Genomic DNA, 60,948 nt, shown 5'->3' with positions numbered 1-60,948 from the left:
CGACACGTAAACTACTGCAGCATAAATACTGGAGGCTGAGACAGGAATGGTCAGGAGACCCCTATGGCCCTGTCTGACGATACTCCCAGACATGGCCAAACAGGCAAGATATAACCTGTACAGCTCTCAGTGTATATTCAGAGTGTATCTAAGTTCTGTATTGCAGTTCTATTAAGTATGTATACCATTGGCAGATAATTATATGTACAAAAATAAGATAATTTGGTTTTGTACATAGTTATACGGTATGTGGTATAAAAAGTACAATCGTAGGCGATTACATGGAAAGCCATATCTCTGCAGATGATCTGTCTATCTTGTCAAAATCACTGATACAGGTCACCCTCTCTGGTGGAGGGTGAACACGCTCACATTTACCTTCCTGTTTTTAAAGAGGATCAGTTTCTGTTTCTAGACACCACCACACTATTTTCCAGGATTGTGGGACATACGTCTATTCTCTATGGGGGAAATTCAGACTTGAGTAATATGTGTGTAAATTGAACTTTTTCCCTTTTTATGCACTTTTCTCTGTCACGTTCCTGACCTTAATTCCTTAATTTTGTTTTTGTTTAGTATGGTCAGGACGTGAGCTGGGTGGGCATTCTATGTTTTGTGTTTCTATGTTGGGTTCTTTTCAATTAGCCTGATATGGTTCTCAATCAGGGGCAGGTGTTTTACGTTTCCTCTGATTGAGAACCATATTTAGGTAGGCTATTCTCACTGTTTGTTTGTGGGTGATTGTTCCTGTGTTAGTGTTTCGCCACACGGGACTGTTACGGTATGTTCGTTTATTGGTTTGTATCGTGTATTGTTTTCGTGTTCATTAAATTACCATGGAAACTTACCACTCTGCAAATTGGTCCTCCGATCCTTCTCGCCTCTCCTCGTCCGATGAGGAGGATGACTTAGACTGCCGTTACATTCTCTCTACGTGTAAGCCAAATTAAGGTCAAATTGTATTTGTCACATGCTCCAAATACAATTGGTGTGGTCTTTACTGTGAAATGCTTGCTTACAAGCCCTTCCCATCGACGCAGAGTTAAAATGTTTTAATTGTAATAAAATAGTAACACGAGGGATAAAATACACAATAATGGAGCTACATACAGGGAGTACCAGATCAATGTTTAGAAGTACGAGGTATTTATATTTTTGGCAACTTTTAATTTGACTTCACTACATTCCTCAAGAAAATTATATACTTTTTACTCCATAATTTTCCCTGACACCCAAAAGTACTCATTACATTTTGAATGCTTAGCTGAACAAGAAAATTGTCTAACTCACACACTTATCAAGAGAACATTCCTGGTCATCCCTACTGCCTCTGACCTGGCAGACTCACTATACAAATGCTTCTTTTTAATATTATGTTGGAGTGTGCCCCTGGCTATCTGTAAATAAAAATGGTTTGATTAATATGGAATTTGAAATCAGTTATACTTTTACTTTTGATACTTACGTATATTTTCGCAATTACATTTACTTTTGATACTTAAGTATATTTAAAACCAAATACTTTAAGACTTTTACTCAAGTAGTATTTTACCGGGTGACTTTCACGTTTACCATAGTAATTTTGTCTCAAGTATGACAATTGGGTACTTTTTCCACCACTGCCGACGGCCCATGCCAAATCTTTTCAGCCTCCTGAGGGGGAAGAGGCGCTGCTGTGCCCTCTTCATGACAATGAGGGTGTGTGTGGACCATGTTAAGTCCTTAGTGATGTGGATACCAAGGAACTTAAAGCTCTCAACCAGTTCCACAACATTCCGGTCAATGTGGATGGGGAGGGGGCTCTCCCCTCTTTCTCCAGTAGCCCACGATCAGCTCCTTGGTCTTACTGACGTTGATGGAGAGGTTGTTGTCCTGGCACCACACTGCCAAGTCTTTGACCTCCTCCCTGGAGGCTTACTAATCGCCGTTGGTGATTGGGCCTACCACTGTCATGTCGTCAACAAACTTGATGATGGTGCTGGAGTTGGAGTCGTCCATGGCCACGCAGTCGTGGGTGAACTGGGAGAACAGGAGGGGACTAAGCACACATCCCTGAAGGGCCCCCGTCTTGAGGGTCAACTTGGAGCGGACTATGGTGTTGAACACTGAGCTGTAGTCTATGAACAGCATTCTCACATACTTATTTCCCCTCTGCTTCCGTTGGCAGAGGGCAGTGTGAAGTGCAATTGAGATTGCGTCATCTGTGGCTCTGTTGGGGCGGTACGCGAATTGGAATGGGTCTATGATGATGTCTGGGATGATGGTGTTGATGTGTGTCATGACCAGCCTTTCAAAGCACTTCATAATTACAGATGTGAGTGCTATTTAGGCAGGTTAACTTGGAGCTCTTGGGAACAGGGACTATGGTGATCAGCTTGAAACATGTTGGGATTACAGACTGCAACAAGGAGAGATTGAAAATGTCTGTGAAGACACTTGCCAGCTGGTCTGCGCATGCTTTGAGAATGCGCCCTGGTATTCCGTCTGCCTTGTGATTGTTAACCTGTTGAAACGTTTTGCTCACATCGGCCACAGAGAGCGAGATCACACAGTGATCCGGAAAAACAGGGGCTTTCATGCAAGGCCCGGTGTTATATTCCTAGAAGTGAGGATAAAAGGAATTTAGCTCGTTTGGGAATTATGCATCGCTGAGCAACTCATGGCTGGGTTTCTCTTTGTAATCCGTTATCGTCTGCAAGCCCTGCCACATACGACGAGCGTCGGAGCCAGTGTAATAGGATTCCACCTTCCTCATATATTGTCCTTTTGCGTGTTTGGTGTCTCATCGGAGGTCGTAGAGGGCTTTCTTGTGTGTCTACAGATGTCTGACCTGGACTTAATTCCCTAATAATTCCACCACCCTTTACGTGCAAGGAAACCATGAACAGGGTGGAAAAAGCATATATTTTTTTCAGATGGAAATAACAGCATTCTCCATGCACTGTAATGTATAAATTGATATAAGAGCTATTGATAAGAGCTAGGCAAGTAAGTGAACAGGAAAACTATTTGAAGAAAAAACAACCTGATCAAAATGATATGCCACCTCATTGCTGCAGCTTAATTCCAATGAAGCATATTAAGTGAAACAATTCACGGGAACCCTCTCCTCTCCATCCCTCCCCACCAGATTTGGTTATGCTTAATTTATGTCAGGAGATTAAATCAGAAATCCCTTATCTAATGATCAAATGTAAACAAAGAGAGCTATCTGTCTTCATGCTGAATCAGTAAACACATCAACAATGGGTCCAATGCTAAGTAACACTGTTTACATATGAACCTCTCAACTCTCTTGGCTTGCTTTGTTGCTGCTTCTCACAGGAAAATTATTAGCATCTCACACACAAGCGCTCTCGCTCGCACGCACGCAGGCACGCAGGCACGCACGCACACACACACACCACCTAACCTTAAACCTAACCCCTAAGGCTAAAATAGCCCTTTTCCTTGTGGGGACTTGCAAAATGTTCCCACTTGAAACACACACACACCGTGTCTGATCCGTCAGTATTGAATTGATCAGGGTTTGAAGGCCTACATTTCGTATGTAAAACACAACAGCACAGCTTTTTAGGGCACCCCAAGAGTCTGTAACTCAGCGTTTCCCAATCTCAGTCTAGGGCATAAACCAAAACATGTACCCCTTGGGGTTCCGAAGACCGGGTTTGGGAAACCCTGCTGTAATTCCACCTATCCATTCACTCACTCATACACACACGCTGCTTTGTTACATTTTAGTCGAGTGTAGAGGTGTGGCATTACTAACATTATGCCCATGGTAATGAGCAAAGCTTTTGTTTAGTCAGAACTGTGATTGACAAGGAGCAGAGGGAGCCAATTTCATTAACTCACAGAGAGAAAGAAAGCCACATCTAAGCATGATACAGATTTACTATCAAAGCCATGTAAATTCCAAGGTTCATGGATCATTCTTTTATTAGTGAATCTATCTGTTCTCTTTGTTTGATTTCATCTCTTTGGGTGTGTTCTGGTCCCCTCAGATTGACACATATACACAATCAAAGACAGCAAAAAAAGCCTAGCGCCATTTTTACTGTTTGTTTTGAGGGTAGTGTGTTTGCTTTACCAGGTTGGATGGAGAGATCATTGAGGTCAGTCACAAGACTGTGTGTGTACATGCCTGTGTGTTTGTGGGAGAGAGGAAGAAAGGGTCATCTATGGTTGAACAGGTGTACAACTCCCTTCTACAATGCAAAGATGGAGGGGATCAAGGTGAGAACCTGTTTCTGTGGACAGCTGGATGCCCCCCTGCTGTCCCCTCCAGAGTTCAGGTGAGCTAGGTGAATAGACTGACCATGGAGTTATAGAATTCCATTACGCCCTGAGCAAACTCAACCTCACATGATCACTACCGATGTGTTGTTGTCTCTACCTTCTTGCCCTTTGTGCTGTTGTCTGTACCCAATAATGTTTTGTGCTGCTACCATGTTGTGTTGCTATCATGCTGTGTTGTCATGTGTTGCTACCTTGCTATGTTCTTGTCTTAGGTTTCTCTTTATGTAACGTAGTGTTGTCTCTCTTGCCGTGATGTGTGTTTTGTCCTATATTTCTATAAATGTGTATACATATATTTTTTTTATCCCCCGTCCCACAGGGGGCCTTTTGCCTTTTGCTAAGCCGTCATTGTAAATTAGATTTTGTTCTTAACTGACTTGCCTAGTTAAATAACGGTTAAATAAATAAAATAAAAATACTGGTTTCAAACTAAAGAGGAAAGGAGGCATGGGAGAGTGAGACCGATAGTCAGTGGTGGGAGAAGTACTCAATTGTCATACTTGAGTAAAAGTAAAGATATGTATACCTTAATAGAAAAAGACTCAAGTAAAAGTGAAAGTCACCCAGTAAAATACTACTTGAGTGAAAGTCTAAAAGTATTTGGTTTTAAATATACATAAGTATCAAAAGTAAATGGAGTTGCTAAAATATACTTAAACGTATAATTCCTTAAATTAAGCAAACCAGATGGCACAATTTTATTTGATAAAACCCCCCCCAAAAAACAGATAGCCAGGGGCAGACTCAGACATAATTTACAAACAAAGCATTTGTGTTTAGTGAGTCTGCCAGATCAGAGGCAGTAGGGATGACCAGGGATGTTCTCTTGATAAGTGTATGAATTCAGTTTCCTGTCAAAATGTAAGTAAAAAGTACATTATTTTCTTGAGGAATGTAGTGAAGTAAAAGTTGGCAATAATATAAATAGTAAAGTACAGATAAGTATTTTTTTAAGTAGTACTTTAAAGTATTTTTACGTAAGTACTTTACACCACTGCCGATAGTCACCCCAGAAAGGTTGGCTAGTAATTTCAGTACAAAGTGCAGTATGTAGTCTATAGGTGTTTATGTTTTTAAAATATATTTTTTACCCCTTTTTCTCCCCAATTTCGTGGTATCTAATTGGTAGTTACAGTCTTGTCTCATCGCTGCAACTCCCGTACGGACTCAGGAGAGGCGAAGGTCGAGAGCCGTGCATCCTCCGAAACGCAGCCCAACCAAGCCGCACTGCCTCTTGACGCAATGCCCGCTTAACCCAGAAACCAGCCACACCAATGTGTCGGAGGAAACACGCTACACCTGGTGTCAGTGTGCATGTGCTCGGCCTGCCACAGGAGTCACTAGAGCGCGATGGGACAAGAACATCCCTGCCGGCCAAACCCTCCCCTAACCCGGACGACGCTGGGCCAATTGTGCGCCGCCCCATGGGTCTCCCGGTCATGGCCGGCTGCGACAGAGCCTGGACTCGAACCAGGATCTCTAGTGGCACAGGGTTTGAAGGCCACTGCACCACTAGGGAGGCCCCTAGCCTATAGCTTTACATGACGACAGCACACACAGATCAGGCAAATGAGGCTGCATTAGAGTAGTATAGTCAAGCAAGTACAAGATAGTGATGAAGTGGTCATGTCACCATTTATATGGTTATACATGTGGAAAGATGGTTAGGGTTAAAACTGCCTACCCAGTTCCACTTCTTGTCTTTCTGTTATGCACCATCACATAATGAGATTGTACTCTACCTATAGATAAAAGACAGCAGATAAATCAATATGAATCATAGTGTTTCACACTGCAGACCTATCTATGTTATGATGAGTAAACATACAGGAGTAGCTCAGGACAGACAAGCTTTGGGTCCTGTTGTTCCAAGTTGTGTACCTCAGTGACTTATTTGATCAAACGACACTGTCACCTAGTGGCTATGTAGTAGGAACAGGGTGTTAATTTCAGCGAGAGAGGGGGAGGGATAGAGAAGGAGCAGATTTTGAAACAGAGGAGCCCAGGGGACGGGTCAGGTTTGTAGGTCAGGGTTACCAGTAGTAAGTGTGTGGCTTGACATCACTGTGTTCCACTACGGATGATGGTAGAACTGATCGCTTAACCATAAGCAATGTCCCCCCCCCCTGTCAATCTGTTCTCAAAGACATACTGCTAATGTGACACATACAAGCATCATTTGACCATCAGTACTGTTTAGAAAAATCTCTGTCACTCTCTCTTTCCCACTCTTTTCAGCCCTCCTCTCGTCTGCTCCATTTCTTGTTCTCTCCTTTCCTCCATCAACTGAATACTGACCGTCAGACTGTCCGGACACAAGACCAGGCCAACACCTGATGCTGGTAAACGTGCATTTTTACCATCCTTCTGTAGATATTGAGGCAAATCTCACTATAGCCTATTTTTTTGCAAATAGTTAAAACATGCTTGTAAGTAAGTATATCTATGTTAAAGTGGAATAGGTCTACATTTCTTTTTAGGTGAACTAGACCTTTACACTAAACATTTGCCTGTTTTGATGATAAAGAAATCTAACTTTTTTCTAACTTTTTAAAACAATTTATTAATGTAAGTAATGGATATTTGATAAGTTGTAGAATGTTTGCCTGAATGAACTATTCTGTAGGCTACGTGCTTTGCCTTGAATCCCGGCCCTAGGTTTTTTTTTACTTCTGTAAAATATGAAGTTTTGGCATATTCTCTGGAAAACGTGTGTGGCTATTCTTTATTAGTAAGATGTAGGCCTAAAAGCAATGGATAGAACACCAAACCCTGTGTGTTGGAGAGAGAGCGTGAAAGTGAGGTGGTTTTTAAAAGCTTTTCTAATAGTTCATTGAGGACTTAAAGCCTGTCCTTTCTCCACGGGGTCATAGAGAAGTCCATTAGGAGTTCTACACCTGATCACAGTCTGGGCTAGTCTACCTCTACCGTGGGATGGGGTCGGAGCTGGGGCTATGGGACAGGTGGAGAACGGAGGTGGGGGGAAACAAGTGGGTGTTACCAGAGCACTTTCACCTTGTTCCACCTGTCCCTCTTTACCTGACCCCCCCCCCCCCATCTCCCTTGCACTCACCTGACCATGACCCCCCCCCCCCCCCTCTCTTTCTCCCCTGTAACCCACCCCCGGACCCTGTTTCCCCCCACTACCCCCACCCTCTGTAGCCCTGGGCTCCTTCTCCCCACCCTCCATCTCTCAGCCCCCATAACCCCCTACTCAGGGATCACTCTCCTGGGGTCTCTCTCCACACAGACACCCCTCTGTGTCTCTGGGGAGTCCACCTGGGTCTCTGATACCCTTGCAATGCTTCAGCTTCCATCTCACAAGACAATTAGGCTCTGTGCTTGAGTGAAAAAAATCAAATACTTTTTTTACGCTGGCTTCTTCAGTAACGCTCAATGGCAAACCAACAACCAAGATCTCATAAGAAAATAGGGTGTACCTGTTCTAGATTGATATTTATATTTCAGTATTGAACAACTCTAGAAAAGTGTGACAGATAATATGAAGGTATTGCTGGGTCTCACTACATAAGAGGCGTATATTTCTTTGCCAAGACTTCAAGTGCCAAAGTCATTAGTTGCTAATTCCAAGGTCTCTAGATTTCACTTGATAAGGCAGGCTGGGCTGCAGAACAAGAAGCTGTCTATGGCCAGGTTAGTGTACGAGGGGATAATCTGAGAGGGAAATGTTCTGGTGTTTTGGTAGTGGGAATTTTGTTCTCTGAATCAAAAACTAATGCTGACATTTTGATCATATTTACTTCAACTGTCATCTTTCTCACTAGGGATAAAAGGAGATGTTCACCCAGGAGGCAAACAACTGTCATCCTTCTCACTAGGGATAAAAGGAGATGTTCACCCAGGAGGCAAACAACTGTCATCTTTCTCACTAGGGATAAAAGGAGATGTTCACCCAGGAGGCAAACAACTGTCATCCTTCTCACTAGGGAAAAAAAGAGATGTTCACCAAGGAGGCAAACAACTGTCCTCTTTCTCACTAGGGATAAAAGGAGATGTTCACCCAGGAGGCAAACAACTGTCATCTTTCTCACGAGGGATAAAAGGAGATGTTCACCCAGGAGGCAAACAACTCACTAGGGATAAAAGGAGATGTTCACCCAGGAGGCAAACAACTGTCTGGTCTTTCACACATGCGCACACACACTCACACACTTATACCTCACACACCTTCCCACCTGCAATCCTACATCCTCTATACTGACACTTAGAGATCTTCTTTCCATGAAGAGGGTTAGTTAATGTAAAGTACCCATGCAAGTCATCCTGCCTCTGTCCCTGCTCCACTGCTGCTGCTTAACTCTTGGCTGTATAAGTTTTTCTCCATGGTGCTGTACTGTGGGAGCGCCTGGGGTCACGGGCAGTGCCAGTGTTAAGTGAGTGGGCAGGTGAGCGGCGCTTGGCCTCCCTGTGGCGATGCTAGTAAACTGACCGGTTCTGTTGTGTAGGCTGAATAGAGGAGTGAGACTGAGGGGTGGAACCTCAACGGGCCATCTCAGGGACGGACCACAGCAAAGGGAGAGAGAGACGGAGGGAGAGCAGGGGGCAGGAGAGAACTAATAAGAGAATGCAAGAAGGAGAAAGATAGAGAAAGAAAGAATAAGAAACAGGTGAAAATTGTATATATGCAAATGTATGTCTTTGTGGGAGGTCAAAGCACAGTCTTATATACTCAATAACTTGAATATGTAAGTACAAACAAAGTGTAGTCAGAAAGAACCTGGAATCCACCCCCCTCTTTCTCCACCTCACCCTCATCTCCCCTCTCTATTTCCCTCTTTCATTTCCCCTCTTCCTGCAAATGTTTTTGGCTGGTCATAGATCCCTCAGGTGGAGGTCTTTAACTACTGAACCATGACCTCTGGTGGTAGTAGTTTCATTTGTATCAGCCATAAGCTGTTCTGTTACCACTGTGAGATTGAGTTTCATATCATTTATGGAAAGGAGGACCATTCTTCTAACAAGAGAAGTGTGAAATCGAACCCGAACCCATATCCTGAGGAGATGTAAACCTTTTCTCTTACTATACCATAATGTTTGTACATGGTCTTTGGCAATTATACCGTGTCTTTCCATGGCTGTGTGGATAGTTGGTCCCACTGACTGTGCAGTGTGGCTGTGTTTTCACCTGTAGAGAGGGTTAGAGAGATAAGCAGTTTCCTTTGACGACAGCTCAGGTTTAGTAACTGTTGAGTGAGACAGTGAGATTATCAGTGCTCTTTAGATTAAAGCTTTTCTTGGACATTCACCAAGTAGATAGTAATGATACAGATCCTTGTCCTGCAGTAGATATAGAGAGAGGATTTGGGCTCACTAGGCGGGTGAGTGGGGCACCTGTAGCTAATGATTTACAACTGTAATCACTATCACATCTATACTCCTTTCCACAAGCTCACAAGGACTTGACCAATATGGCCAGGAGAAATGTACCTTCTTGTATTGCGCTGCATTCCCTCCACCTGTAGTAAGACGGACATGTATGAACCCCACTATGGGGCCACTGGAAACCTCCCAGCTTGGCTTTTGTCTCCCGGTAAGAGTGGGGCAGCAGGGTGGCTGCTGGAGGAATTCCTCTTATATCAGGTGACCCGTCGCCCCTCTCCCCTCGCCCGGCCCACACCGGGGTAGTGCTTCTCACAGGCACTGTATCCAGTGTCACAAAAGCACATTTTACACAACGGGTACAGAGAGTGGGCCACGGTGCGGTGCAGTGGTTCTGCTTGGTCCAGCTCCAGGCTCAGCTAGATTAGCATGTCGTTGGGTTTCAAACCTCCCCCTTGGCTCACAGCTCTACTCCTCATTGGTGGGGATGTCCATCATCAAAGCCTTAAAGAGATATCAAGAGGTCCAGTGTTGCTGCTGCTGCAGTCTCCATTGTACTGTTAGACAGGGAATCAATGATTAGACGGGCCCGTCATAATTAGGTAAGTGTCCATTTGGATTTATTGCTTCATACTGAGCTCTGTTCCATAAGCGGTTTCTGTTTTGTTTGGCCTTTTTGTTTGACAAACCATTGTGAGGTTATAGGTTGAGTGCCTGTAAGTTCTCAATCCACATCTTTGTGATGAAGGTATGTCTGGCTGTGTTGTGACAGTGAAATATTGAGTGGTTCATATACAGTGGCAAGAAAAAGTAGGTGAACCGTTTGGAATTACCTGGATTTCTGCATAAATTGGTCATCAAATTTGATCTGATCTTCATCTAAGTCACAATAATAGACAAACATAGTGTGCTTAAACTAATAACACACAAATTATTGTATTTTTATTGTTTATATTGAATACATAATTTAAACATTCACAGTGTCGGTTGGAAAAAGTGTGTGAACCATGCCTCAAACAAAAAAGAGATCTCAGAAGACCTACGATTAAGAAAAGCAAAAGTATCTCTAAAAGCCTTGATGTTCATTAGTACACGGTAAGACAATTTGCCTATAAATGGGGAAAGTTCAGCACTATTGCTATTCTCCCTAGGAGTGGCCGTCCGGCAAAGATGACTGCAATAGCACAGTGCAGAATGCTCAATGAGTTTAAGAAGAATCCTAGAGTGTCAGCTAAAGACTTACAGAAATCTCTGGGACATACTAACATCTCTGTTGACGAGTCTACGATATGTAAAACACTAAACAAGAATGGTGTTCATGGGAGGACACCACGGAAGAAGCCACTGCTTTACGTCTGAAGTTTGCAAAAGTGCACCTGGATGTTCCACAGCGCTACTGGCAAAATATTCTATGAACAGATGAAACTAAAGTTGAGTTGTTTGGAAGGAACACACACCACTATGTGTGGAGGAAAAAAGGCACAGCAACATCAAAACCTCATCCCAGCTGTAAAGTATGGTGGAGGGAGCATCATGGTTTGGGGCTGCATTGCTGCCTCGGGGCCTGGACAGCTTGCTATCATTGACTTGGGAATTCATTTTTCTGTCGATCAAGACATTTTTCAGGAGAATGTAAGGCTATCTGTCCGCCAATTGAAGCTCAACAGAAGTTGGGTGACGCAACAGGATAACCCAAAACACAGAAGTAAATCAACAGAATGGCTTCAACAGAAGAAAATATGCCTTCTGGAGTGGTCCAGTCAGAGTCCTGAACTCAACCCAATTGAGATGCTGTGACATGACCTCAGACATCACACCAGACATCCCAAGAATATTGCTGAACTGAAACAGTTTTGTAAAGAGGAATTGTCCAAAATTCCTCCTGACCGTTGTGCAGGTCTGATCCGCAACTACAGAAAATGTTTGGTTGAGGTTATTGCTGCCAAAGGAGGGTCAACCAGTTATTAAATCAAGGGTTCACATACTTTTCTCACCCTGCACTGTGAATGTTTACACGGTGTGTCCAATAAATGTAAACCTATTGTTTGTGTGTTATTAGTTTAAGCAGCCTGTGTTTGTCTATTGTTGTGACCTAGATGAAGATCAGATACATTTTCTGACCAATTTATGCAGAAATCCAGGTATTTCCAAAGGGTTCACATACTTTTTCTTGCCACTGTAAAGTAGAACAGTCTGCAACAGAAAGAAACAGAGGAAGGAACAGAGAGATGGATGGAAAAGAGCAAAAGAGAAGGTGTCAAACTGAATTTAGCTGAAGAGTTGATAAATGATAAGATGTTTAATAGATGTTTATTTGGAGGATTGTTATGAGGTCTCAAATTTTCCACTGCCCTGAGTCGAAATAACGTTACTTTTGAGCTACTGTAAATATTAATGTGGGATGTACACCTAATATAATCAGTTCTGAAATAAACATTTTACACGTCAGAACAGGTGAGCATCTCATGAAAAAGGCTTTGGTTGAGTAATCTGCTACTGAGATCCTCACTAAAGTCATTGGAGCAAAGTTTCCCCTCAATCCTATTTTAGTCTCGATTGTAATTTCCCCATATGCAGAGCAGTATAGCGATTTAGGAAGAACAACCACAGCTGGGTTTGAACCAAAAACCATGCAGTGGCAGGGTAAGCTCGGTATATCCTGTGCCATAAAGCTCCAGACCTCTTGGCAGAGGCTGTAAGTGGTATTTTTACATACAGTGACGCTACATCAGTGTAAAAGAAGTGACAATTTCTCAATTTCTCCCTCGTTAGATCCTTCTCTAACATCAGGATGCTCCCCTATCACTCGGCACTCTTGGCAGTGATGTCACTCACAGTGACCAGTGTATCGACGAAGACCACTCAGCGGCCAAAGTACCAATACACCAAGAAGCCTATGCCTTACCGCGAGCAGCCCCAGATTACCATGCAGCCCCTAACCACCATCATCCCTAAGACACTGAAATCAGTGGAGAAATCAGATCACATGGACCCCTACCCTCTGGCTACAACAGAGACCACAACCTACCCCAGCGATGCCTACCAGGATTACTATACTGAAACAACAGGGCCCCCTGGTGTTGGGCATGATAATTACACAATGGATTATAACGAGTGCTACTTCAATTTTTGTGAGTGCTGTCCACCAGAGAGGGGCCCTCGAGGGCCAAAAGGGGACAGAGGACTACCAGGTATTGACATCACTATGACAACATAGGGACATTTAACAATATAAGTATGCTGTAGTGGTGATCCATGGATTTTGATGTCTTGTTGAAACCATTTTCTCACAGGTTCACCTGGAGAAGAGGGTGAGCGAGGACCCAGAGGCTTTTCTGGACTGGCTGGTTCAAATGGAACTATGGGGACAAAAGGAGACAGAGGTGAACACAACACCATTTTTTAAAATTAGAAATATGTACACTTTACTGGCCGTGTGAGCAAACAGTAGATTTATTGATTATTCAATATGGTTTGTTTTCTATCTCCATTTTCCAGGAGTTAAAGGTGACCTAGGATACCGTGGAATGGCAGGAACTCTGGGCAACCCAGGGAAACCAGGAGAGAGAGGTAACAAGCCATTCCTTTTAACACATATAGGCATGTGATCGGTACAACATAGAAAATCATGAAACAAGGCTACCTGTACCTGTTCAAGCCTCCATATACTGATTATTAAATCAACATAGAATCAATTCATATCTTCCTCATAGATTCTGTCTGGGCCTAGATGCTGAAATGGTCCACTTACACTGTGCTCTGCGCCCTGCAGGTGGATTTGGCTTCAAAGGTGAAAAAGGTGACAGCGGGCCCCCTGGTGTCAAAGGTGACCAGGGGGAGAAGGGTGAAAGCCAAAATGGGACTAAGGGTGAGAGAGGGGAACCTGGAATGGAAGGCCCAACAGGACCCCCAGGGCTGGCTGGAGTACAAGACCAGAAGGGGGACAAGGGGGACAAAGGAGAGTGTGGGACATTTGGGGAGAGAGGACTGAAGGGCGATAGAGGGGACCCTGGGCCTCCAGGTATTCAGGGACAGGTGGGCCTTCCTGGGGTGGATGGCATGCAGGGCTCCCCTGGTGTGGCGGGCGACCAGGGGGATCTAGGACCCCCTGGGGCTCAAGGTGAGCCAGGGGTGCGAGGGCTGCCTGGACCCCAGGGAGGGAGGGGGATGTTTGGGCCAAAGGGTGACAGAGGCCCCCCTGGGATGAGAGGGGACAGGGGCCCTCGGGGGATCAGAGGGGCGAAGGGTAACGGGGTGATTCAGAAACGCTCAGCTTTCAGTGTGGGCCTCTCTCCCAGCAAGTCCTTCCCTCCATCGGGCTTCCCCGTCCGCTTCGACAAGGTCTTCTACAATCGAGAGAACCACTACAACTCCTCCTCCAACAGCTTCACCTGTGCCTACGGGGGGGTCTACGTGTTCTCCTACCACATAACCGTGCGGAACAAGCCCCTGCGTGCCGCCCTGGTAGTCAATGGGGTGAGGAAGGTGCGGACGCGCGACTCTCTGTATGGCCAGGACATCGACCAGGCGTCCAGCCTGGTGCTGTTGCAGCTGGTGGTGGGGGACCAGGTATGGCTGGAGACACTGAGGGACTGGAATGGTGTCTACGCCAGTAGTGAGGACGACAGCACCTTCTCTGGATTTCTGCTCTACGCTGACAAGCCCTGACAAACGATCTGATATCTAATAAAATCTACACTGTAACTCTACTGTACCCCACAGTACCTAAACAATCTCTACTGGCACTCCTCCATACCACCCATACTGTACCCCACAGACCAGCCCCCCTGTACTCCAGCTCTACACAGACACGTTATGACAATGGAGCCCACTATACCACCACAGTACCAGGGACTGTAAAACACCTCTATATGAGATGGCAGCACTCACCCCATCTCTCTTCATACTCCCTCTATAGACCCATCAACATATAGACATCTTTACAAGACTGTCAATCTGGTAGAATGAAAAATAATGCAAGTAAGACTGATAGCACTGGAGTAGTTCATGTTTATTACTTGAGGAATACTAATCACATAATGTTTCCCAGGTTAGGTTAAGGAATCAGTACATTGTATCGCTGTATTATCAGCTTTTTGAAAATTAGCTTTTGTACACTTTTGAAATAAAATCAATATGTAAATGTTTGACTTTGACTGGATTTATTTGCATTTAACTTAAAATCGACAGTTCAAATACAATTCATTGTTTCATTCACAACCTAAAAGACAAATAACATATTAATTAACAATTATTAAGGAATTTAGAAGTCCTTCCACACCACTGTTCCGTCATCTGAACCAACACCAGGGGCCAGTGTGTTTGGAGAATCACCGGATACATCGGGGAAGGTAGGGGGCTCAGAAGGCTGGATAGAGGTGGTGGTCTGGGGAGGTCCTTTCATAGGATCTGGATGAGATGGTGCTCTGGGCTGGAGTGAGACAACTGGTCCCTGATGTATCCCTGTTAACAGAGTCAGCATCAGGGGTGTCAGTTGGGTATGTCAGAGTATGGGAAATAAAATTATATTTTGTCACATGAGCCGAATACAACACATGTAGACCTTACAGTGAAATGCTTTCTTACAAGCCTTTAACCAACAATGTTTTAAGAAAAAAAAGTGTTATGTAAATAATAGAAAATAAAAGTAACAAATAATTAAACAGCAGCAGTAAAATAACAATAGCATGGCTATATACAGGGGGTACCTGTACAGAGTCAATGTGTGGGGTCAAAGGTTAGTCGAGGTAATATGTACACTACCATTCAAAGGTTTGGAGTCACTTAGAAATGTCCTTGTTTTCCATAAAAACATACATTAAATGAGTTGCAAAATTAATAGGAAATATAGTCAAGACGATGAGAAGGTAATAAACAATGATTTTTATTTGAAATAATAGTGTCCTTTAAACTATGCTTTCGTCAAAGAATCCTCCATTTGCAGCAATTACAGCCTTGCAGGCCTTTGGCATTCTAGTCGTCAATTTTTTTAGGTAATCTGAAGAGATTTCACCCCATGCTTCCTGAAGCACCTCCCACAAGTTGGATTGGCTTGATGGGCACTTCTTACGTACCATACGGTCAAGCTGCTTCCACAACAACTCAATAAGGTTGAGATCAGGTGATTGTGCTGGCCACTCCATTATAGACAGAATACCAGCTAACTGCTTCTTCCCAAAATAGTTCTTGCATACAGCAGTTTGGACCTGTGCTTTGGGTCATTGTCCTGTTGTAGGAAGAAATTGGCTCCAATTAATAAGAGCTGTCCACAGGGTATGGCATGGCATTGCAAAGTGGAGTGATAGCCTTCCTTCTTCAAGATCCCTTTTACCCTGTACAAATATCCTGCTTGCTTCGAGGCAAGCAATATTGAAGCATGCATGAGGGCATCAGCTGTTCCGGACGACTGTGTGATCACGCTCTCCGTAGCTGATGTGAGTAAGACCTTTAAACAGGTCCAGATGGATTACCAGGATGTGTACTCCGAGCATGCGCTGACCAACTGGCAAGTGTCTTCACTGACATTTTCAACCAGTCTGTAATACCAACATATTTCAAGCAGACCACCATAGTCCCTGTGCCCAAGAACACTAAGGTAACCTGCCTAAATTACTACCGACCCGTAGCACTCATGTCTGTAGCCACGAAGTGCTTTGAAAGTCTGGTCATGGCTCACATCAACACCATTATCGCAGCCCAGAAACCCTAGACCCACTCCAATTTGCATACCGCCCCAACAGATCCACAGATGATGAAATCTTTTGCACTCAACACTGCCATTTCCCACCTGGACAAAAGGAACACCAATGTGAGAATGCTATTCATTGACTACAGCTCAGCGTTCAACACCATAGTGCCCTCAAAGCTCATCACTAAGCTAAGGACCCTGGGACTAAACACCTCCCTCTGCAACTGGATCCTGGACTTCCTGACGGGCTGCCCCTAGGTGGTAAGGGTAGGTAACAACACATCCGCCATGCTGATCCTTAACATGGGGGCCCCTCAGGGGTGCGTGCTCAGTCCCCTCCTGTACTCCCTGTTCACTCATGACTGCATGGCCAGGCACGACTCCAACATGATCATTAAGTTTTCCGATGACACAACAGCGGTAGGCCTGATCACCAACAACGATGAGACAGCCTATAGGGAGGAGGTCAGAGACCTGGCCTTGTGGTGCCAGAATAACAACCTATCCCTCAATGTAACCAAGACTAAGGAGATGATTGTGGACTACAGGAAAAGGAGGACCGAGCACGCTCCCATTCTTATCGGGAGTGGAGCAGGTTGAAGAGCTTCAAGTTCCTTGGTGTTCACATCACCAACAAACCACCAAACTCAGGAGACTGAAAAGATTTGGCATGTGTACTCTGATCCTCAAAAGGTTATACAGGTCCTGACTGGTTGCATCACTGCCTGGTATGACAACTGCTCTGCCTCCGACCGACAAGGCACTACAGAGGGTAGTGCATACAGTCCAGTACATCCCTGGGGCCAAGCTTCCTGCCATCCAGGACCTCTATACCAGGGGGTGTCAGAGTAAGGCCCTAAAATTGTCAAAGACTCCAGCCACCCTAGTCATAGACTGTTTTCTCTGCTACCGCACTGCAAGCGGTAGCGGAGCACCAAGTCTCGGTCCAAAAGGCTTCTTAACAGCCTCTACCCTCAAGCCATAAGACTCCTGAACAGCTAATCAAAGGGATACCCAGACCCCTCTTTTACGCTGCTGCTACTCTGTTTATTACCTATCCACAGTCACTTTAACTCTACCTACATGTACACTACTGTTCAAAAGTTTGGGGTCACTTAGAAATGTCCTTGTTTTTTAAAGAAAAGCACATTTTTGTCCATTAAAATAACATCAAATTGATCAGAAATACAGTGTAGACATTGTTAATGTTGTAAATGGCTATTGTAGCTGGAAACTTAAGATTTTTCATGGAATATCTACATAGGCGTACAGAGGCCCATTATCACTAACTATCACTCCTGTGTTCCAATGGCACGCTGTGTTAGCACAATTATGTTAGCATAGCTGAAAACTGTTCTACTGATTAAAGAAGCAATAAAACTGGCCTTCTTTAGGCTAGTTGAGTATTTGGAGCATCAGCATTTGTGGGTTCGATTAAAGGCTCAAAATGGCCAGAAACAAATAACTTCCTTCTGCAACTCATCAGTCTATTCTTGTTCTGACAAATCAAGGCTATTCCATGCGAGAAATTGCCAAGAAACTGAAGATCTTGTACAACGCTGTGTACTACTCCCTTCACAGAACAGCGCAAACTGGCTCTAACCAGAATAAAAAGAGGAGTGGGATGCCCCAGTGCACAACTGAGCAAGAGGACAAGTACATTAGAGTGTCTAGTTTGAGAAATAGACGCCTCACAAGTCCTCAACTTGCAGCTTCATTAAATAGTACCCGCAAAACACCAGTCTCAACGTCAACAGTGAAGAGGCGACTCAAGGAAGCTGGCCTTCTAGGCAGAGTTGCAAAGAAAAAGCCATATCTCAAACTGGCCAATAAAAATAAAATATTAAGATGGGCAAAAGAACACAGACACTGGACAGAGGAAGATTGAAAAAAAGTGTTATGGATGGACAAATCTAAGTTTGAGGTGTTCGGATCACAAAGAAGAGCATTCCTGCTTTACCTGTTTGATGGTTCGTTGGAGGGTATAGCGGAATTTGTTATAAGCTTCCGGGTTGGAGTCCCGCACCTTGAAAGCGGCAGCTCTACCCTTTATCTCAGTGCGGATGTTGCCTGTAATCCATGGCTTCTGGTTGGTGTATGTACGTACAGTTACTGTGGGGATGACGTCCTCGATGCACCTATTGATAAAGCCACTATCTGATGTTGTGTACTCCTCTATGCCAATCGGAAGAATCCCGAAACATATTCCAGTATGTGTTAGCAAAACATTCCTGTAGCTTAGCATCTGCTTCATCTGACCACTTTCTTATTGACCGAGTCACTGGTGCTTCCTTCTTAAGTTTTTTCTTGTAAGCAGGAATCAGAAGGATAGAATTATGGTCAAATGGAGGGCGAGGGAGAGCTTTGTACGAGTCTCTGTGTATGGAATAAAGGTGGTCTAGAGTTTTTTTCCCTCTGGTTTCACATTTAACATGCTGGTAGAAATGAGGTAAAACGGATTTGAGTTTCCGTGCATTAAAGTCCCCGACCACTAGGAGCGTTGCCTCTGGATGAGCAATTTCTTGCTTGCTTTTGGCCATATTCAGCTCATTGAGTGTGGTCTTAGCGCCAGCATCGGTTTGTGGTGGTATGTAGACAGCTATGAAAAATACAGATGAAAACTCTTTTGGTAAATAGTGTGGTCTTCAGCTTATCATGAGATACTCTAACTCAGGCGAGGAAAACCTTGATACTTCCTTAGATTTCGTGCACCAGCTGTTGTTAACAAATATATATAGACCTCCACCCCTTGTCTTACCAGATGCCGCTGTTGTATCCTGCCGAAAAAGCTTAAAACCCACCAACTGTATGTTATTCATGTCGTCATTCAGCCACGACACGGTGAAATATAAGATATTACAGTTTTTAATGTTCCGTTGGTAGGATATACGTGATCGTAATTCGTCTATTTTATTTTCGATTGATTGTACGTTGGTTAATAGGATCGATGGTAAGGTAGATTACCCTCTCGGCAACTGATCCTTACAAGGCACCCGGACCTTCGTCCTCGATACCTCCGTCTCTTTCTCCTGTGAATGACGGGGATGAGGACCTTGTCAGGCGCCTGAAGTAAAACCTTCCTGTCCGACTCGTTGTAGAAAAAGTATTCCTCCAGTACTGTGTGAGTAATCGCTGTCCTGATATCTAGAAGCTCATTTCGGTCATAAGACACGGTGGCAGAAACATTGTACAAAATAAGTTACAAATAACGCATAAGAAACATACACAATAGCACAATAGCATAATCGTAAAACGTCAGCCATCTCCTTTGGCGCCATACCCTAGCTCAAGACCAAAAATGTTAAACTAGGCTACAAAAGAATTGACTAAAATCATTCCAAACCCAATTAAAATGCAACAGCTGTTTAACGTGTTGGTTGGCTGGCTTCAGGACCATGAGGCCAGAGAGAAGTTGCTCAGAGAGAAGCTGCCCCCCCCCCCCCTGCCATACCCTAAGTTTAGCTGAACTGACGCCACTGGTCAGCATTATGAATCATCCTAAAGAGAGACTGCATCACCACAATTTTTTCTGGTTTCTCATGTGTTCTGAGTGTTTACCTGTCACTCGCCCATAAGGTACGGGCTCGCTGAGCCTCTTCAGCCCCAGAGTAGGAATGCTGGCTTTGCACCAGTACCGGCCTGAGTCCCTCAGTACTGCGACTCTGTCCTGGGAAGAGGCAGGCCCCAGACTCAGCCCGTCCTGGTAGAAGTAGTAGTGGATGTGTGAAACGGGCTCACGGGCGTTCAGTTGAACGTGACACACCAGGAGCATACGGTCTTTATGGATCAGAGGGTCATTGGGCACAATCTCCAACATGGGTTCTGTCAGAACCTCTGCAGGGGAGAATACAGAGTATTGATACTGAAAAATATTTCTCACATACCTACTGGTATTCAATTGCCATTAAACATGATATGATAGTGATGATAATGGAATGATGAGGGCAAATCTCATTTGAAATCTGATTCCTCATCCTACACAAACTCAAAATGACAGACCACACCTGTCTATCAACCTCACCTATGATGGACACCGGAGCAGCCACTGAGATCACAGAGTTGGTTTGCCTCCGTCCATCCCAGGATGCTCTGCACCAATAGGATCCGTGGTCTTGCAGGGTAAGGTTGGTGACACATAGCACTGGTCCAGACTGTCTCTGAAGCTCCACCCCGTCCTTGTAGAGTATGACCTCTGTCAGTCTGGGGTTGCCACGGACACGACACATCAGGGTCATTGTCTCTCCAACCAGCATGGGCAGGGGCGGGGCCTGCAGGATGGCCCACCCACCTGGGCAAAGAGTAGTAAGTGATTTTAATTAACTGGATGGTGTAGTCTCTGTCTGGCCTGTTGACAGGTACCCTCTATGGTCTGGTGTGCTACAGGTATCTTAGCCTGGTTGTCAGTCTGTTTCTGCTTATTTTGCTATTGTCACACATGTTTGGTGTGACAACAAGAAAGGAGTTATCTAATACAGACTGCTAACAGAAGGTCAACCAAACTACACTGAACAAAAATATAAACGCAACATATAAAGTGTTGGTCCCATGTTTCACGAGCTTAAATAAAAAATTCCAGAAATGTTCCATATGCACAAAAACCTTATTTATCTCAAATGTTGTGCATTTCTCCTTTGGCAATCCATCCACCTGACAGGTGTGGCCAACCAGACAGATGATGAAACTGAGGAGTATTTCTGTCTATAATAAATACCTTTTGTGTGGAAAAACTCATTCTGATTGGCTGGGCCTGTGCCTGGCTCCCCACTGGGTGGGCCTGGCTCCCAAGTGGGTGGGCCTATGCCCTCCCAGGCCCACCCATGGCTCCGCCCCCTTTCAGTTGTGTGAAATCCATAGACTAGGGCCTAATGAATTTATTTAAATTGACTGATTTTCTTATATGTAACTCAGTAAAATTGTTGAAATTGTTGCATGTTGCATTTATATTTTTGTTCAGTATAGATGTCATCATGGCTCAATATTCATATGGGTTCTCTTACCGTCCACCTCTATTTCTATGGGCAGGCTGTGGAGGGTGTGTTGTGTGCTTATCCATGTGGTTCTCAGGCCCTGGCAGTAGTACTTCCCACTCTGCTGTGGCCTGGCCTTCCACAGGACAAAGTACTCAGACTCCTGGAGCTGCTCTCTCCCCCTGAACCACTGGTACCTCCACTCGGCCGACACATTCCCAGGAACACTGCACTTCAGACGTACTTTCTCCCCTGAGAAGATCCAGGGTCCCCCATTAACTAGCTCAGCCAAGGCCGTCAGCGGAGCACTCATGGGGAGAACTTGAAGAAATGTTGACAGGTAAGTCTTTCTGACGTTTTGAATAGATTACTATGGCTGCGTTTACACAGGCAGCCCAATTCTGAAATTTCTTTCCACTAATTGGTCTTTTGACCAATCACATAAGATCTTTTCACATCAGATCTGTTTCAGAGCTGATCCGATTGCGCAAAAGACCAATTAGTGAAAATAAATATCAGAATTGGGCTGCCTGTGTAAACGCAGCCTACTAGAGAGACTTAAGCATAATTTCTGAGCATAAATGGTAACTTAAGTCTTATTTACATGGTCACCTAACATTACAAAAGACAGCTAATGTTCAGTAGTGTATAACTATTACGTAGCTCATGAAAATAGACAATTTACATGTATTTTTATTTAACCTTTATTTAACTAGGCTAGTCAGTTAAGAACAAATTCTTATTTACAATGACGGCCTACCCCAGCCAAACCATTTGTGTGCCGCCTTATGGGACTCCCAATCATGGCCGGATGCGATACAGCCTGGAATCAAACCAGGGTCTGTAGTGATGCCTCTAGCACTGAGATGCAGTGCCTTAGACCGTTGCGCCACTCGGGAAATACATACTGTATTTCATATGTTTCCATTATACAAGACAAAACTGGTTTGAAGAGAAGGATTTGAATCTCAGAGGCTGCGTTTACACAGGCAGCCCAATTCGGGTCTTTTGCCACTATTTAGTATTTTTCACCAATCAGATCAGATCTTTTGGTCAAAAAGTGTAAATGCAGCCAGAGAGTAGTGTACTTAATACATACCTTGTGGTACAGCCCATTTAGGTAGCGTTGAAACAACTGAAACAATAAATAACCATTAATCATTCAAATAACCCCCAAAAAATCCAGTGATCATTCTGTCAATCAATCAATCAATCAATGATCATCTATACACAGAAATAATTGTCTGTAATCTCTTAAAGTAGACTGAAAGGAACTCACCAAGGAGGCTCAGTAAGAGCTTCATGTTGAGTGTTCTGCTTCTGATGGGGATGATTCCACTACAATCTCTATATATTGTCAGAGGAAATGAGACTAGTTTTCAGTTTCGATTGCAAAAAATTCCATCTAATTTTTATGAAATAATTGCATAATGCTCTTTCTGACATCACAAATAACTTTGGGGAAGTTCCTTTTTAGGAATGAGGGAATTAACAAAGCCCTGGGATGCAACTTCATGTGTGCTGTTTTTCTTAACATCAATAAGTTTGCCAGCCCAGCAAGTATATTATTTTGAAGCCGTGTCACAGTACTCAAATCAATATAGCCTGTGTACAAGACATTAGGAACACTTTCCTAATATTGCGTTGCACCCCCTTCTGCCCTCAGACATTTCATCAGGGCATGGACTCTACAATGTGTTGAAAGCGTTCCACAGGGATTCTGGCACATGTTGACTCCAATGCTTCCCACAGTTGTGTCTAGTTGGCTGGATGTGGGAAACTGCTGAGCATGAAAAACCCAGTTCAAAGGCACTTAAATCTTTTGTTTTGCCCATTCACCCTCTAAATGACACACACACACACACACACAATCCATGTCTTAAGGCTTAAAAATCTTTCTTTAACCGGTCTCCTCCCCTTCATCTACACTGATTGAAGTGGATTTAACAGGTGACATAAACAAGGGATCATATCTTTCACCTGGTCATTTAGTCATGGAAAGAGCAGGTGTTCTTAACGTTTTGTACACTGTGTACATTGCAAACACACCTTTGCTTTCTCTACTTTTTTCTCTACTTACCCTAGATAGTCATGTTACAGTGGTGACAAAGCCTTCTAGACACAGAACAGCTTTTGAGTTATTTTATTCATCAACACAACAAACCCATGGACACTATAAAACAAAACTGTCTCAATAAGTTACATTAAAATACAAGACAATGTTGAGTTACTCCTTCAACATACAAAAACAAACCTACAAGGTTGTACAGATGTGTGTGTGATATATATATATATATATTTTTAACATTGCTTTCAAAAATACCTAATCATTGATTGCTGTGTGGTATCCAATGCCTAGTTATTTCAGTTAGTGTTTAAATTGGATTGAATGGATTTTGGCAACCAGCATTTGTACACTGTTCTGATAGTTACAAATGTAATAAAATGAAACATGATAAAAGAACAGAAAATATATAGGTAGTATGTAAATGGACCTGTTGCATCAAAGATACTACTCATTCAACTCAATGTCTACTGTTCCTTCATATATCTGACCGCGAATGAATGGTTACTACATGGAGCTGAGATCAACATTGTTATGGCTATTCTGTTTGGCAACATTTACCCACAAAACATTTGTACAAATAATATACACCACTGTAAAATAATATAAAGAACTTACTAAAAGTACTCTTAGACATAACCATTCTAAATATGCACCCTTTCTGTTCTTCTGAAGAAGCAGCTGTTCAGCAGTCAAACAAAGCCAAACAAGAGAGAAGTGACTGTTAGTATCTCCTATACTCTGAATTGCAAATCACGTATTTCTTACAGACAAAATGTAAACTTTGAGCTACAGTATCAATTTAGCCATTTTAATAGGCTTAAGTCATTATCCCCTCTCAGAAGATTATAGCCTGAATAATAGAAAAATAAAAGAACTTCCTCAAACTGAGCGCATGACTGAACAGGTTTGGCAGGGAAATGAAACTTTACACACACATATATATATATACTTATTTATAAACATCTTAAGGGGAAATTTGGTCGTGGTCACATACACTCACGTGCCCCCAACAGATCCCTCTCGCTTGGGTTTCTGTACTCTGACTTGGATTCAGTCAGGAGGAGTACGGTCCCGTGTGGCTCAGTTGGTAGAGCATGGCGCTTGCAACGCCAGGGTTGTGGGTTTGATTCCCACGGGGGGCTGGTACAAAAAAGTATGAATGTATGTACTTGTAAGTCGCTCTGGATAAGAGCGTCTGCTAAATGACTTAAATGTAAATGTAAATGTAATGAGTAATATAGGGGACAAAGGAGGGCAAGATCAATGATCTGTGTCCCAATACTCTTAAAGCTTCCTTACCTCATCTCCTTTCCTTCATGACCATGGATGAAGGCAATATGCCTGCAACCCATCTTGTCCTCTTACCAATCAGTGGGGAAGACAGACCGAGAAAGTTGGCTATTTAAGAGTACTGGGGTTCAGGCGACTGCAAGCATCTATTTTAAGTGTGCATACAATGGGGAGGGTTGGAGTTATATTTCTTGGATCCATTAGAGGGAACCTATATGTGCATAAGGACAGGAGACACTTTCCAGGGTAGAGAGAGAGAGTAACAAGTCCAAAGGGGGAGGGGGGTCAGCCGGCAAACAACTGGGGTTGGAGAGGAGAAGGCAGGTGGTCGTTTTCCACGTTGTCAGCATCTATGGCAGAAGAGGCGGTGGGGGAAGCGGCGGGGTGCATTTCCAGGGGGAACCTCTCCAACACATCCTGCACTTTGTGCTCTACCCCATCCCTCCAGTCGATGAGGTCACTCTCCAGGCGGCGAGCCCCCTCCATGACGCGTTCCTGCCTCACGCCCAGCCCCGTCAGTAGGTCCAGACTCTCGTTCATCTGGCTGAAAGCAGCACTACAGGCGGGGGAGGTGGCAGCCTGGGGACGCTGGGGAGATGCCTGGCCTGACATGTAGAGCTCAAACTCCTCAACGCTCAGGTTCAGAGACTGGCCATCCAGCTTCTCTATGAAGGCCACCGCACAGCACTGAAGAGAGAGAGAGGAGAGAGACAGAGGGGAATTAGGTGGAAATCAGAAAATACATTCTTAATATGTGTAAATTGAGTTTGTTTGGTACAGCTCGTCTGTCTGTTTGCCGACACAGCCCTCTCACCAGGTTGGTAAAGTAGTACCCGTCTTCTCCGCTCATGAGGCGGCTAGGGTTACAGAAGCGGGTGATGTACTGGATGTTGGACTGCAGTCGCGGAGGGTTGGCCTTCAGGACGATGTAGATGAGGGTGGGCAGGAAGTCATCAGCAGATGCCGCCTCCTTCTTGGTGGTATTGATGGCATTGAAGATGTGCTTACTGCAGCGTGTGATGCAGGTCAGCTTGTCCCTGGGCACACGCTTCGAGTCCATCTCGATCACGTCTACAGGATGTCAGGGTGGAACAGAGTGGTAGTTAATGTGCTATGACGACATTCTACATCACATGCATGTTCATTCAATGTTTGTCTCTCTTTGTAAAAAACAAATTAATACATTGTAAGTCTGACCTGTGATGGCTTTGACCACATTATCAGACACCTCTGGAATCTCCTCATCCACAGGGACACACAGCATCTCAATGGTGACCCAATGCAAGGCCCTGCAACCCACCCACCCCCAACCACTTTAGTGAACAGATGTACAAGGAGGCATACAGCAGCTTCAATACTCAAACTCAGTACCATATCAGTTTCAATGTCTTTACCTGATTCTCTTTTGAATGGCCAGGTCTTTCTTCTCATCGTCTGTGGTCTCAGGACAGAAGACCTCCTCGTAGAGACGTGTCATCATGTACCTCTCTACCTCGTCCATCACACTCTCTACGCGCTCCGACGACCCTGGAGTCAACACGGACAGACGGGAAAACAGCAAATGTGAGTCATTCAAGGCCTACCTATAGGAGAGCTCTCTGAAAGAAACGTGGGTTCCTTCTCCTTCATTGTCACCAGCAACTTTGTCATCAAGCCCCTACTTCAAGATATCCTTAATGTTCCAGTATTAGAGTAGTAGAGGTGAGGAAAGGAAAGGTGTACCTTTGAAGTGTGTGTGCAGGCGGTCTGAAAGGTTCTGGTAGAAGTCTTGAACGCACTCAGACAGCTCATCAGCACCCAGGTCCTGGGGAACAAGCTCACTATTAGCTTGAAGGGATTGTCGTACATTTTCATTCATTTCAAGGGTGAGTTAATTTGTTTATTCACTCAATGCTCAAGAGTAACCTCAGCGTTTGTCTCTGTCATCCTTCTTCTTCTACGACGAGGAAGTGATATGGTCCAAATAGAGGTAACCCCCATTAGGCTCTCCACATTCAGAAGCCCTGGTGGTATTATGGTGTACTACTCACCCTCTTGTAGGCCATGCTCTCTGTGAAGGCTCTGCACTGTTTGAAGATCTCCCTGCCAGGTTTCAGTGTCTTAAGGAAGTCGATGAACTCTCGTGTGGTGCGGTCCGTCTCTAAGGGCTTGCGGCTCACTGAGGGGCTGGGGGTCGACAGGGCCTCACCAGGGACGGATTCTGGGAGGGGGGAGGATACATAAACTCAGCAAAAAAGAAACATCCTCTCACTGTCAACTGCGTTTATTTTCAGCAAACCTAACATTTGTAAATATTAGTACGAACATAAGATTCAATAACGGAGACATAAACTGAACAAGTTCCACAGACATGTGACTAACAAATGGCATAATGTGTCCTTGAACAAAGGGGGGGGGGGGTGGGGGGTCAAAATAAAAGTAACAGTCAGTATCTGGTGTGGCCACCAGCTGCAGTTAAGTACTGCAGTGCATCTCCTCCTTGTGGACTGTACCAGATTTGCCAGTTCTTACTGAGAGATGTTACCCCACTCTTCCACCAAGGCACCTGCAAGTTCCTGGACATTTCTGGGGGGAATGGCCCTAGCCCTCACCCTCCGATCCAACAGGTCCCAGATGTGATCAATGGGATTGAGATCCGGGCTCTTTGCTGGCCATGGCAGAACACTGACATTCCTGTCTTGCAGGAAATCACACACAGGATGTGCATGCTTATTAATTGTTATGGCTCATTGAACAAGCATGGGAAACAGTGTTTAAACTCTTTACAATGAAGAACCGTCAAGTTATTTGGATTTTTACGAATTATCTTTGAAAGAAATGGTCCTGAAAAGGGGACGTTTCTTTTTTTGCTGAGTTTATAATGGAGGGAATGATATACCTGTGTATGTACAATATTCCTTAGGTGCTTGATATAAAGTAGAGAAAAACAAGGATGGGCTTTCTATCCATCTCATCCTTGACCAGCACAGCTTGCAGAGTTGTGATTTCACACAACATCCTTCTGCAATTTGTGTTTAGCTAGTTACTTTCTGCTACGCATCAAATAAACAGTTCAACATGAATTACATCAACCATGGCTTGTCCTGTATTATCTGAACAGTTCTGTCTTAAAACCCTCTAGAGTCTGTGCCGGGGGAAGGGTTCTAAACTAACATGTGGACTTGTTTTAAGATGGTCATACCAACAATTATTTAGCGTATTGATTTTACCCTTAAGGTATCAAAATAATAATAATTATTATATATTTTTGTTTTGATACCTTAAGGGTAAATTCAATACGCTAAATAATTGTAGTCCCCATAATGGGGACGGTAAGATGCCAAGCAGTTGTCAGTGATCAGGCCTACCACCGTTGTGTCATCTGCCAACTTAATGCTGGTTTAAAAACTTCTTACGGCTGCGATCCCATTAACGGGATCGATATGACAACAGCCAGTGAAAGTGCAAGGCGCCAAATTCAAAACAACAGAAATCCCATAATTCAAATTCCTCAAACATACAAGTATTTCACACCATTTTAAAGATACACTTATTGTTAATCCCACCACAGTATCCGATTTCAAATAGGCTTTACAGCGAAAGCACCACAAGCCAAGTCACAGAAAAGCACAGCCATTTTTCCAGCCAAAGAGAGGAGTCACAAAAATCAGAAATAGAGATAGAATTAATCACTAACCTTTGATGATCTTCATCAGATGACACTCATAGGACTTCATGTTACACAATACATGTATGTTTTGTTCGATAAAGTTCATATTTATATCAAAAGATCTCAGGATACATTGGCGCGTTATGTTCAGTAGTTCCAAAACATCCGGTGATTTTGCAGAGAGCCACATCAATTTACAGAAATACTCATAATAAACATTGATAAAAGATACAACTGTTATGCATGGAATTTTAGATCCACTTCTTCTTAATGCAACCGCTGTGTCAGATTTCAAAAAAGCTCTACGGAAAAAGCAAACCATGCAATAATCTAAGTACGGCGCTCAGAGCCCAAACAAGCCAAAAAGATATCCGCCATATTGTGCAGTCAACAGAAGTCAGAAATAACATTATAAATATTCACTTACGTTTGATTATCTTCATCAGAATGCACTCCCAGGAATCCCAGTTCCACAATAAAGGTTTGTTTTGTTCGATAATGTCCATCATTTATGTCCAAATAGCTCCTTTTGTTAGCGCGTTTGGTAAACAAATCCAAACTCACGAAGCGCGTTCACTAGGAGCAGACGAAAAGTCAAAAAGTTCTGTTACAGTCCGTAGAAACATGTCAAACAAAGTATAGAATCAATCTTTAGGATGTTCTTAACATAAATCTTCAATAATGTCCCAACCGGAGAATTCCTTTGTCTTCAGAAATGCAATGGAACTCAAGCTAACTCTCACATGAACGAGCGTGGCCAGCTCGTGGCTCTCTGGCAAACCTCTGACTCATTCCCCTCTCATTCGCCCCCCCCTTCACAGTAGAAGCATTAAACACGGTTCTAAAGACTGTTGACATCTAGTGGAAGCCTTAGGAAGTGCAACATGACCAATATCCCACTGTATCTTCAATAGGGAATGAGTTGAAAAACGACCAACCTCAGATTTCCCACTTCCTGGTTGGATTTCTTCTCAGGTTTTTGCACTCACAGACATCATTCAAACAGTTTTAGAAACTTCAGAGTGTTTTCTAACCAAATATACTAATAATGTGCATATATTAGCAACTGGGCCTGAGTAGCAGGCAGTTTACTCTGGGCACCGTATTCATCCAAGCTACTCAATACTGCCCACAGCCATAAGAAGTTAATGATGGTATTGTGAGTCGTTCGCATCTACAGGGCGATATACATTTAGACAGGTTACCTTTGCGTTCTTGGGCACAGGGACTATGGTGGTTTGCTTGAAACATGTACAGTGCCTTCAGAAAGTATTCACACCCCTTGACCTTTTACACATTTTGTTGTGTTACTGCCTGAATTTAAAATGGATTAAATTGAGATCTTTTGTCACTGGCCTACACACAATAACCCATAATTTCAAAGTGGAAATAAGTTTTTTGCAACTTTTACAAATTCATAAAAAATGAAAAGCTGAAATGTCTTGAGTCATTAAGTATTCAACCCCTTTGTTATGACAATCTTAAATAAGTAGACATTTGCTTAACATGTCACATAATAAGTTGCATGAACTCACTTTGTGTGCAATAGTGTTTAAGATGATTTTACCCCAAAAATACAATTATTTGTAGATCACTCAGTTGTGCAATGCATTTCAAACACAGAATCAACCACAAAGACCAGGGAGGTTTTCCAATGCCTCGCAAAGAAAATAACCTACTAGTAGATAGGTAAAATAAATAAATAAATTGAATATACCTTTGAGCATTGTGAAGTTATTAATTACACTTTGGATGGTGTATCAATACACCCAGTCACTACAAAGATACAGTTGTCCTTCCTACCGGAGTCAAAGGAAACCGCTCAGGGATTTCACCATTTAAATGCTGTGGTAGGAGAAAACTGAAGATGGATCAACAACATTGTAGTTACTCCACAATACTAACCTAAATGACAGAGTGTAAAGATGGAAGCCTGTACAGAATACAAATATTCCAAAACATGCATCCTGTCTGCATCATGGCACTGAAGTACAACTGTTAGAGGCAAATCCAATGCAACACATTACTGAGTACCACTCCTCATATTTTTAAGCATAGTGGTGGCTGCATCATGTTATAGGTATGCTTGTAATCGTTAAAGACTGGGTTGTTTTTCAGAATAAAAAAAAGAATCAGACTGGAGCTAAGCACAGGCAAAATCCTATAGGAAAACCTGGTTCAGTCTGCTTCCCACCAGACACTGGGAGATGAATTCACCTTTCAGCAGGACAATAACCTAAAACATAAGGACAAATCTACAATGGAGATGCGCACCAAGAAGACAGTGAATGTTCCTGAGTGGTAGAGTTATAGTTCACTTAAATCTGCTTGAAAATCTATGGCAAGATTTGAAAATTGTTGTCTAACGATGATCAACAACCAATTTGACAGAGCTTGAAGAAATTTGAAAAAAAATAATGGGCAAATATTGTACAATCTAGGTGTGCAAAGCTCTTAGAGACTTACCCAGAAAGTCTCTAAAATGTATTGACTCAGGGGTGTGAATACTTATATAAATGAGATACTTCTGTATTTCATTATCAATACATTGAAAATATGTTTTTTCACTTTATCATTATGGGGTATTGTGTAGATGGGTAAGAAAAATCATATTTAATAAATGTTGAATTCAGGCTGTAACACAGCAAAATGTGGAATAAGTCAAGGGGTATGAATCCTTTCTGAAGGTACTGTAGGTATTAGACTGGGTCAGGGAGAGGTTGAAAATCTAAGGAATTCTAGCTGGATGCCCCATGTGACCTCCTCCACAGTGACTGGGGGGAGAGAGTGGTAGTGGAGCAGAATTCTGAAAGAGGAACTGTACACCAACATTATTAAGAGGGAAGGTAGTTTTGGTTTGGATCTGCTCATACCTCAAGTAATGGTAGAGAAAACACTATAAACCCTATCTCAAACTTGGACCCTACCTTTCTTGGGCGGTGTCTTTGCTGAGGGAGTGAAAAACTTAGTCATCGTGTTGACTTTACGTGACTTCTCCTTGGTTTTCCTCTCTTCAAACTTGCTGAAGGTTGCGATGGCAGGCTGGGGCTGGGCTGCCCCCTGGTGGTTGTTAGCATACACTGCCTCCTCCTCCTTCTGTAACCTGGGATACAGAACAGGCATTGCTGTTACTACCACATAATCAATACTTCAGACAGACAGAGACAGACAGAAAAAATGTCAGAGATCAACAAGGCAAGACTCGTTTCAACTAATGACAGACAGTAACATGACACTGTTCCATTTGCTTCTGTGAAAATGTTTTTTTGACCAATGATCAAAAGTTACAGCTGCATTTTGTTATTGTTTTGTTTTCGACTGCACCCCTCAATTTTATGCAGGGCATTCAGTTTGCCACAGGGCTCCTATATTTAAAATCGAGTGCTACCTCCGCCCAACAGCTGGGGGTTGATGCAAAACAAGTTTGCTCAGATAGACAACCACACCTCTCTGCCAGTGCATGATCCTCCTGGATCTGTTTGTGTCTGGTTTGTTGGTACTCCTCCCGCCAGCACTTGGAGCAGAGGCCCTGCCAGGCCGCATTGCCATAGAAGCCACATCCCTTCGTACACAGCAGCTCTGACTGGTCCACATGGATCCCACGACGTTCCGACCGGTGGCTCATCCCTCACAACTAGCGTGGATACGGCTGGGAATAACAGGAAAAAGACAAGACTGTGAATGGTAGAAAGATCCGCAGTCAAAAGTAGGCCTACATCAAACTTGATGGCTATTTTTTATTTATCAGGACTTTGACAAAGTTGAATGCCTACACACTATGGGTCACATTCAGGTTGAGGTATTTGATAAAAATGTATGTTTAATAGAGGTAGCTAGCATAATGACACATTTCAATCCACACACTGAAAATCTTAGTGAATTCCTGTCAAAATATGATTTCATATGGCAGTGTTTACACACCTTTACCACCGTAACATTAAGTTCAACACAGTGGACATCTGACAAGAGTTTGAACCCCTAAGAATCTGCCTATCTGCCCATTTCTGATGATTTTGACTCCCCACTCACATTGGGAATGCATGATACGAAAATCAACACAGGAGGAATTTAATGGATGACCACAAACACTGGTGAAAATGTTTATGGCCTTCTAGCTGTGTCAAATCCCAATAGTGTAGCTGCTCTGCACTTGACTTTGTTTGAAGCCACATTACAACATTACAACGTTACTAACGTTAGTAGCTAGCCATCCTGATTTATAAACACGCTAGTTAGCTACTTTACTACCAAATATTTGTATAACTAACCCTACTACTGTGTACTATACTGTTTAGCTGCAAGCAATGCAATGGGCTTAGCTAAACTCTAACTAGCTTGCTAACATTAGCTAGCTCTAAATTCACGAAAAACTCGACACAATGACATGACAAAGCTAGCTAGGCTTCTTCTGGTAGCTAAATATTAACAGTAAACTTAGCTACAAAAATACCATAATTAAGTATTCTACAATGGACGCACTAGACCACTGGGTCCTTACCAGAGTAGAGACATTGAACTAAGGTTTGGCTCACACTACTAGAAGCTAACATTAGCTAGCTAGCTAGTTTGCACTTGCAGTTGACGTTAGCTAGCTAGGGTGACAGTAATTCCAGACCCAACAAAATTGACAAACAATTTCGTTAGCTAAAAACATTCTGCGACTCCTTACCTTTTCAGAAAGATTATTGAGTGTAGATATATGTCGTTTTTTATGCAGCCATTGACACCATCTGCTACCCACCCGTCTGACAGACTAGTTTGTTTACGTAGTCACCCTTCTTCCTTGTTAGTCGATATCCAATAGCGCGCTCTTGAGACCATTTCAGACAGTCCTGTGCAACACGATATTCTTTCAAATGGGAAATTATTAAAATGTTATTAATTTTATAAGGGGTTCTTATTCAGAGCGATTTACAGTTAGTGTATGAATCTTAAGGCCGCTAGATATGGACAACCACATATCACATTTATAGTAAGTAGCTATATAATAAAGTATTGATGTCAGACGTTTTCAGGAAGATGGGCAGGGACTCAGCTGTCCTGACTACTGGGTCCTGACAAATTATGTGTATAAACCCTGGATGACTGACAGGGGGGTGCTGTATTGAAGCCCCCGCGCAGCAATCCTGGCACTCCTCCTCAATTGTAAAAAATATTTTGGAAGCTACAGTACAGAAATGCACATTTCCTTTCTTGTAAATCAGAAAAATACAACATATTTTTCAATGCATATCACAGTCCAACAAATCTGTTAAGTAAATATATGCACCAAGCCAGCCAATCAGGTTACTGTATAAAATATACGGGAAGTTGCTAAGACTTTTTATGACACCAGTAGCCTAGGTTGAAAAGCATTTGGGATGATCGAGTATCATCAAGAGAACGCCTAGGCATATCTTTATTCTATGCGAAATAGGCATATCTGTATTCTATGCGAAATAGGCATATCTGTATTCTATGCGAAATAGGCATACCTTTATTCTATGCGAAATAGCTAGCAGAAAGAAGAGAATAGCTTCATCCACCTCATCTAAGGAATGGCAGGTAAATAATAAAAACGTACATGTACAAACATTATCGGCTATTTTGCTTAGGTACAATTTGTTTTGAACAAACATTGTATTTATGGTAATACTCTGACAAATATAAATATGAAGAATATTGCAATATTTCTGTTGGAATTCTGGGCAATTTTTTCCCACTTCGACAGCATGCATACTTTCACTTTCGGTATAGGCGTCAAACTCAAGACTGACTGGTGCAAGCAAAATGCACAATCGATCCCCCGTTTTTTCTATCTGGAGCAGTTGATTTGATAACAATGTGTGTAAATTTGCTCTGGCCATCTACTCCGATTTCAGAGCGCTCTCGTCTTTGTCTGCCAGAGCGCAGAATAACTGACGAATTTACGAATGCTCAACACGCTTTGAATATGCTGGGAGTCAGTAAACGTCGGCAAGCTAGCTAACTTTAGCCAGTTAGCTAGGGTGCTTGACTGCCATTGTGAGGTCAGAACGCTCGGATCAACCCTACTCCTTGGCCTGAGCGAAACGCTCTGAGTTTACGAACGGACAATCTGACAACTCTCTGATATTTACGAACGTCCAGAGCGCAGTCTGAACGCACTCTGGCACTCCAGATTGACTTTACGAACACACCCCAAGTAAGACACGAACCAAAATATTATAAAAAACAGTATGCATCATTAAAGAGACAAACTGAAGTTGCTACATCAATTGTTAGACTTTTAAATTAATGATAAACACATTGATTCTTGAATTTTTTTAACTTATAGATGACTCATGAGCTTAGTTCAACCATCATACTCATCAAAATCTAAGCTTGGTTTATTAATTTGTTTGTAAACAATGTAATTGGCAACAAACACTGTATAGCCTCAAAACATGGTTAAACTATCATGTTGATATCATGGATGGTCAGTGTTTGCATCCATAGCTCTGTCCATGAGTTTGAGAGTGGTTACGTTTCTCCAGCCTCATCCCTCAGTTGTTTACCAAATCAGTGGCGGGGTGTCCACTTTGTTATTGTTCGAGCTGTAGATTGTCCCTTTAAAGGATTAATTTAAATTTAGAATACACTGTATGCTCATTTACAAAGCAGATGCATAAGACTTAGACATCACTCCAACAATGACTAAATTGTAGCTCTGATTAAATCCTATTTACTTTCACCAGACAAGGTGCTCTCCAATGCTCGGAAGACATTCATAGACAGTGTGACGAAGCCAGTGATCAAGCAGCTCCTGGATGACCTTTTGGAGGACAAGGTGCTGAACGATGAAGAGACAGAATCAGTGACGGAGGAGAACAGCACTAGGGCAGAGCAGGCACGATGCCTTATCGATATGGTGCGGAAGAAAGGGAGCAAAGCCAGTGAGAAGATGATTGCCAGAATTCAGGAGAGAGATCCTGTACTTTATGACAAAATGAGTCTGCCCCCCAGGCAGCCTGCCCAGATGAGTGAGTGAAACTGATACACCATTCAGTTACGTCTGTCACAGTCCCAAACTTCTCTTAGACTTGATAAGAGTTAGTAAGAACTTAACAGATACTGTAAATGTAATGTAATGTAACATGCTGTATTTTCCCTGCAGCACCATCGTCGCCCCAGTTATCACAGCAGGAGGAGCACCAGGTGTCCTCTGACCTCATCCCCAGCACAAAGGACTTTAAGAAGGACATTCTTCAGAGGAAGGGTAGCGAGGTTCGACCTCTACTTGGTTGTCAAAGGATAGATCAGTGTACATGTATCGGTTTTCTGAGTGCCCCAATAGAATTAGCTTCTGAGTTTATAGTTCTCCTATTAGACCAGTAAGCTTGCTGATGAACCCCTTGGGTTACCAGTGTCATAGTTTAGGAAACACAGTTACTCTAAAGTCTTAAAAATAATAATAATAATAATAATAATCTAGGTGTGAAAGTATAGTCCTGCAGTGTAAACAAACCATCAAAGTTTCAACTTGTAATTTCACAAACTGCAATAACTGTGTAACAATGTGTACCTACACTGTTTTACACAGTGGTTTTAGCACGACTTGTAAATTGGGACCAATTTCCACACATATTTTGACTGAGTAGAATTGTTGCTAGGCTATATTACTGTTAAATAACCTTTGCACCTGTCATTGCTTTGCTCGATCAGATTTACCCTCCAATGGATAAGTCTGGTCGGAAGCGTCTGGCCCTGCTCATAAACAACGTGGAGTTTGATGATAAGAACATGCTGAGACGAGGGGCAGAGAAGGACGAGGAGAACGTGGATAGGCTTCTCAGGGATCTGGGATATGATGTGGTGAAACACAGAAACCTGTCTGGACAGGTAAACAGAGGGAGGAAACATCTCTCCTGCTTCTAGAAGAATGTTTACATGTTTCCTTAGTCTATGGTTTTTCTCCTCTGCGACTGACAATATGCTCTTGCAGGAGATGGACGAGGCTGTGAAAGCGTTCTCTAAACGTGAGGAACACTTATTTTCGGACAGCGTCTTCGTGGTGATGATGTCTCATGGGGAGCTGGGAGCCATCATGGGTGTCCATTACAAGGAAGGGGACCCTAATCTTGACATCTTCCCCATCAACAACATCTTCACACACCTGAACACAGAGAACTGCAAAGCACTGATTAACAAACCCAAAGTCATCCTCATCCAGGCCTGCAGGGGAGGTGAGTCTTTCTTAAAAATACACATTTCCGAAATGTATGTAAGTAAACCTTTTGTACAGGCATCACCTTCATATTAAAGAGGATTTGCATGTTGTTTCAGGCAAGGATGGGTCTGTTTGGGTCAGTGACACAGTGCCTGAGTCCAGCCTTGACCAGGGGTTAGAGAGTGACTCAATCAGGAGGGAGCACAAAGAGAAGGACTTCATCTCCCTCCTGTCCTGCACACCAGGTTAGTGTGTCATACATTCTCAGGCATTATATTGTTTGTAAATCACTGTGAGTAAACCCCCATTACATTCCCTCCGCTTTCAGATACTGTGTCCTACAGAGATCCAAAGATGGGCACCTTTTTTGTCCAACACATCATGAAGACATTCAACACCTATGCATGTGATGATCATATAGAAGAATTGTTCAGGAAGGCAAGTATCTGGAAACAGAACAGATAACATTGTTCTTTCCTCATTGCACTGTATAGAATGATTGATTAGCTTTGATTTACTTTGAGCCACAATAACAGATTTGTTTTTTCTTCCATACAGGTCATGGGACGCTTTGAAGATTTCCCCAGACAGATGCCGACCAAAGACAGAGCCACTCTAACAAAGCACTTCTACCTCTTCCCAGGCCTCTGAGAAGTTGTGATGATTGATTAATTGTACTGTAATCACAATGGAGGAATAAGGGAGGAGCATATTTTCTGTTATTTTGTATGGAAGTGTTTGGTATACACTCCTTTTAAGATCATCACCAGTATGTTTTAAATGTATACCTATGATGAACCTTTTAACATTATTTTATCTACAAATAATTTATAATCTGCAAATTATAATATCCTCCTGTAGAGCTACTGGGTAGCCTATGTAGTCTTGTTCCAGCCCTGCTCTAACACACATGATTTGGCTAATCAACATAAAGATGTGTTAGCGGTGTGTTAGAGCAGAGCTGGAACAAAAATGTATTGGGTACTAGGTTACCCAGTAACTCTCCAGGAGGAAGATTGGCCACTCCTGTTTTAACATTTGGAAGATAAGTAAAATAAGTCTCTTTGACAAAAGCAGTATTTGCCGAAAATAAATATCTCACTGCACTCAAAAACATGTAATACATTTAACAGATGTGATGTGCCTTTGGCTAAAAATGAAAATTCACTTAATTTTGCCTATCCACTGTTGTTATCAGGAATCAAGGTAAGACCAAGATGCAGACTGTCGAAGTAACAATGTTTATTGTGGCAATGGACAGGCAAAGACAGGTCAAGGCAGGCAGAGGTCGAAAATCCAGGGTAAGGTAAAGGTACAGGATGGCAGGCGGACTCAGGGTCAGGGACAGGCAGAGTTCAGTGATCCAGAGGTGGAGCAAAGGTACAGGACGGCAGACAGGCTCAGGTTCAGGCAGAGAGGTTAGGCGGGAGGGTACAGGGTCAGGACAGGCACAGGTCAAAAACCAGGAGGACGAGGAAAGAGGCTGGGAACGATAGGAGCTGACAGGAAAAACGCTGGTTAGCTTGAACGAACAAGACGAACTGGCAACAAACAGACAGAGAACACAGGTATAAATACACAGGGGATAATAGGGAAGATGGGCGACACCTGGAGGGGGGTGGAGACGAACACAAACAGATCAAGGTGAAACAGGTCAGGGCGTGACAATTGTGAGGCAGTGAGCAAGTTTGCCTATTTGTATTTGCATTTATTAAGGATCCACATTAGCAACTACTCTTCCTGGGGTCCAGCAACATTAAGGCAGTTATATACAGTTTAAAATATTACATGACATTACATTTCATAACACTTTACCCAATACATTTAGTGTGTTCCCTCAGGCCACTACTACACAATCACATATTTACAATACAACATCCTTGTGTACGTGTGTGTAGAGTGCATGTCTTATCATGTGAATGTTATTTCGGTAAGGAGAAGTAGAGTTTTTAAAACCACAGATGAGGTCTAAACTAATGACTTATCTCCATCATAAAACGTTTTTTAAATGACAAGCAGGCCTGTTCAAGCGGTGTTCTCTACACCCGTGTGCTACTTGGTATAAACTACAGTAGATTGGTATGGTAGGGTTACCAGTGGCCAATTTGGCATAACTGATCGGCACCCAGGCTCTGTAATTTTTTTATTCTTTAAATGTTTTGTTTTTATTTTGATTAGAAATTCAGTTTAGGTTCAGTTAGTTTTCAAACCTGATTTGCTAGTTTTTATTTAGTTTGAGTTGTAGAAAACTATTTATATTTGATTTTTATATGATTTCGCTTCAGTTTTAGTGTTAGAGACAGAAAGCATGCGTAGGATGCTAGAAGCCGTTTGTGTTGTATCGTTTTTTGTGTTGTTTTTTTTATCTCGCTTCTTGCGACTGGGGGGCAGTGATACATAAAGTGATGGGTCAGTTCACAGGTTAGGTCAGGGTTTCCCAAGGGGTGCACGTTTTGGTTTTTGCCCTAGCACTACACAGCTGATTCAAATAATAACTCATCATCAAGGCTTTGCCCTAACACTAGTGTAGTGTTATGACAAAAACTAAAAATGCACCCCTCAGGGTCCCGAGGACCAAGTTTGGGAAGCACGGGGTTAGGATAAAATTATAAAGTCAATCTCAATGTGCTTTGGATTTTAAAGGAATAGTGCCGAGACTGGTGCAAAAAACATGATATAAGGAAATTCTTTCTCACCCTTATGTTTACATCAAACGAATGTAGGTCTACATGTGTCACACCCTGATCTGTTTCACATGTCTTTGTGATTGTCTCCACCCCGCCTCCAGGTATTCCAGAGAACGCCAATCTTGGTGTTCTCTGGCAAATGCCAAACGTCCTGCATGGTGTTGGGCTGTAAGCACAACCCCCACCTGTGGACGTCGGGCCCTCATACCACCCTCATGGAGTCTGTTTATGACCGATTGAGCAGACACATGCACATCACTAATTTATTGGGGGTGTCTTGCTAATTGCCTATAATTTCCACCTTTTGTCTATTCCATTTGCACAACAGCATGTGAAATGTATTGTCAATCAGTGTTGCTTCCTAAGTGGACAGATTGATGTCACAGAAGTGTGATTGACTTGGAGTTACATTGTGCTGTTTAAGTGTTCCCTTTATTTTTTTTGAGCAGTGTATATATATATATGGGTAATGTAAGTTACATACAAGCTTGGTGATTGTGTGACATTTTGAGAGAGAAATCTAGGGACATACTATACCATGAAAGAAAACAATACATGCACATAGTTGGTTGAGGGGCAACTGTTCAATGTAACATAATAACTCTGTGCCAGCTATCTGACAGATGGCCTCTAGCTTTGGTTTTCCTCTGAAAACCTGATATCTAATTTGGACAATTTATTCTGTCCTAAAAATGTCCAAGTAATTCCTTGAAAATAACAAATAGACTGTATATATTTCATTTGTATTGAGAAATAAGAGGACCAGATACCTTTCAAGATATAAGGAATCTTGTACTTCTAGGGTCACTATGAGATATGTTTGACCCACAGTAAGGGTAATGATGATATATTGTATGTATAAGATATATTGATCATGTACTCCATCCACCCTGTAAAGAGCTGTAAAAACTTTTGGAGTTCTGTCAATGGAAATTATGTGCGCAACACCAGTAATTTGTTTTACTCCATCCATACTTTGCCATGGGGACAGCAGAAGCCAATATCAAGAGCATAATAAACATGTTTATCGAGTCATTAGGTACCAGGTCATTAGTCCACTCTATCACCTCGTTCCCTAGGAACCAATTAATGCAGCTATTAACCTGTAGAGACCCGAGGGGCTCATGGAGAAGCACTGCTGATCTTGGCTGCATCCCAAATGGCTGCATAACCTATTCCCTTTATATATTCCCTATTTCCTATAATTGTCCAGAGCCCTCTGGTCAAAAGACATGCACTATAAAGGAAATAGGGTGCAATTTGGGAGTCACACGTTCTGTCGTCCCCTCTGGGTGGACAAGCCCTGAAAGTGTACTATAGACCTAAGAAAGCCTAGAGTGACAATAAGGGTCCTCACTTTTACCTGAGCAGGAAAAGCTCCGGGCCTAGGTTTTAGACTATTGGTTGAACTCAGGGTCCTGAGTTATTCTGTTTTCCCTAGTTAGATCATCTGTGACCGACAGGCTCAATTCTGTCATATGTAGTAAAATTTGAAATGTTTTTTTTTTTTTACATTGGATAAAAGTAGAGACTCAGTGCTAGAAAATTGTATGTTATACACTACAGTTGAGGAACAATGGGAAAGTAATTCCTTAATCTCACTTTTGAGAAAATAGCCCTTGAATGTTTTGGTAAACCTACTGGAGAGCTCTTCTTTGTCTACACCCATTCAGCATCATTCACACCCTCTTAAGCCTTAGCTCCAATAATCTCTTTGAGGATTCACATGTGAGGCCATGTACCAAACAACCAAAGATTTTAAAACTAAAGGCTGGTTTATACTATGTCTATTGACAGTTTTCGCAGTGACATCATGAACATTCTATTGCCGTCCGACATCAAACTTGTCATTGTCGTTATGAACAAGTATAAACACAAAAACAACAGGCTGCATGACATCAGCAGCCTGGTGGTCCAGAATAGCACAGCTAGTGTATTTTAACACCAATAAACCCAGCCGTTTAAAAATGAATTTAGTATATGTCAATATAGCAAACCAGGCAACTAAAAGCTCATTTCTAAACAAGGTTTGGTTAGTTTTTATTTTATTAGCTAACTAGCTAATGTTACATTAGCTGGCTAGACAGTTCAAATAATGACCATATCATATAGCTGACTACGTCTTCACTTTATTTAATTTGTCTTCATTATTACAGAAACATGAACTCACAACAAGAACATTATTTACAAGTTAATGGCGAGCCAATTACATAAAACGGCTTACGCTTGTGAGTGTGACTAAATAAAAGCAGCGCATTCTACCAGATAATTGTTTAACTTGGACACTGTCTCGTTGGCTTAATGTTATATCCTAATTTGACTTTGGTGCAGGTCATGTTCTTCACATTACTGTCTCTGGTAAACACATAGTACGTCAAATAAAACTCAAGTTTATTTGTCACATGCACAGGATACAGAAGGTGTAGTGAAAAGGTTACTTGCATCGTGGAGTATTTTGTTTAGACATGTAGCTAGCTAGCTAAATAATGAACCATAATCCCAACACATAACATTACTACCCTGCATGAATCTGCAGGTAGCTAACCAACCAGGTTCAATGTTAGCTAGCTAGCTAACATTAGGCTATAACTAGCAATGCAAATGGCTCTGAGATACACTGCTCCAAAAAATAAAGGGAACACTTAAAGAACACAATGTAACTCCAAGTCAATCACACTTCTGTGAAATCAAACTGTCCACTTAGGAAGCAACACTGATTGACAATAAATTTCACATGCTGTTGTGCAAATGGAATAGGCAAAAGGTGGAAATTATAGGCAATTAGTAAGACACCCCCAAAAAAGGAATGGTTCTGCAGGTGGTGACCACAGACCACTTCTCAGTTCCTATGCTTCCTGGCTGATGTTTTGGTCACTTTTGAAGTTTGGCGGTGCTTTCACTCTAGTGGTAGCATGAGACGGAGTCTACAACCCACACAAGTGGCTCAGGTAGTGCAGTTCATCCAGGATGGCACATCAATGCGAGCTGTGGCAAAAAGGTTTGTTGTGTCTGTCAGCGTAGTGTCCAGAGCATGGAGGCGCTACCAGGAGACAGGCCAGTACATTAGGAGACGTGGAGGAGGCCGTAGGACGGCAACAACCCAGCAGCAGGACCGCTACCTCCGCCTTTGTGCAAGGAGGTGCACTGCCAGAGCCCTGCAAAATGACCTCCAGCAGGCCACAAATGTCGTCCGGGTTAGGGTTTGGCCGGTAGGGATTCCCTTGTCTCATCGCGCTCCAGCGACTCCTGTGGCGGGCTGGGCGCAGTGCGCGCTAACCAAGGGGGCCAGGTGCACGGTTTTCCTCCGACACATTGGTGCGGCTGGCTTCCGGGTTGGAGGCGCGCTGTGTTAAAGAAGCAGTGCGGCTTGGTTGGGTTGTGCTTCGGAGGACGCATGGCTTTCGACCTTCGTCTCTCCCGAGCCCGTACGGGAGTTGTAGCGATGAGACAAGATAGTAATTACTAGCGATTGGATACCACGAAAATTGGGGAGAAAAGGGGATAAAATAAAAAATAAAATAAAAAAAAACAACATTTGAAAGACTGACACACATACACTATACGATACATTTATTAAACATAAGAATGAGTGTGAGTTTGTCACAACCCGGTTCGTGGGAAGTGACAAAGAGCTCTTATAGGACCAGGGCACAAATAATAATATAATAATATCAATCATTTTGCTCTTTATTTAGCCATCTTACATATAAAACCTTATTTGTTTGTCGAAAATGGTGACATAAAACCTTATTTGTTCGTCGAAAATGGTGACTAACTCACCACAGGTTAATGAGAAGGGTGTGCTTGAAAGGATGCACATAACTCTGCAATGTTGGGTTGTATTGGAGAGTCTGTCTTAAATCATTTCCAAGCACAGTCTGTGCCTGTATTTAGTTTTCATGCTAGTGAGGGCCGAGAATCCACTCTCACATAGGTACGTGGTTGCAAAGGGCATCAGTGTCTTAACAGTGCGATTTGCCAAGGCAAGAAACTCTGAGCGCAGCCCCATCCAGAAATCTGGCAGTGGCTCATGATTAAATTGAAATTTTCACAGAAACGCTTGTTGCAATTTCGATGAGGCTCTCTTGTTCAGATATTGGTAAGAGGACCGGAGGCAGGGCATGAAAGGGATAATGAATCCAGTTGTTTGTGTCGTCCGTTTCAGGAAAGTAGCTGCGTAATTACGCACCCAGCTCCCTCAGGTGCTTTGCTAAATCACATTTGACATTGTCCGTAAGCTTGAGTCATCATGCAAGCGGTCAGACAAGCGAAAATGATGGTCAGAAAAAAAAACATTCATCGTCTCTCAATTTAAAAAAAACGTATCAATACTTTGCCCCTTGATAACCAGCACACTTCTGTAGGTTATAAAAGCGTTACATGGTCGCTGCCCATATCATTGCATAATGCAGAAAATACACGAGAGTTCAGGGGCCTTGCTTTAACAAAGTTAACCATTTTCACTGTAGTGTGCAAGACGTCTTTCAAGCTGTCAGGCATTCCCTTGGCAGCAAGAGCCTCTCGGTGGATGCTGCAGTGTACCCAAGTGGGGTCGGGAGCAACTGCTTTTACACGCGTTACCACTTCACTACGTCTCCCTGTCATGGCTTTTGTGCCATCAGTACAGATACCAACACATCTTGACCACCAAAGTCCATTTGATGTCACCTAGCTGTCCAGTACTTTAAAAGCATCCTCTCATGTTGTCCTGGTTTCCATTGGTTTGCAGAAGAGGATGTCTTCCTTAATTGATCCCCAATAAACGTAACGGACTGTAAGGGCTGTTGTCCTCCTCTTCCTCAGATGAGGAGAGGAGAGAAGGATCAGTGGACCAATACGCAGCAGTAGGGAAATATGCCATCTCTTTATTGAACACGACGGCAACACGAAAACAAAACACTTACAAAATTACAAAACAAGAAAACGACGTAGACGAAACCTGAACATGAACTTAACTAACTAAACGTAGAACTCACGGACAGGAAACAGACTACATCAAAACGAACGAACAGCCAAACAGTCCCGTATGGTACATACATCGACGACACAGGAGACAATCACCCACAACGAACATTGTGACAACGCCTACCTAAATATGACTCTTAATTAGAGGAACGCCAAACACCTGCCTCTAATTAAGAGCCATACCAGGCAACCCAAAACCAACACAGAAACAGAAAACATAGAATGCCCACCCAAACTCACGTCCTGACCAACTAACACATACAACAAACTAACAGAAATAGGTCAGGAACGTGACATAACCCCCCCCATAAGGTGCGAACTCTGGGCGCACCAGCACAAAGTCTAGGGGAGGGTCTGGGTGGGCATCTGACCACGGTGGTGGCTCAGGCTCCGGGCGAGGTCCCCACCCCACCATAATCAATCCTAACATCCCTCTCCCCCTAAAAATGTCCACCCTCAATTTACCCCCACAAAATCCTTTTAGTAACATCAATGACATGGACAGCACCGGGACAGAGAAATAAATCAACACAGAGGGATAGCTCAAGACAGAGGGATAGATCAGAAAATAGAGGTAGATCAAGATAGAGAGGGAGATCAGGATAGAGGGGCAACTCCGGACTGAAAGGCAGCTCCGGACAGAGAGACAGCTCTGGACTGAGGGGCAGTTCTGGGTATATAGCCGTTTCAGGCTGAAGGGCAGCTCATGGCTGACTGACGAATCTGGACGCCGGAAATACCGGACCGTGGAGGCGTACTGGCACTCTTGAGTATTGAGCCTGCCCAACCTTACCTGGTTGAATGCTCCCGGTCGCCCGACCAGTGCGGGGAGGTGGAATAACCCGCACCGGGCTATGTAGGCGAACCGGGGAAACCCTGCGTAAGGCAGGTGCCATGTATGCCGGCCCGAGGAGACGCACTGGAGACCAGACACGTTGAGCTGGCCTCATGACACCTGGCTCAATGCCCAATCTAGCCCTACCAGTGCGGGGAGGTGGAATAACCCGCACTGGGCTATGCACTCGTACAGGAGACACCGTGCGCTCTACTGCGTAACACGGCGCCTGCCCGTACTCCCGCTCTCCACGGTAAGCCTGGGAAGTGGGCGCCGGTCTCCTACCTGCCCTTGGCCCACTACCTCTTAGCCGCCCCCCCAAGAAATTGTTGGGTGTTACTCACGGGCTTTTTGGGCTTCCGTGCCAGACGCGTTACCTCATAACTCCGGTTCCTCTCTCCGGTAGCCTCTGCTCTCCTCAGTGCCTCCAGCTGTTCCCGTGGGAGGCGATCCCTACCAGCCAGGATCTCCTCCCATGTGTAGCAACCTTTCCCGTCCAATATATCGTCCCAAGTCCATTCCTCCTTCTTTTCCTGTCCCTTACTCCGTTTACTCCGCTGCTTGGCTCTGGATTGGTGGGTGATTCTGTAAGGGCTGTTGTCCTCCTCTTCCTCAGATGAGGAGAGGAGAGAAGGATCAGTGGACCAATACGCAGCAGTAGGGAAATATGCCATCTCTTTATTGAACACGACGGCAACACGAAAACAAAACACTTACAAAATTACAAAACAAGAAAACGACGTAGACGAAACCTGAACATGAACTTAACTAACTAAACGTAGAACTCACGGACAGGAAACAGACTACATCAAAACGAACGAACAGCCAAACAGTCCCGTATGGTACATACATCGACGACACAGGAGACAATCACCCACAACGAACATTGTGACAACGCCTACCTAAATATGACTCTTAATTAGAGGAACACCAAACACCTGCCTCTAATTAAGAGCCATACCAGGCAACCCAAAACCAACACAGAAACAGAAAACATAGAATGCCCACCCAAACTCACGTCCTGACCAACTAACACATACAACAAACTAACAGAAATAGGTCAGGAACGTGACACGGACATGTACCAGGACCTCATCCAGCTGTAAAGCATAGAATTCACTGGCTTGTATGCGAAGTAGTAATTGTCTCAAAACATCTCCTGCCATGTCACTGATGCGTTGTTAAACAGTGTTGTTTGATGAAGCATTGTCTGTATAGGCCTTTCCCCCCCAACATTGTCCCAGCCATATCCGCAGCAGGAGGAAGAATTAAGATCTCCACGATAGTATGGTGCTTGCCTGTCCTAGCCACTCGGTAGCTCACCATATAAGATTCTTCTAACCCCTTCTTATTTAATTGTATCTACTCGAAAGTTGTCTTTATTCTCGCGCCAAAAACTCATGTGGCTTATTTTTCTAAATGTCATGTTTCGTTTCTAAATGTCTGTGCAAGAGTGAAGGTTTCCCGCGAGAGAGTAGCGGTTAATTATTTGTCTAGCCTACCTGTATTTGACATTGTGTTGCTATTTAGCTGAACACTAGATAGTTACATTTTATTTTTGGCAGTGAAATGAGGCTACTCAGGTGAGAAAAAAAGCTCACCCAAATGTATAGCCCCGTTGGAAAATATAAATGTACTGTTTGAAAATGTGGGGAATACCTGCTCTATGCCGATCCTTCAGTTGTTTAATTGTTTCAACTGCAGATTTTAGCATTAATGTGTATTCTTCTGATGTGCTGTACCAGCCAACCAAACTACGTTCGTTATTTAAGAATGTCAGTTTGACCATGTGACGGTGTTGCTTCCTTCCCTGTCCTTGCCCAAACCTGGGCACGAACCAGGTACCCTCCGAACACATCGGCGACCGTCACTAACGCACACGGCTAACTAGCTAGTGTGAGGATCTGTGTTTATTGCGCTATAACCCAATACTATATCACATGTGATTGAATTTTAGCAACTGTTGGCCTGGGTGCCTGTGTGTGTGCTGGAAGTAACATTTTACCCCAGATAGTGTGCTGAGAAGCTGTGGTTAACCTTGAGCGGGAAAAGTATGCTTTCTATGCAGGTGCAAATAGCTCAACACTGTTACAGAACTGTCTGACCTCAGTTTCTAGAGTGTGGGAGCGTAATCTACACAGCAACAGTCCCGGACATCTGGAGCGCTGTGGGGCTGGGACCAGCCTGGGCGCCGCCGATAGGCTAGTGAGTCTAAACCACGCTAAGCCTCTACTGTGATAGGCCAACGGACGAGTTGGAACTATCACTGTCACAGTATAACAAAGGTTGATTGTAGCATTTCGAGTCAGTTCTCTGTTCTACCCTGCGAGGTGTTACAGTGAACCCGTATATACGAAAATTGCATTTACTATTTATCGCTTGTGTTAAATAAAAATACTTAAAGTATATTCGGTGACTCTGAATCACATTTTATCCTGATACCAGATTTGATTGACGCAACCCCTTACACTAGCCATATCACATTGCCTAGACATGCCCTGTTTAATCTACTATTCTCTATGAATGACTGTATTTCTATAGAATTTAAAGGAAAGATTCACCCATTTTTAGTGTTATATTGTTTTTGTGCATCTCTGTGATTTTCCATCGATTCCCTGGGTCATTTCATGTTTTCATGTGTATCTGAGGTATTAGCGTTCAAGCAGGCAGAAATTCTGGCCGGTATGACGTAGCATATTTATAAAGCTGTTATCACTACACTGGTAGTTAATAGGAATACGACTTTTAGTTTGCGAAAACGTCTATCATACAAGTCAGATTTGAATACTGGCCGATGTCATAACGCGGAAGGTTGTCTTCTCTCGAATGAGCCATTGGTCATATTTTTGCAACATTCCAGTCCAGCTTTAAATTACGTTCAGCTTATAAAGGCTTCATAAAGCCTTCACAAGCACTACATAAATGTGTTAGTATCTTTAAATGTAATGTGTGACTTGTATTATTACCTCAGATGTTTTTTGTGGTGTTTTTGTTGTTCTCCTTGGAATTTATTGGGGTTAGACTTGTACCAGAGTTATTGTTGTTGTTTTATATTCCATGAGTGTCACAACATGTACATGTTGAATTATTCATCAATCGCTCTCCCTTGCATCAGTTCTGAATCCCACCAAATCAGTGCTCATAACAACATTTAAAGGTCCTCTAAACCCTACAGTCACAGCTATGAACATGCATGTGGGCACCTCCATGCAAAGCGGAGCTAAAAACGAGTGGATAATGAAGGTAACATGTGGTTAATAAAGAGGAGCAGCTGCTCTGGGATCTGTGAAATTGTCAAATCAGATTTAGTGTGCCGTAGGAGACAAGCCTGCCAAAGAGTCAGCTGAAGGCAATAGATCTGCTTCCACATTGCCGGAGGTCATAGTAGTGGAAAGCAGAGATGTTGTTGTTGCTGGTTTTTCTTCATATTTGTGATTAAGTTTAAGTATCTGATTTGGAAAAAAGTTTGCTTTTCCTAATAATCAGTTTAGTTTAGTTTATTAGGATCCCCATTAGCTACTGCACATGTAGCAGCTACACTATCCTGGGGTCCACATAAAACGTACAAATACATAAGAAAAACACAAGATATCACATTCAGTTAAAATAAGAGTTATATATATAGGAAAGACAAGAAGAGACCAAAAAAATATCATTTACAGTGAGATAATGAAGGCCTGAAACATTACGAGAAGCATTTTGAAGCCTAATTTCATAGTTTTCAGTTGAAGCTTTGATACACTTTCATTTCCTTCAAATTCCTTCAAAGTTGTAAAGTGCTTAAAAGCATTTCCCTGCACTCTTAGAAAAAAGGGTTCCAAAAGGGTTCTTCGGCTGTCCCCATAGGATAACCCTTTTTTGGTTCCAGGTAGAACCATTTTGGGTTGCATGTAGAACCCTCTGTGGAAAGGGTTTTACATGGAACCCCAAATAGTTCTACCTCAAACAAAAAAGGGTTATTCAAAGGTTTCTCCAATGGGGACAGCCAAAAACCCATTTAGGTTCTAGATAGCACCTATTTTTCTAACAGTGTTGAGTCCAGGGAATGGGTTTTGTTTGGTACAAGGTTGAAAAATGGACCATAATAAATGGTGTGAATTGAACTCCACATCAACATTCAGTAAAGTGGCATTATGATTGAAACAATGACCACAGTAATGGTGTCACGATCGTGTACTGGAGAGAATGAGGACCAAGGCGCAGCTGGATATGAATACATCTTCTCTTTTTTTATTTAACAGACGAAGATGAACACGACACGAAACACTTTAACAAAACTATACAAAACAACAAAACGACCGTGAAGCTACAAACGTTGTGCACAAACATACAGGCTACTAACGTTCTTACATAGACAATTACCCACAACAAATGAGAGCCTATGGCTACCCTAAATAAGGCTCCCAATCAGAGACAACCGAAATCAGCTGTCTCTAATTGGGAACTCATTCAGGTAACCATAGACTCTCCTAGATAACTAACCACCATAGACAATGCTAAACATCTACACTAAACACAAAACCATATACTACACCTATTAACCCCTTTACCAAATAAACACCCAAAACAACAAAACATAAACATTCCCCATGTCACACCCTGACCTAACTAAAATAATAAAGAAAAACAAAGAATAATAAGGCCAGGGCGTGACAAATGGATTGATTCCTTGTGGTTATGCTTGATGAATAGCACAGCATAAGCCTACATTGATTTTCTTTTTTGTATCGATGTTGGAATAAAATGCCAGTCTTGCCATTTACTCAGCTGGATGCAGAAATACAATTCTGTTCTTGAAATACAATGTGTGAGTCGCTTTCTAGTGGTAATCAAGCTGTAAAAGGCCCCATGAATTTTAAACAATATTATTAAGCATGAGGAATTCTTCAATGGCAATAATTCAAAGAGTCGGGGGAGAAAATCCATCTACCGTAGGTCCAGTAAGATTACACTTTCCCACACAGTGAGGGAAACATAGCCTCACATAAAGGAATATACAGTTCATATTTGGCCTTGGCTTCAGGACCAACACTGTTACCTCGATCCAAATGCCCCTTTTAATATCCCTTCCATTTCACAGGTTTGTGGTTGATCGTAATATGAAATAATTAGTAGGAACATAGAATTGGATATCGTTAAAGCATATTGAATATAATTAGCTACCAGAGAATAACGTTGAAATAAATGTCACATGCTGTGGAATGGAATTCCATTTAGAAGGCACATCCCAAATCTATTAGATGGATGACTCGAAGTGTTCTTATTTACTGAGGTATGGTTTAATTACCTCTCTGACATGGTTATAGGGCCTAATAACTCCCAACATCTTTTATAGGAATACTAGGCTACCGCTGCAATGGTACCATGAATCACTTTACTTTGGTACACAAAAGTACACAACACTGTGAGATTGGCTTTTGGGAACTTCTCTGACTAATGTTTTGCTTGTATTTCAAGAGAAAAACTGTTTAACTGAACTTCATAGATTAGATGTTTCATTACAATGATTTACACAACCCAAATGCTGTTATAATATTTATTTAAACCATGAACATTGACATGAAAAACTAAATGTAAAAGCATCCAAGGACCTAGCATATTCTGTCCCAACAGAGCGAAATATCCATGGACATTAAACCTAGTTGTGTATTGTGTGTTTTGGCCACCCATGTATTCACTAGAGGAGTCCCCTCACTTATGGGAAACACTGATTTTCCTCTTTCCACCATCATTGAATGTAACAATATATAGAGCCATACAGCTTCTTTTCAAATGATAATATCCCTGGACCATCAGATATGCATCTGCTCATGTCAGCAAGCGAGTTCAGCATTACTAAGAAATGTGGTTGGAGACCCCACACATAACCATCATTATTTATTATTTATAACTATCATTATTTACCAGTAATAGAAACACATCCTCTGGTTCAACTAAATGGATGTTTCTTCCATTATTGGTGCGTTTGAAGAAACCGTGTACTGACCTAAGTAATGGTGCCTCTCATTATGTGAACGAGAATCGAATAGCAAAATGTCGCTAACCTCTTTTAAGACTGGTTATACAGTGCATTCGTAAAGTTTTTTCTTTGTTATAAATTTGTAAAAATGTATAAAAAGCTGTTTTTGATTTGCCATTATGGGGTATTGTGTGTAGATTGATGAGGGGAAAAAAACGATTTAATCAATTTTAGAATGAGCCTGTAACGTAGCAAAATGTGGAAAAATTCAAGGGGTCTGACTACTTTCCGAATGCACTGTATATGCCATGGCAATGTTTTTTATGTAATGTACAGCCACAGGAGGTTGGTGGCACTTTAATTGAGGAGGATGGGTTCATGGTAATCGGTGGTGCGGAATGAGTGGAATGGTATCAAATACATCAAACACATGGCTTGATGCCATTCCATTTGCTCAGTTCCAGACATTATTATGAGCCGTCTTCCCCTCAGCAGCCTCCACTGTGTACAGCCCATACTGCACAGGGGTTTCTACTACTCCTGTGGGTATGAGTGCATGGATGAGATTTAGGTCTCCAAGAAATACTCTCACATTTGTGGTAATGTCATCTATATGAATTTTTGCTAGCAGTGTTAACCACATTACATGTTTACCTTCCTAATATTACTTATGCTGATAACAATAAGAACAATATTATTAACCAGTAGTCATTTCTACAGACTTGTCAGTTTCTACCAGTGAACAGAAAAACAGCAAAGAGTAATACATCCTGATCAGAGGTAGTATATATTGTGACAGGTCTGCATGCAGTTGGGGCTATCAAAAATGGCCTTCAGTTTTCCCCTATCTATTTTTCTATTCTTCTCTCAAATTGTATCCAGGTTCTTGAATAGGTAGTCCTTAGTGAATGGAATGGCTTTTGGAGCAATGTTTTTGAGCAGTAATGAACCTTTTTGTGGTGTTTGGTGCTGTAATGACTTACTATAAGATCTCATTTCTTATAACTGTAAAATAAATATAATATTTAGTGACAGTACAAATTTGGCCGCATTTCATATAACTGACGACAGATCATTTTCTGCCAAGCGTCCTCTAAGCAGTGTAGAGACACTATTCGGATATCTGCAGACTCGTTACAACTTCAGCTTTGTGCACAAATTCATTTTCTCCCTCGGTACCAAGAGAAAGTGGTTGTGTTTCTATTATACACAATTATTTAGTATTTTTTCCGATTTTTCAGCTCTAAATCTAGCTGAGAATATGAGGTGAATAATATGATTGCTGGATTCACGAGACTGTCCCCTTTAATATGCAGTCTCCCAGGCTTGGCTCCGTTGCTCAGAGGCAGAGGAAAATTGATTATTTGTCTGGATAGGCCAGAAAATGTGACACATCACTCCCTATGAAAATGTTGGGTGTGAAACCTGACACTTCAAGTCAGCTCCGCTGACAGAATGGTAGTGAAAGCACTGGACCCTGCGACGTTCACAGAGTGCTCTGTACACCAAAATATCAGTCAGAACCGGTCCAACCGGTACATTTGAATTGATTTGGGGAGTGTTTTGGTTTGATTCTCTATCCCCGCTGATTGTGAACATTATTATTTTTGTGACATTTGTTCCCTCCCTTTTTCTGTTAGCTACCCCCCTCCCCCAAATACAAAAAATAACTTATACTGTTGTCCGAATTACTTAGTATCTCATTTGATCAACTTAGTATCTTGTGTGAATGATTTAGTATCTCTTTTTTTTACTAAGTTGTTAAAATGAGATACAACTTAAACACTTATTTTGTCTATTTAGGCCTCAATTGTTATGCTGCGCCAGTTGTGCTTGTCAGACCGTTGCTACAGCCATTCATTCACTGATTCCAACCATTGATATGATTATTCATTGACAGTTCTCTGTTAAAGCTGCTTTTGAATGCCAGAAAATGTAAGTGGGCCAACAACATCTCACGGTTTTACTAATTTGACTTCAGATTCTGATGTTTATCCATGTTTCTCCAAACGGCAAATTTCGAAGTTTCTCCAAATGTAAAATTTTGACACCCTGGGTTGCTCCTCCTGCTCAGCATCATCTTTCCGAGGGTCGCGGGGTTGCTCCTCCTGCTCAGCATTAACCTTCCGAGGGTCGCGGGGTTGCTCCTCCTGTTCAGCATCATCCTTCCGAGGGTCGCGGGGTTGCTCCTCCTGCTCAGCATCATCCTTCCGAGGGTCGCGGGGTTGCTCCTCCTGTTCAGCATCATCCTTCCGAGGGTCACGGGGTTGCTCCTCCTGCTCAGCATTAACCTTCCGAGGGTCGCGGGGTTGCTCCTCCTGCTCAGCATTAACCTTCCGATTGTCGCGGGGTTGCTCCTCCTGCTCAGCATTAACCTTCCGAGGGTCGCATGTTCAATCTCAGTGGTAGACACTTGTTTTACGTATTTTTTGTTTTAACCCTATCCCAAACCTTAACCCTTACCATAACCATTTAGAATGAATGAAGGAGAATGATGAGCAGGAGGGGAGGAGCAAACCAGGGTGTCAAAAACAAGTACAAATTTGGGGTTACTTCTAAATTAGATTTTTGAAAAGACGTGGCTAAAGGTCAGAATTGGTCAAACCGTGAGATCTTGTTGCCCCACGTACATGCTATGGCATTCAAAATCAGTCCAATTAAAGAACTGTCAATGAATAATCATATCAATGGATGGAATCAGTGAATGAATGGCTGCACCAACAGTCTGACGAGCACAACTGGCGCTGCATAACAAATGTGACCTAATTAGACAACAGAACAATTAAGTTGTTTAAACAACTTGTTATCTTGTTTGAACGACTTAAATAGTAATATATATATATACACACACACACACACACACACACACACACACACACACACACACACACACACACACACACACACACACACACACACACAGTACGAGTCAAAAGTTTGGACACACCTACTCATTCCAGGGTTTTTCTTTATTTTTACAATTTTCTACGTTGTAGAATAATAGTGAGGGCATCAAAACTATGAAATAACACATATGGAATTATGTAGGAACCCCCAAAAAAGTTTTAACAAATCAAAATATATTTTATAGTTGAGATTCTTCAAAGTAGCCGCCCTTTGCCTTGATAACAGCTATCCACACTCTTGACAGTCTCTCAACCGGCTTCCTGAGGTAGTCACCTGGAATGGATTTCAATTAATAGGTGTGCCTTGTTAAAAGTTCATTTGTGGAATTTCTTTCCTTTTTAATGCATTTGAGACAATCAGTTGTGTTGTGACAAGGTAGGGTTGGTATACAGAAGATAGCCCTATTTGGTAAAAGACCAAGTCCAGATTATGGCAAGAACAACTCAAATAAGCATAGAAAAATTACAGTCCATCATTATTTTAAGACATGAAGGTCAGTCAATACGGAAAATTTCAAGACCTTTGAAAGTTTCTTCAAGTGCAGTCGCAAAAACCATTAAGCGCAATGATGAAACTGGCCCTCATGAGGACCGCCACAGGAAAGGAAGACCCAGAGTTACCTCTGCTGTAGATGATAAGTACATTTGAGTTACCAGCTTCAGAAATCGGCTATTACCTGCATGTCTTACAATGTTTATTAATCTAAAAGGAGCAGGCAAGAGAATGGTTGTGGACATGCAAAAGGTCAAAATCAGATCAGAGTCCAGGAGGAACAGAGTGGCAGACAGGCTCGTGGTCAAGGCAGGCAGAATGGTCAGGCAGGCGGGTACAGAGTCCAGAAACAGGCAAGGGTCAAAACCGGGAGGACTAGAAAAAGGAGAATAGCAAAAAGCAGGAGAATAGCAAAAAGCAGGAGAATGGGAAAAACACTGGTTGACTTGGAAAAATAGATAAGAAGAACTGGCACAGAGAGACAGAAAACACAGGGATAAATACTCTTGGGAAATCAGCGACACCTGGGGGAGTGGAGACAATCACAGGGACAGGTGAAACAGATCAGGGCGTGACACTTCATGTTTGAATTGCTGCAAAGAAACCACTACTAAAGGACACCAATAAGAAGAAGAGACTTGCTTTGGCCAAGAAAAACAAACAATGGACATTAGACCGGTGGACATCTGTCCTCTGGGCCTGATTTCAAATGAGAGATTTTAGGTTCCAACCGCCATGTCTTTGTGAGATGCAGAGTAGGTGAACGGATGATCTCCGCATGTGTGGTTCCCACCGTGAAACATGAAGGAGGAGGTGTGATGGTGTGGGGGTGCTTTGCTGGTGACAATGTTTGGATTTATTTAGAATTCAAGGCACACTTAACCAGCACGGCTACCACAGCATTCTGCAGCAATATGCCATTCCATCCGGTTTGCGCTTAGTGGGACTAAGCAACCAACAAGTGTTCAGCATATGTGGGAACTCCTTCAAGACTGTTGGAAAAGCATTCCAGGTAAAGCTGGTTGAGAGAATTCCAAGAGTGTGCAAAGCTGTCATCAAGGCAACGGGTGGCTACTTTGAAGAATCTAAGATATAAAATATATATTTTTTTGTTACTACATTATTCCATGTGTTATTTCATAATTATGATGTCTTCACTTTTATTCTACAATGTAGAAAATAGTAAGAAAAATAAAGGAAAACACTGGAATGAGTAGGTGCATACAAACTTTTGACTGGTACTGTATATTAAAATAATACAAATGCACTTTTCTCTGTCTGGTTTTGGTTTCTGAAACATAGCTAGTTGTGAGAGAAAGAAAAAATAGGTGAATTCCCAAATACATCCTCAAAGCTGCTTAAATTAATAAAAAAATACATTATGTTACAGGAGATTGGGGAAAGTCCAAGGGGGCCCTAGCATGCTGTTTGCCTGTGGCTAAGAAAATGAAGTGAGTATGTAAGCCGTCACGGAGATGGCCTTTGCCACCACAACCAAGGGCAGAAGTTTCCCCTGACTGTGGTACCCATGGGGTGTGGTGCCAATAACATGTCAACCCCCTGCCCTCTGGGTTACACGCTGCGCGATTAATGACAAACTAACAGACCGCTTCGCTAAGATGGCTCTCAAACTGTTCTCTCCAGAGTGAGAGAAAGAGAAAAAGTACAGCAACATTTTACTCCCCAAACACACAGCAAGACAGCAGACTCTAACATAATTAGCTCATCTTAGAATAAATGAGAGCAACGTTGTTCACTTCTCTACTCAGCATTTTCTTTTGCCATATCCAAGGCCTCTGAAAATATAACTCCCTTATATTTGTGAAAAGACATTATTTCATAGACATTATTTCATGTAGCTAACTCAACCCATAACCCATACCATGTAAAACGGGACTGCAATAAATAGTAGGATGCTTGAATGTGAAAAACCAGTTTAATCTGGATGTAATACCACATCAGTACTTGCAGTACTCAATAACAAATGAAAGGCCCTGTGATGGTCAAAGCTGTGTGGTACAGTAGCCTACAGTAGCTATAGTGCCTCACAAAAGTATTTAGACCCCATGGATTTCTTTACATTTTATTGTGTAAAGAAGTGGGATTAAAATGTATGTAATTGTAGTTTTTGTCAACAAGCTACACAAAATACTCTGTAATGTCAAAGTGGAAGAAAAATTATACATATTTTTTTGATTAATATAAACTTAATAATTAAAATATAGTTGTTGCATAATTATTTTGGCCCTCTGTTTAGGCAAGCCTTAACAAATCACATAATAAGTTATATGGACTCACTCTGAGTGAAATAATAGGGGTGGATGATTTTTGAATGACTAACCCTACATACAACATCTGTAAGGTCCCTTAGTCAACTATTGAATTTCAAGCACAGATTCAAATGCAAAGACCAGGGAGCTTTTCGAAGTTCAATGAAGAAGGTTAGTGATTGGTTGAGGGGTAACAATAACAAATCAGACATTGAATATTTCTTTAAGCATGGTCAAGTTAATAATTATGCTATGGATTATGTACTAATTATGTATTAATCCACCGAGACACATCAAAGATGCAGTCGTCTTGAACTGAGCTGCAGGACTGGAATAAAAGTGCTCAGGGTTGGTACCATGAGACCATTGGTGAACAGCTACTGAGTTCAATGGCTGTGATGGGAGAAAACTGAGTAGTGACTCCACAATAATGACGTAAATGATTGAAAAGAAGAATACAAATATCCCAAAACATGCATATTTTATGCACTAAAGTATTATGTTTGGGGCCAATCCAACACATCACTGAGTAATTGCTGAATAATTTATTTTCAAGAATGGTGGTTGCTTCATCAATGTATTGGTATGCTTTACATCTGCAAATACTGGGGAGTTTTTGAAGGATAACATGAAACCTAGAGGAAAACATGCTTCAGACTGCTTTCAACCAGAGACTGGGAGAGGAACTCACCTTTCAGCAGGACAATAACCTACAACACAGTAGAGGCTCCTCAGAGGAGGAAGGGGAGGACCATCCTCCTCAGTGAATTTCATAAAGATTTAAATTGTTAAACATTAAAAAAGTTATCCTTTTTATATAAAACTATACTAAATATAATCATGTCACTAAATAACTGATTAAAACACACTATTTTGTAATGAAGGTTTACAGTAGCCTTAACAGCACTCTGTAGGGTAGCACCATGGTGTAGCCGGAGTACAGCTGGCTTCTGTCCTCCTCTGGGTGCATTGACTTCAATGCAAAACCTAGGAGGCTCATGATTCTTACCCCCTTCCACAGACTTCCACAGTAATTATGATAACATCCAGAGGACATACTCCAGCCTATCAGAGCTCTTGCAGCATGAACTGACATGTTGTCCACCCAATCAAAGGATCAGAGAATGAATCTAGTACTGAAAGCATAAACTACAGCTAGCTAGCACTGCAGTGTATAAAATGTGGTGAGGGCCTCCCGAGTGGCGCAGTGGTCTAAGGCACTGCATCGCAGTTGCTAGCTGTGCCGCTAGAGATACTGGTTCGAGTCCAGGCTCTGTCGCAGTCGGCTGCGACTGGGAGAACCATGGGGCGGCGCACAATTGGCCCAGCGTCGTCCGGGTTAGGGGAGGGTTTGGCCAGCAGGGATGTCCTTGTCCCATCGCGCTCTAGCGACTCCTGTGGCGGGGCGGGGCATGCATGGTCACCAGGTGTACGGTGTTTCCTCCGACACATTGGTGTGGCTGGCTTCCGGGTTAAGCGGGTATTGTGTCAAGAAGCAGTGCGGCTTGGTTTGGTTGTGTTTCGGAGGATGAATGGCTCTCGACCTTCGCTTCTCCCGAGTCTGTGTGGGAGTTGCCGCGATGAGACAAGACTGTAACTACCAATTGGATACCACAAAATTGGGAGAGAAAAGGGGTAAAAAAAAGCATTAAATAAAAAACATTTTATAACATTTTCCAACAAGATAGAACTGCCAAAGGGGGCGGTGTTGCAATCTACTGCAGAGATAGCCTGCAGAGTTCTGTCTTACTATCCAGGTCTGTACCCAAACAATTCGAGCTTCTACTTTTTTTAAAAATCCACCTTTCCAGAAAGAAGTCTCTCGCCGTTGCTGTTTGCTATAGACCACCCTCTGCCTCCAGCTGTGCTGATTGCCCCCCATCTAAAAAATATCCACCTTTCCAGAAAGAAGTGTCATGACGTTGGCCTGGGGGTAGGTTTATGACAGTCATAAATACCTCTTTCCCCCTTTTTCCCTCTCCCTACTACACTGATGTGACATGAGAAAACCCCTTGGTTAACATAGAGATTCTGGGAACATCAGAAGTTGGGGGGGAAATTAACTATATTCTGGTAATCCGACCAATTGAACATATGCGTTGGTACTTAAGGTATATTATGTCAGTTCGGTTGTCATCTGAGACATTCTCATCAATGATAGGATGCCATAAACTCTACTGTGGAAAGTCTAAACATCAGAGGTATCGGATTCACATGGAATTGTTGTTTAATTCAAATGTTTGAATATGAAATTATTTGTGAAGAGATTAAATGTAATTTTAGCTTCCAAATGAGAGATTTGGGTTTTCATAAGTTTGGGCCTCTGCTCTACCAGTGGCCCGCCCCTGTGAAGAGACATGGGTTACAAACTTTTCAGACACACCCCCCTCCCTCCACTATATAAAGCCATTGACAAAAATATAACTTCCTTTTCCGAAGATATGAGGGTGACGATCCCATGTCAGAATGATTCAGGTAATAACTACAGAACTAAGCCAACATCAGCATGAGCTTTGGTTGTGAATGGTATGAACTTTGAACTCGTATTCACTACAGAAGTGATACCTCCTAGCCGTTGAGTTAGCAACAGCTGCTACAAACGCAGGTTAGGAAGGACAGTCAGAGTATCCCGTCTACTACACAACAACATTACTACAACGTATCCAGTGACCACCAGAGACATTCTTCAAAGGACAGAGGACTCGGTTTGGCAACACGGTCTTCCATCTACCACCAACCTACTGAAGCGCAGCTCAGAGTAAATATTAATTGCATTTTCCTTTTCCAAATGGGTGGTAATTTAGAATGCATAAGATGCTGTATTTACGATAGCACAGCTTCGCCTCTGTTCCAGTCTCCCGCTCTTTCACTAAAACCCAGCCCCCTTTCCTTTGTGTAACAAGCTGTCATATCTGTTCCGCCCACTAGGGGCGTTTTCCTTTATGACGGCAATTTGTAATCAAGTTCTGATTTAATTGTGTATGTGTGATTCTGTGTGATTAGTTAGGTATTTAGTAAATAAATAATTAAACCCAATTTTGTATTGCTGATTCAACTTGTTAGCCAGGATTCTTGCAGATAACCAAGAATTTACAACTTTCAGAATATGAGACTGAAGTAAGATGACGATTGATTTTGACTGCTAATGATGTAAAATATTGCTAAATCTTTAAGAGTTTATTCGGAAGATAACAGCTCTATAAATATTATTTCGTGGTGCCCGACTCTCTAGTTAATTACATTTACCCGATTAGCTCAATCAGGTGATATTAATTACGGAGAAAGTATTTTATAGAATAGCATGTCATAGCAATTAATCCGGCATAGCCAAAGACACGACAGAAGTCTCTCGCCGGTGCTGCTTGCTATAGACCACCCTCTGCCCCCAGCTGTGCTGACTACCCCCCATCTATCTTCAGAGCTCGTGCTGCTAGGTGACCTAAACTGGGACATGCTTAACTTCTTGAGAATACAGGGGGTGCTGTTTCGCATTAGCATAATTGCCTCTACAGATTAAACTGCCTCTTATTCAATTATTGCTGTTACTATATGCATATAACCATATACCATTGGATAGAAAACAAGCTATGGTTTCTAAAACCGTTCCAATTGAGTCTCTGAGTCAAACACAGGTCATTTCACAGCACTTTCCCTGAGCCAGAAGAAGATTGCAAGATGTGTATGCTCGCTTCAACGCTCTGCCTATATATGGTCACGCCACCTATGACCCGAATCACACTTCCTTCTTCTTCCTCTGGGTGTCTGGAAGACGTCAGAGGAGAAATTTTTTGTTTATCTTGTACTGACGTGAAATAAGACCTATTTCTTTAGCGTGACCGACAACTTCCGGTTTCTGAAATGCGCGTTTTCAGAGGTGGCATTGTCTTTTGTTATGCTGACGTTACGGATGAAAACTATCTCCGTGTCGAAGTTTGTTTGATACATGTGACCATATCACCGTAATGTATGTTTTTTCAATATAGTTTAATCAGATTATTAGAATTTTTTCGGGAGTTTTGCCGTGTTCCGTTCTTTGAGTTTTTTAACTTTGGACATGGACCGTGCCAGTCGACCAGTACCCAGGCTAAATGAAGAGGGGAGGTTGCCATTGTGAATGGATTGAACGACTCATCAGGACTAAGGACACCTTGATCAACATTCTGATGAAAGACCAGCAATAGTAAGACCCAATTTACGATGTTATTTCATATATCTGTCGTGCATGTGAACTGGTCGGGCGCGTCCAGCCGGTTCTGGCTGGCCTGGTTATGCTAATTTAGCGATACATTTTGTTTTCGCTATAAAACATTTAAAAAATCTGAAATATTGTTTGGATTCACCAGATGTTGGGCTTTCAATGTCTGT

The 60,948-nt window shown here is 42.5% G+C and overlaps 4 protein-coding genes across 5 annotated transcripts; 2 read left to right on the top strand and 2 right to left on the bottom strand.

The window, feature by feature from the left end:
* Positions 1-10,016: 10,016 nt before the first annotated feature.
* LOC129832143 (inner ear-specific collagen-like) lies at positions 10,017-14,652 on the top strand. The gene is made up of 5 exons (XM_055895943.1): positions 10,017-10,241; positions 12,412-12,830; positions 12,933-13,022; positions 13,138-13,209; positions 13,412-14,652. The coding sequence occupies exons 2-5, from the start codon at positions 12,431-12,433 to the stop codon at positions 14,305-14,307; spliced, it is 1,458 nt and encodes a 485-aa protein (XP_055751918.1). The 5' UTR covers positions 10,017-10,241; positions 12,412-12,430; the 3' UTR covers positions 14,308-14,652.
* LOC129832144 (Fc receptor-like A) lies at positions 14,630-22,644 on the bottom strand. Its single transcript, XM_055895944.1, has 6 exons — positions 22,574-22,644; positions 22,394-22,429; positions 21,325-21,615; positions 20,349-20,615; positions 19,886-20,161; positions 14,630-15,102 (listed from the first exon to the last, which is right to left on the bottom strand). The coding sequence occupies exons 1-6, from the start codon at positions 22,596-22,598 to the stop codon at positions 14,903-14,905; spliced, it is 1,095 nt and encodes a 364-aa protein (XP_055751919.1). The 5' UTR covers positions 22,599-22,644; the 3' UTR covers positions 14,630-14,902.
* A 778-nt stretch (positions 22,645-23,422) lies between these two features.
* Positions 23,423-33,365, bottom strand: LOC129832142 (rab5 GDP/GTP exchange factor-like). Its single transcript, XM_055895942.1, has 9 exons — positions 32,971-33,365; positions 31,748-31,950; positions 31,229-31,404; positions 26,683-26,852; positions 26,375-26,456; positions 26,047-26,179; positions 25,850-25,941; positions 25,467-25,723; positions 23,423-25,339 (listed from the first exon to the last, which is right to left on the bottom strand). Exons 2-9 carry the CDS (start codon positions 31,924-31,926, stop codon positions 24,938-24,940), a joined length of 1,491 nt encoding a protein of 496 aa, XP_055751917.1. The 5' UTR covers positions 31,927-31,950; positions 32,971-33,365; the 3' UTR covers positions 23,423-24,937.
* A 230-nt stretch (positions 33,366-33,595) lies between these two features.
* Positions 33,596-40,195, top strand: LOC129832141 (caspase a-like). 2 transcript variants are annotated; one of them, XM_055895940.1, is made up of 8 exons: positions 33,596-33,845; positions 34,997-35,281; positions 35,416-35,525; positions 35,964-36,140; positions 36,244-36,484; positions 36,585-36,713; positions 36,797-36,906; positions 37,027-40,195. In XM_055895940.1, the coding sequence occupies exons 1-8, from the start codon at positions 33,839-33,841 to the stop codon at positions 37,117-37,119; spliced, it is 1,152 nt and encodes a 383-aa protein (XP_055751915.1). In that variant the 5' UTR covers positions 33,596-33,838; the 3' UTR covers positions 37,120-40,195. The 2 variants fall into 2 exon arrangements, with proteins under 2 accessions (XP_055751915.1, XP_055751916.1); XM_055895941.1 differs by lacking the exon at positions 33,596-33,845 and adding an exon at positions 34,068-34,464.
* Positions 40,196-60,948: the final 20,753 nt, after the last annotated feature.

Source organism: Salvelinus fontinalis, chromosome 33 (assembly GCF_029448725.1).
Source record: "Salvelinus fontinalis isolate EN_2023a chromosome 33, ASM2944872v1, whole genome shotgun sequence".
NCBI lineage: Eukaryota > Metazoa > Chordata > Actinopteri > Salmoniformes > Salmonidae > Salvelinus > Salvelinus fontinalis.
This window is presented reverse-complemented; position numbering and strand designations above follow the sequence as displayed.

Excerpts from the sequence above, each read along its gene's own strand:
- LOC129832143 (XM_055895943.1), top strand. The coding sequence starts at position 12,431 with ATGCTCCCCTATCACTCGGCACTCTTGGCAGTGATGTCACTCACAGTG. Across the intron at positions 12,831-12,932 it reads AGGGGACAGAGGACTACCAG|GTTCACCTGGAGAAGAGGGT; the intron begins GTATTGACATCA and ends ATTTTCTCACAG. Across the intron at positions 13,210-13,411 it reads AGGGAAACCAGGAGAGAGAG|GTGGATTTGGCTTCAAAGGT; the intron begins GTAACAAGCCAT and ends TGCGCCCTGCAG.
- LOC129832144 (XM_055895944.1), bottom strand. The coding sequence starts at position 22,598 with ATGAAGCTCTTACTGAGCCTCCTTG. Across the intron at positions 22,430-22,573 it reads GCTCTTACTGAGCCTCCTTG|TTGTTTCAACGCTACCTAAA; the intron begins GTGAGTTCCTTT and ends TTATTGTTTCAG. Across the intron at positions 20,616-21,324 it reads CATAGAAATAGAGGTGGACG|GTGGGTGGGCCATCCTGCAG; the intron begins GTAAGAGAACCC and ends CTCTTTGCCCAG.
- LOC129832142 (XM_055895942.1), bottom strand. The coding sequence starts at position 31,926 with ATGAGCCACCGGTCGGAACGTCGTGGGATCCATGTGGACCAGTCAGAG. Across the intron at positions 25,942-26,046 it reads GCCATTCAAAAGAGAATCAG|GGCCTTGCATTGGGTCACCA; the intron begins GTAAAGACATTG and ends GGTGGGTTGCAG. Across the intron at positions 25,340-25,466 it reads GGTACTACTTTACCAACCTG|TGCTGTGCGGTGGCCTTCAT; the intron begins GTGAGAGGGCTG and ends CTCTCTCTTCAG.
- LOC129832141 (XM_055895940.1), top strand. Across the intron at positions 35,526-35,963 it reads TTCAGAGGAAGGGTAGCGAG|ATTTACCCTCCAATGGATAA; the intron begins GTTCGACCTCTA and ends TTGCTCGATCAG. Across the intron at positions 36,714-36,796 it reads CCTCCTGTCCTGCACACCAG|ATACTGTGTCCTACAGAGAT; the intron begins GTTAGTGTGTCA and ends CTCCGCTTTCAG.